A 72,089-nucleotide genomic window follows, 5' to 3' on the forward strand; every position below is an offset into this window, starting at 1 on the left:
ATGTATTCGTTATTTAAATATTCAACATTTAAGTGATAGCGAACATGTATTTCGTTTTTATTTAATGTTTATTTTCTCAGTGTTTGTAATACATTATGTAGATAATGTGTCATGTATTTGTATAACTAAAATCAGTATCAGTCTCAAAACTGAATAATATAAATATGCAGTGATATAACTTTGAGATTTATTTACACAGTTACTAATAAAAGCACAATCAATGAACACTTTAAACAAGATTACATGAGATTAAGACCAATTATGATTCTAATTGAGTCATATTTATATGAATTTGACGGATTTCAGTAACACTGAGAATCTGTCCCTCACTGGTTTCCTTTTTCTTATAGGATCCTTTTATTTTCTGAATGAAACCTCCTAAATGTTTCCATACAGCAGAAAATACATGTTGAAGGCTCTAAAATGTGTCAAGTTTGAACAAACTGAATTGAAAAATAGAGAATCAGGCGACAAAATCTCCTCCATGCGTTTGCTCTAATTTGTAAAAGTAAACATAACAAAACAAATTCACATTAAAATGAATAAATACTGCATGTAAATGGCCTCTTACCTTTTTAAAAAGTGACAAAATAACATTTAATGGTAAAAAAACAACACAAAGTCAAACTAAAGCTTTATATTTAATCAGTGTGCACACACTTTTCATAAATCCTAACGTTTCAGATAATTATGAGCGTTTGACTGCAGATAATCCTCCCAACAAACACTCACAGTGTGTGCACAGCAGCTGATGGACTCACTGAACACACACACACACACACACACACACACACACACACACACACACACACACACACACACACACACACTTTCCTTTATTAAGAGAACTTATCTCTGCAGCTCACTAACATTAGCTCTCCATGACCTGTTCCTAATTAATCAGAAGTATAATAAATATTAATAAAAGCCTGCGGAAGACATTCTGCAGGAAAAGCTGAGGCGTAAATGAGCAAATCCATCGGCTCAGCTCCTTTTAGCTGCTTCACTTTCAGGGTGTGCAAACTAAAAGAGCCGTCGTTTCCAACAGTGATCAGTTTCATCTGGAAAAACAACATTTAGCTCCTATTGTGTTGTAAAAAAAAAAGTGCAACTGCTCCATCTAAAGATCCCCGGATGACTCACACTGCGTCCTCACTGTGTGGTCCACAGAGCAGGAGGAGCTCCGGCTAACCTCAGTGGGGATTCAATGATTTAATCGTGCTTTAATAATTAATAAAGATATTAAACAAACAAAAAAAAACGTTTGACAAATTCTGAATAAGTGAAACAAGTCATTTCGAGGAGGTTGTAACCCACAGATTTACAAATGTCTCTTTTTGCATGTAAGTCAATGAAAAAAAGTATTTTTGCATGTAAGTCAATGAGAAAAAGTATTTTTTTCACGTATTTCATGTGAAGAACCTGAAATGTGTAATTCCGCCTTTTGGCCACTATGTAAAAAAGGCCTCAAAGCGCCCGCACTTCCTGGAGGCCGAACAGGACGTTCTAATTCTCAGGACGTCAGGTTTCCGCCATTTTGTCACAGCCCCCATGTTTGACGCAAACGCACCAGGCTCCAAACGATACACTCGTCAGCGGTGAGACACCCAGAGTAAGAGCTCCAGGAAACATCAGACTTTCACCCAAGAGATCACGTTTCACGTCCCGTGTGTCGTGGTAGTTTCGTTACAAACACATTTATTATAACCTGTGTTGTAGAAATTTTGGATATTTGTAATTCATAATTATAGTTTTGTCAGTTCAGACACAGTTCAGTGTCTCCTCTGTTTAACCTTCTTAATGGATAACGCAAATAACTAACTTTGATGGTATAATGGCATATGTGTGCATCTGCACTCTGTGTTAGTGACGTTGTGGTGAGAGAAGTTCAGAATGTTCAGAATTGTAATGTCTGAGGCATGTTTTTGTTTGGTCTAAAGACGTCACCCAACCAAGTCTTAGAGCGTCCTGTCTCTTCCTCTAAAAGGCTGGGCACGATTTGGCTCGGTGTCATTCCTGCTAGACTCTGGGTTTTGTGAGGAAGCAGGGGTGAACGTATTTTTGTCTGCAGAAGAAAATACTTTGTCAAAATAAACCACGGAGAAACAGCTGATCCTGTTTGTTGATCTTTATTGAAGAATCCATTTCCACAACACCTGCCCACGATCTTTTTCGAACACTAATCAGGATTTGTTGCTTGAAACTCACCACCTAGATAAATGTGAGTTCACAACGTAAACAACGTGTTCCCCGTGTTTAAAACAGCGGCCGAGAGAATCACAGCTACCCAGGGCACAGTGGTGTGCACAGACTTTCTGAAGGGCAGGGGCAAAAAGGACAAAAAGGGCTCATATAGCGCATCCTCACCACTGAAGAGGGCACTTTAGCACATGTTTTGGCTCATAGAGGGCACTTTAGCACACGTTTTGGCTCCTAGAGGGCACTTTAGCACATGTTTTAGCTCATAGAGGGCACTTTAGCACATGTTTTGGCTCCTAGAGGGCACTTTAGCACATGTTTTAGTTCATAGAGGGCACTTTAGCACATGTTTTGGCTCCTAGAGGGCACTTTAGCATGCGTTTTGGCTCCTAGGGGGCACTTTAGCACACGTTTTTCAACAATTTGTCCAGGAGTATAAAGGTGGATGGTCCAAACATGCAGGATTTTTACCCAGGAGACCAGTGTTCGTGTCTTGTGTCAAACCAAAAGTAAACAGTGACTGTTTTTTTGTTTGAATTATGTTGTCAACGTTCTTCACTTAAAAGTTAGTGTTTTAACCAAAGCAATGATCTGTTCCTAAACATAACCACGTAGTTTTGTTGCCTATAGCTCACCAAGTAACGCCAAGAGGTCCGGGTGACCGTTACCATGGGAATAGCCTAGCTTAGCACAAAGACTGGGCGCTGTCATCTGCTAGCGTCATCAAAAGAGAACAAACATACACCTTTCAACAACTCCAAAACTAATCAAACATGTTGTATCTTGTTCTTTAACTGTTGATGAAACTGACAAAACAAAAACGAAAGCTTATCTTACCATGTTTATTGTGTTTGAGCGCATCAGACATGTTAAAGTACGCAGCATTTATTTATTTATTGGGTCCTTATCTTAACATAACATAAATATTAACGGCTCTCAGTGAAATTCAAGTTCCGTCAAGATATTAAGAGAAGATTTCTTGATTTTAGAGCTCTGATCATCCTTCTGACAATCTGCTCTGAGAAGAACATCGTTTTTTTTTTCATTTTTTAATGAAACAGATGAGGCTTACGCTAAATATGAGAGTAAATGAATTTAGAAGTGATTTAAATGTTTAAAAAACTGTTTCCTCACCAGACGTCGTGAGGATTACTCTTGTTTTTGGGGACATTTTTATAGCATGGTTTGTATGTCTGGTTTTTACTCTGTGTGCGTGTGTGTGTGTGTGTGTGTGTGTGTGTGTGTGTGTGTGTGTGTGTGTGTGTGTGTGTCCTGCTGGGTGGTCGAACTCTGCAAACAAACACACGACGAGCCGACGGCCACAAAGACCGCACAGCCTCCACATTTATCCCATTTATTCCCCCTGAACACTTTATAATGGCCTGACACACACACAAACACACACACACACACACACACACACACACACACACACACACACACACACACACACACACACACACACACACACACACACACACACACACACACACACACACACACACACACACACACACACAGACACAGCAGGGAATACATGTGAGGCTGCTGGGAGTTGTCATGGTATTCAGACTGCTGCCTTCAATAGACTGTCTTCTATATTCATGACCACACACACACACAAACCAGCTCCCAACAAAAACCCAGAGTTGATTTGTCCTTTAATAATAAAATAAAACCTAACGGGAAAAAAAGGAAATCAATATAAATGTATTTGTACAAAATCAAACTGTAGTTCAAATAACAATAAAATGTCATAAATAAAATATAAAATGAAAATAATATAAACATGAAAAATGTAAACATATGGCAACTAATAATAATAATAAATTAAATACAACAATACAATGAAACAATAGTTATTGATGGGACCCAGATTCAGTTGAAGCCTCATATAAACTGAATAATACATTTGAAAAAATAAACACATGCTAATAACACAACAAAAAATACAAAATCTACTAAAAATAAAATCAAGAAATGCTGGAAAAAAAAAATGCAAATGAAATGAATCTAAATGACAATAACAAATCTTGAAAATAATAAATAAATCAAATAAATGCAATGCATAACGCAAATACAAAATATCTAATAAAATGAAAAAGCAAATAACAAAGAGGCAATTAAATGAAATTATTAGAACTAATATTTTAAAAAAGTAACTCTTTCGTAACTCTTAATATTCAGTTGTTTATATGTTTATCCTTTTTATAGATTTAAAATTACAAACACACATCACAAGTGCATTTGTAATTGCTCCATGGGCACAAATACATCCTCCATAAGCATTGAAACCCTTTAAAGGTGATTGCCTTGTCTGTCTTAAGTGTCTTTTGAGGATGTAAAATCCTCAGCCGTACCCGTCTGCACACATAAAAAGAGCAGCTGACTGCAGATTGAGATGGACAGCTGGATAATAGCATGGGCACCAGATTCAAAAGTGGTGTGGAGCACTGGTTCCCACACTTAAAGGCTATTTAGTTGTACTGTAACTTAGTTCAGTAGGAAATGCTGCTACATTTTTAACACTGTTATCACTTATCCCTCCTTATCACTTATTTAGTTTGTATTTATTTTATTTCAATATGCTGCTAAACTGCACGGTGTGTATTGTTGTATATTGTATAAACCTACGTTTAACCACGATGTCTGTTGCACTCTGTCACATTTAGTTATTGTTTGATTTATTTTACGTTAGCTTTATTTGATTTATGTTTTTATGCTTATTGTCACTCTGATCCTTTCCCACCCTTGTATTGAAACTGTTGCACAATCATTTCCCTTGGGATAAATAAAGCTTCTTGAATCTTGAATCTTCAATAAATAGACCTCAATGAGACAAACATCCCTGAGGTCAGACTTCCCCCTGCTGTCCCTCTAACGAACTGCAGCTCAATATCATTCTACTTCATTCATTTGATTTATTTATGACTTCATTTAGTATTTAATTTAGTCATTTTAATATAATATAACATAATATAATATAATAAAATGCATTAAAGTTCATTTTTTATAACATATTTCTTAAGCTGAAAAGGAAATTCATAAAGAAGGAAAGGCATAAATGTATTCTCTGTGAGGCACTTTGTGCTACTGAGGTGTATGAAAAATAAATAAAGTTGATCTGATTTAATAAATAATGGAAAATACACTAGCAAAACAAATTATTATATCTACATATTATTATTATTATTATTATTATTATTATTATTATTATTATTATTATTATTATTATTATTATTATTATTATGATTATTAGTTGGTATTTTTTCATTTAGGCCTATTTCCTGAAGTTTCACTGAATACATTTAAAGTTGTATTTTTCATCTATTTTTTATTGTAACTAGAGAAGGTACAGTGTCTTATAATGTCTGATATCTAATCATGATAAAAGACATTCTACCTTTTCTTTCTTTTCTTTTCTATAAACCTTTATTTTGTTTATCTGTTGTTCTAGTGGTTAGCATTGTCGCCTCACAGCGAGAAGGTTCCAGGTTCGCATCCCGGCTGGGGCCCTTCTGTGTGGAGGTTGCATGTTCTCCCCGTGTCTGCGTGGGTTTTTTCCGGTTTCCTCCCACAATCCAAAGACGTGCACGTGTTAGGTTAATTGATGACTCCAAAAATGCCCGTAGGTGTGAATGGTTGTCTGTCTCTGTTTGTCTCTATGTGCCCTGTGATAGACTGGCGTCCTGTCCAGGGTGGACCCCGCCTCACGCCCAATGTCAGCTGGGATCGGCTCCAGCCCCCTGTGACCCCGACCCCGGGATAAGCGGTTGAAGATGAATGAATGGATGGAAACTACCTTGGAAATGATTGTTAATTTACAGATTCACATGCAAAAGATGTTTTAATCTCAATGTGACTCTCTTGTAATAAAGGTTACATAGACCTGTAAATACAGATTTGCAATGTTAAGTAAATTCCACCACATTTAACAGTTATTTCAATGACAGCTGAGATTTCACTGATTTTTGCACTGAGGTTGAAAAAGTGTAATGCAGAAATTATCCAAAAGGAGGCAACATTGCATTAAAAACGATGCCTTCAAAGTCAGTGTGGGAGTCTTTACAGTGTATTTTGATTGTGTCTCATGATGCATTCGTCTTCAATGCTTTTAATAACACCCTACACTCTGACATCATTATAACAATACCGGCCTCCTGACACAAACCATCCCAGTCTCCTGTGGGGACACCTCTGAATCCGCCTACTCCACTGAGTTCACTGAACATGGAAACTAGTTGACATTTCTGTCTATCAGACAATGAATGTACCAGAAAACAAGGTCATCACCAGTGTACCAGTGAAACTGAAACATGCTTCCGCTTTGACCTTTGACCTCTGACCTCTGAGTGTCTCCCTGTTCCCAGATCTCAACTTCTAGTAAGTTGGTGTGTAGCCCATAGACATATAGAGTAGATGCCGCATCGAACGTTGGGCCGCGAGAAATGCGGCCGCCATCTTGGATCGGTCCTTCTCCCAGATAAGTTCTATGAGTGACTGGTTGAGCCTATGAGTTGAGCAGCAGAAGGAACAAGATGCCAGAGCACTGTGCAGCGTATTCCTGCTCTAATCTAATATTACAATATTACAATTCATAATCAGTACGGTACAGTACAATTTTAAACAATTATACATAAATCCATGCATTTTTGAATGTTATAGTGAGTCCCTCAGGCTGTGGCAGGTAGATACATATTTAGCTGCCAGAGGAGCTGCTGTCCCTTATTTTATTATTATTATCTTGTCACAGTAGAGGCGTGGAGATTAGCCTCTGTGGGAATGTTAGTTAATTCACCCCCCGGCATGAGGTGTGTGTGCAAGCCTGTGTAGATATGAAAGGAGAAGCAGGGAGGAGAGGGGTTGTCGTACATGTGGTCTAGTGTAAATGGATTGCACATTTCCAGCAGTAGGTCAGCGGAGGATGTGCTGTGGTTTCATGAGAGGAAGACACTTCAGAGACAGTTCATCTCAGGTCACCTCAGATATTCTCAGTTTTGTTTTTTTAAATATTGAACATGACATTGACATGAATTATGAGATCATTTTTCATGTCATGTCACTTTTTTTTTTAAAGTTTAGACTATCAAAGGAGAAGTGACAGAATCTGATCAATATCCTTTGCTGTTAAACTGTTTCACCAAACAGGAGCAACATGATGTGGGGTTTATTATAAAGAATGAATTAGAGATTTACGAGGCAAGCGTGAACATGTATTTCCACTCTGTGCCCGATATTCTCACAGCTGAACTAAATGCTCCACACATTTTTACTTGGTTCTCCACATCTCCACTTAAAGCAGGACGAACGTCACATGTTTGTAAACCAGAACTGATGAGTCCAGGCTTTTTTAGTTCAGTTGTACCACAGAAGTTGAAACAGTCTGAAAAGAAAAAATCATAAATTTATTTAACTAAGGAAAAATCTTAAATGGTTTGTATAATTTAAAATGGATATTACTGAACTATGCCCCGTGTTTTTGTTTGCACATTAAATACAATTACTACATAATTAAAATATGTAATAAAGAAGACATTCACATAATTAGACCTTGCCTAAAAACAAAGGACACAGTCATTTTAGATACTATACAAAGTACTCCTACAACATCACTTTCTTTACCAATTAGAGCTACACTCAAATTGGTAACTGTGCAAGAACAAAACAGTGTGAAAATGATCGATTTAACAAAATGTTATATATATTTTTATACCACACACACTCGCTCAAATGTGGACCCTCCCTCTCCTCTCCACTACCACGACTATGCGACTGGCAGAGCATGGATCATTTCTAAATATTTATAAACATATAGGGTTCGGCTCTTGTTTTTTTTAGTGCTTTAAATGGAAGTGTGTCTGTTTGACTTGTATTTAGATGTGTCCAAAATGTCATCTCTCTCTCTCTGACCTAATTGTATTGATACTCTTGATTTATATGTATTTTAATTTTCTCTGAGTGTGTGTGTGTGTGTGTGTGTGTGCTTGCGTGTGTTTGTGTGTGTGTGTGTGTGTGTGTGTGTGTGTGTGTGTGTGTGTGTGTGTGTGTGTGTGTGTGTGTGTGTGAGAGAGAGAGAGAAAGAGAGAGAGTGAGTGAGAGAGAGATTTATGTATTCATGTATGAAATACAGCCTATTAATACTCTATAAATGATTTCTCTTGTTGTGTTTATATTTATAGTGTTTGTAAAACACCGATCATACATCACATATATCATATATCATAATATTCTATTACTGTTAATCCCACTGTGAATATTAAAATACGCTGAACCGTGTCCTGTCCTTACACTGAGTGGAGCGGGCGACCGGGCCAAGATGGCGGCTCCACCGCTCGTCAGCGCCAATAGGCCCAACGTTCGATGAGGCGTCTACTCTTTATGTCTATGGTGTAGCCTACGACATTTTATTTACTTTTTAATAAATACTGGAATTATCGATATATTTAACTATTTTAACTGTGTATACCTTTAGCAAACTATTCAATTGTTTATACTTTTAGCTAACTATTTCAAATGCATATGCCTTTAGTTACGTTGTTCAATTGTTTATGCTTTTAGCTAACAATTTTAACTGTTTATGCTTTTAGTTAAGTACTTCAACGGTTTACTTTTAGCTAACTATTTCAACTGTTTATTTTTAGCTAACTATTTTAACGGTTTACTTTTAGCTAACTATTTCAACTGTTTATTTTTAGCTAACTATTTTAACGGTTTACTTTTAGCTAACTATTTTACCTTTTTATACCTTTAGCTAACTATTTAACGGTTTATACTTTTAGCTAACTATTTAAACTGTTTATGTTTTTAGCTAACTATTTCAACTGTTTATGCTTTTTGTTAATTATTTAACTGCTTGTACTTTTAGCTAACTATTTGAACTGTTTATGCTTTTTGTTAACTATTTAACTGTTTATACTTTTAGCTAGCTATTTCAATTGTTTACTTTTAGTAAACTATTTCAACTTTTACATTTAACTAAATATCTTACTTGTGACTTTAAAATTTTAGCTAGCTATTTCAACTTATTACATTCAGCTAACTATCTTAACTGTATACTTTTAGCTAGCTATTTTAACTGTTTACTTTTAGTTAGCTATTTCAACTATCAACCTTTAGCTCGCTATTTCAAATGTTTATGCTTTAAGCTAACTTTTTCAACTGTTTACTCTTAGTAAATTACTCCAACTGTTTCATTTAGCTAACTATCTTGTGATACTTGTGACTGTAAACTTTTAGCCAGTTATTTCAACTATTGACTTTTAGCTAGCCACTACAAATATTTATACCTTTAACCAGCTGTTTATGCTTTTGGTTACCTATTTTAATGGTTTATCTATAATGTTTAGTTAACTAGTTCATCTGTTTATCCATTACTTCTAGTTTACCAGTTCAATTGTTTATTTAATACATTTTGCTAAGTAGTTTAACTGTTTATCTATCACTTTAGCTAACAATTTCAACTCTTTATTCTTTTAGTTAAGTATTTCAACTGTTTATCTATTACTTTAGCTAACAATTTTAACTCTTTATTCTTTTAGTTAAGTATTTCAACTGTTTATTTTTAGCTAACTATTTCAACTGTTTATGCTTTTTGTCAACTATTTAACTGTTTAGGCTTTTAGCTAACTATTTCAACTGTTTATGCTTTTTGTTAACTATTTAACTCTTTATACTTTTATCTAACTATTTCAACTGTTTACTTTTAGTAAACTACTTCAACTGTTACATTTAGCTAACTATCTTGTGATACTTGTCACTGTATACTTTTAGCTAACTATTTCAACTGTTTATACTTTTAACTAGCTACTTTAACTGTTTACTTTGAGCTACCTATTTCATCTACTCGCTTTTAGCTACTTTTAGCTACTTCAAGTGTTTATACTTTTAGCTAACTATTTCAACTGTTTATGCTTTTAGTTAACTTTTTCAACTGCTTTTAGCTAGCTATTTCGACTATTAACTTTTAGCTAGCCACTTTAAATATTTATAGTAGGCTTTTCAAATATTTATACTTTTAGCTAACTATTTCAGCTGTTTATGCTTTTAGTGAACTTTTTCAAATGTTTATGCTTAAAGTTAACTATTTTGATATTTTATCTATTATGTTTAGCTAACTAGTTCAGCGATTTATCCATTACTTTTAGCTAACTAGTTCAACTGTTTATCTGTTACTTTTAGCTAACTAGTTTAACTGTTTATATTTTACTGTTAGCTAACTAGTTCAACTGTTTATCTGTTACTTTTAGCTAACTAGTTCAACTGTTTATCTGTTACTTTTGGCTAACTATTTTCACGGTTTATCTATTACGTTTACCTAACTAGTTCAACTATTTATCTTTTACTGTTAGCTAACTAGTTCAACTGTTTATCTGTTACTTTTAGATAACTATTTACACTGTTTATCTATTACTGTTAGCTAACTAGTTCAACTGTTAATCTATTATGTTTAGCTAACTAGTTCAACTGTTTATCTATTACTTTAGCTAACTAGTTTAACTGTTTATCTGTAACTTTTAGCCAACTATTTCAACTGTTTATTAATTTTAGCTAACTAGTTCAACAGTTTATCTATTGCTTTTAAAAAGCTATTTAAACAGTTTATTTTTTAGTATCAGCTCAGTATTTCAACTGTTTACCTATTAGGCTACTTTAAGCTAGCTAGTTCAGCTGGTTTCATCAGCCTGTTAGGATGTTTTCAGTTTAAACATTTAGACCAAAGAGCCCTTCAGGAGCCCTCGTTCTTTTGGGTGCTGATGCCAAATTATCCTCCTGCTCTGCAAACACGAAACCATGACATGATTTACACCCAGACGAGGAGGAGGAGAATAACCAGCAAGAGGGGGAGGAAGAGAGGCTTCAGATCACTGCAGGCTGCAGTTGGAGAGTTGGATGGTGGAGCAAAGAGACGCTGTGGACGGCAGCTAATGGGTGAGATGACCAAAACTCAACTTTTTACATAAAACAGAGAGAGAATTCATGTCAGGCTAAGAGGAAATGACTCATCATTTTGAATGTTTTCATATGGAAAAGTTGCTTTGTTGGCACTTGCTTGTTTAGAAATGTAAGCTGTGTTTTATTGTTGTTTCAGCAGCAGGAATGAAATAACAAGGAAAAAGAAGGTAGTTGCCTTTTGTGCCACAATTAACCGATATCACAGAACTAGGCCTACAATGTCTTTAACGTTATTCCTTTAGATTAATGTCTAAGGTATAAGGTGCTTTCAACATATCAGCCTAATGGAGAAAAGAATACAGATGGTCTGTTTGGAGCTTATTCATCTGTTATAAAATTTAGTGAAATGCATGGAAATATATATCCTCATTCAAAATTAAGTATAGGTCATATAATATCCTTAATCTAGGGAAAATTGTTCATTTGCGTAGTTGATTGTGGATTATTCTTCTATTCTAAAAAAATTTTTAAAGTTAGATAAATGCAGGAAAAGGAAATAGAACAAAATGAAAGTTGTGCATGCATTTGTATTTAAAAAAATAAGTCAAAACTGAAATTGAGAAGATCAGATTGATGAAAGGGAAATGTTGCTTCCTGTGTCTGGAGATATAGACTGTAAAAAAACTCGGGTGATTAACACTTTAAATGAGCTGCATTAAGTGAAAAAGAAAGTAGAGACGTATTAAATATCAGCTTTAATTGATTCAGGACACAGAATACAGTTTGTTGTTCGTTCAGAAATGTTAATTCATCACAAAAAAACTCAATTGCATCTGCAGTTTTACTGAAAGTCACTGAAATGCCCTAAATATATAACGAGATCATTTCTGTGGAGTCTGGAAAAGATCTTTTAAAAAAGATTTTAATAAGATTTGATGTGATGGTAATTAAATATTTATTCATGTTCCGAGGCTGTTAAATGTTTGTTTATATGATGTTTGTAATCACAGCAGGGATGTTTTGAATTTTAATGAGAGAAACACAAAAATGCAAAAATGATCTTCTATAGCTCAAACTCTCCACTGAGAACAAACCTGGAATTGAAAATAGAGCAATAATTTAGTTATAATTATCCGCCTCTTTGCTGTTGCACATTGTGGCAAAATAACAAGAAATGAACACAATACATGTGTTTTTTAGCATTACGTGTGTATTTTCTTCAAATGGAAACACACAGGGAAGACGCGTTGCAGGCCATTGCATTGAAATATTGTTGTTTAAACTTGGTTAAACCAGTAAAATAACCAAAAAAAACAACCTAAATTTGTTGATTTTGTTTGGGAATATTTAACAAGACACAACTACAGCAGATAATATTAGGTCTCTGAACAAAAGTATTTATTAAGCAAACAAATCCTGGACCTCATATCCCTGTATTTATTCTCCGGTGAGGATCCTTTTTTGTATTATGCTACTTTTTTATACGTCAATGCATGAAAACAATCAGTGCAGATGATTTCATTTAATTGTGAAATGACATGGAAATAAATCCCGCTCTTCCACCAATTCGCCTTCCAGATTACTTTAAATGATTTATTAAAACATAAGACAAACCATTTGAGACGCTGCAATAATCAATGTAAATTAATTTCGATGCATGTTTGTGTTTTGCGCTTTTAAAGACATTACATATTGCTGAATCAATAATCAATAATGGAGCTGCTTTACGCACGTCCTGATTCCAGTGTCTCTGCCCTCTGTGTGTGTGTGTGTGTGTGTGTGTGTGTGTGTGTGTGTGTGTGTGTGTGTGTGTGTGTGTGTGTGTGTGTGTGTGTGTGTGTGTGTGTGTGTGTGTGTGTGTGCAGAGCAGAGCTACGGGGAGGTGAACCAGCTCGGCGGGATGTTCGTTAACGGCCGGCCGCTGCCCAACCCGGTGCGGCTTCGGATCGTGGAGCTGGCGCAGCTCGGCATGCGGCCCTGCGACATCAGCCGCCAACTGCGCGTCTCTCACGGCTGCGTGTCCAAGATCCTGGCCCGCTACAACGACACCGGCTCCATCCTGCCCGGAGCCATCGGCGGCAGCAAGCCCCGGGTCACCACCCCCGCAGTGGTCCAGAGCATCCGAGACTACAAGGAGGGAGACCCGGGCATCTTCGCCTGGGAGATCCGGGACCGGCTGCTGTCGGACGGGGTGTGTAACAAGTACAACGTGCCGTCTGTGAGCTCTATCAGCCGGATACTCAGGAATAAACTCGGGACTCTGTCACCGCCGTATGAGGGCTGCAAACCGGCCCCGGCTCAGCTCCAGTGCGGACACGTCTACCCGTACTCCTCCTACACCGGGCCCGCTGTGACCCACACCGGGAACAGGACCGGCAGCGGCCCCGCCGGGCATCTCGGACTGCCGCGGAGCTGGCACAACATCCTGGGCATCCGAGCCTTCATGGACCCGACAGGTCGGTGAAGACACTTTAGGAAACATGTAGAATAATTGTAAATACATTTTATAAATTCCTCCTAAATATTAAAGTCTCACTGAAGACAATAAAGACCAAATAAATAAATTAAAAGAAACCAAATCAAATCGAAAATGATGCATCTTCTGATGACTTGGATGGTCCATCGTTGTTTCTCCCAAATCCATCCATTTAGGATCTCACTATAGTGTTTAACATGAAGCTATCCAAATGAAATGAGTTTGTTATAACATTCAAATAAAACCGAACTCATTCAGATGCAAAAATACATTATTCTGTTTACAGAAATGTTTTAAAATACCAGTTTGACACAACATTGTTTTAACTATTCTATTTTTAGATATTTTCTCATTCAGTCATTGTTGAATATGTTTTAGTCATTGTGTAAAAAAAGCTTAACTTAAACATATTAAATTAGAAGAGTTGGCTTTTAATTGTAGATTAAATTAATAATAATAATAATAATAATAACAATAATAATACATTTTAATGTTGGAGCCTTTCAAGGACACCTGACAAAACATTCATAAAAACATAAATCCAAGCAACACAACAAATGTATTAATAGTAAAATCAAGGTTCTTCCCAGAAAACACACACACACACAAACACACACACACACACACACACACACACACACACACACACACACACACACACACACACACACACACACAAAGAAAACATATTATCATAGTTGGTCCAATAAAAAGCTGCATTATTAGAAAGCTATAAATTCAGAAGACTGATAATATGATTATGATCTAATTTAACTGATTTGATATGTAATCCTAGTTTCCTCTTCATTTTTATTTTTATTTATTTTGATATTTTAATGCATTTCTGTGTGAATTAATTAATGTGTATCGTCCATAACCACAATAAGGATTATATTGTGATTTTTATTTGAGATGTGTTTCAGGAAATATGCTTTATATAAAGTCTGTCAGCCGGTTGTTTCGGCTGGAGGAGAATCCTGATCAGATATTTGATTTAAGTCTTTTCCCCCGCACATGTGCAGAGACTCATTCATGCTTTTATTCTCATCACAGAACCATTTTTAAACCGCCATTTGCTCCATTTATTTATTTTTATTGGTAATTTATCTTCCTTAACACATCTTCTTTCAGATTATAAAGAAAAAAATTATGTTACTTCACTTTGTGTGTTTGTGTCTGTAGATTTCTCCTAAATTCACCAAAAGTTAGAATGAGATAATGCCTGTTTTGCATATTTAAACAGAACATTTCAGAAAACTTCAGTAATATCAAAAATAATCATGTTAATGTCAGTGATGAAATGGGGAAGTTTCATGGTTTTATCTGTTGGTTCATATTTTGTCTCTATTCACCTGTAGTGTCTCAAAATGAGTGAATTTATCAATGAATCAGTTTAAATGTTTTTAAATCTGCACTTCAGCAGAACTTACAGACACTTTCATTCTTCTCTATATTCTGAAGGGTTTTACATTCACAGCCTCGTTTATTCAACATTTATTCAGAAAAACAGGCAGAAAATGAATGTTTTAATGCTGATTTATGGAGTGATAAAAAGAGATATCTGTGAAAAGCTTTGACTCTAAAATGTCAACAAGATGGAACAAGAATTTTGAACCCGGCTTTATCCAGTGTTCACATTTATGTTCTGGAAATGGATGAAAATTTGCTCATATTTCATAAGATAATGCCTCATTTGCATATTTAAACATACAACTTTAGAAACTTCTAATATATATATATAAAAAATAATCATCTTAATGTCAGTAATGAACTGGGGAAGTTCCATGGTGATATCTGTTTTTCTGGGGTTTTCCCCCGTTAATCGTCCGTTTTCGGCCGAATCTTTATAAACCCATGTTGCACAGACAGACCTTGTTCCAACCTGCAGAACTTCCTTCAGTGTTTAGATGTGAGGACAGATAGATATTAGTTAATCTACACATTAAAAACAAGTAAAAAAGTGAGAAAGTGAACAACACTTATGCTGTTTTATTGCTTTTCTGCTTGACATTTTTATTTCTGGTGTACATTAGTCTCTAGGTTTACTTTTGTGTCTCTTGTATTATTTTCTATTTATTTCATGAGAATTTTCTCAAGGAACTGGGAACCCGTGGTGGAAGTGTTCTACTCTCTGTTCTACAATGTGTTAAAAACCTAATGATATGAACCATACATGATAACTTATTAACTGTTAAATTCCTTTTCTTTTCCAGCACTGTGTGGATCTGATGGACACTCGGCCAAAATGGAGGACTGGACCAGTATGACCAGTATGAGCAGCAGCAGACCGTTTCCCTCTGGAGTCAACGGAGCGGAGAAAACCAACAACGAGCCGGACCTCAAATACCAACAGGTAACATAAAATAAACATTCATCACATCAGGGGAAAAGGTGAAATTAAAGCGGGATTTGTTCTAAAACACATTATTAAAGTGGTGAAGTTCAAAAGTCAGCTTCACATTTTAAACATTATTTTATCCGCTTTCTCCGCATGTTGATTCACCAGCTGGTGTTTGAAACATCTGCTGTTATTTTGTGGTGGCTGAACTTTAATGTGACCAGAGCTCTGATTGGCTGTCATCTCTCAGCCCACTTCCTGTTTTCCAGCTGGTTTCAGGAGGAAACTACAAACCGACTGTGTTGCAGTGTTAAAACAAGAGTCCGCCATATACTGATGACAGTTAACAAGGGATTAAATCTTTATTCTATTTATATCAGGACCTTTTCTATTAAGCCAATCAGAGTCAAGGGTTTGGACCTGGAAAGTGAAGACGTTTTTCTATAAAGTGAGGACGTATCGATTCAATTCAGTTCAGTTTTATTTACAGTGCCAAATCATAACAAAAGTTATCTCAGGACACTTTACAGAGTAGGTAAAGACCACACTCTATGACTTATTTATGATTTACATAGACCCAACAATTCCCCCATAGAGTACAGTGGCAACGAAAACCTTCACTATAACAGACAGGAACGTGGGACAGACCCAGCTCTGTGGAGGACGGACATCTGTCTTGACCGGAGAGAGGAAGAAAAAAAGCGAGAAAGAGAGAAAAGACGGACAGATGGACAGAGACAGACAGACAGACAGTCTCAGAGATGTAAGCAACCACAAAAGTAACAGTAACTATAATAATATCTATAGTAATGTGAATATGACTTATATGATATGGCAGTTAATATAGTAGAATAGTAGAAACAAGCACAGCTAAGGGGATAGAATATGAAAATGATAATAATTATGGTGGCAAACATGATCAATGATGTGTAGTGGTAATAACAGCTGTGATACAGTGAGAAATATTACAGATGATATTTTTATGGCTACAAATATGATAATTACTACTATACACACTAATGATAGTATATATGAGTAACAGTGATAATAGCAGCAAGAAGCGTCATGCAGGACCACGGCAGCAGGCACCACCACGATCAGCAGAGACCTGAGAGACGACAAAGCACAAACAACTCCGGGGAAGAAGTTGAATTAGTAACATGCATTGATGAGACATGAATGATACAGACAGAGAGGAGAGAAACTCAGAGTATCAGGAACAGGATTATCCCCTGGCAGACTCGGCCTACGGCAGCAGAATTAAGCAAAACAAAATCAGCTACCTGGGCATCTCTTACAAGCCCTCTGAGGGTTTCTTGCTGTCCCACCTGTGCATTTATGTATGTATTTGTGTATAATTTCTGTGTTATTTTAATTTTTTTTTTTTTTTGCAACACGGTGAAGAAACTGAAGTTGAAATTAATGTTGTTGCCTTTTCTTTCGAGGCCAAAATGAAAGACGTTGCTACAGTTTTCAAAACCAACTGAATCCTCATGAGCTGCTCTCAGTGGAGGCCTTTAAAAAGATGTGTTGATAATGATGTTGAGAATAATTTGTCTCCATTTATAGAATGAGAAAATTTATGAAAAATTACAATATTTGTGAAAATTTAGCACATTTTTCGGACCATTGGTGGAAAATTGGTACTTGCCGTTTATGGAAAGGGAGATTATTGATGAAAATGGGAACATTTTGTGAAAATATGTCAAATTTATATTGGAAATGATTTGAAAACTAAGATTTTGTCGAGTGACGAAGTTTTTGGATTTGAGGACATTTATGGAAAGTGGGTATTCTTTTTAAAAAAGTGAATTTTGTGGGAATTTAAAGCCATCCTTGTGAAGTGAGAAGAGTTTTTTGCACAATTTTGGAAAGGGCTGGATTTGTCAAAATATGAGGACATTTATGAATGAGGGAGATGTGTTGTAGTGCAAGTTTGTGGAAAATGAGAACAATTTTGGAGATGTAGATTTAAGGCTATTTAAGGCTTTTTTGGAGAGTTTGGACATTTTTTGGAAAGTGAGGGAGACAGTTTAAATAAAACAATTATGAAAAATTACAATATTTGTAAAAATTGAGGACATCTTTTGATAATTTGTGTAAAAATTGATACTTTACGTTTATGGAAAGAGAGAACATGTGTGGAAATCAAAGGAAATATGTGGAATTTATACGTGGAAATGATGATGACATTTTGTAAACAAAGATTTTGTCGAGTGACAAACTTTTTGTGTGAAAATATTTTTTTAAATTTAGATTTTTGGGGGATTTTAAAAGACATTTTTGTGATCATCTAGTGGGAGCAGTTTTTCTGAAAAGTGTGGAATTGGAAAGAAAATTAGGAAAATATTACATATTTTTGTGGATTTGAGGATATTTTTGGAGAGTTTGGAAATTTTGTAGAAAGTGACAAAGACTGTGAGAACATTTATGAAAATTGAAAAAGTAAGAACATTGGTTAAAAAAAAAACAATCGGGAGATTTTGTGAAAACTTTTTGTAGCTATATTGGACATTTTTGGAAATTTCACATTTTGGAGACTATAACTATGAGTGAGGATTTTTTTGATCTGAGGATATTTATTTAAAGTGAGGACATTTGGGGAAGTAAGACTGTTGCTGTTGAATAAGGCTCAAGTTAAGATTAGAATTAGGATGTGTATGTCAAAGGTAATCCTCACAAGTTGTGCAAATGGGTTTTAAATCTGTTTCAGTCCTTTCCAACATCTCTGTGCCTCAAACCTCAGGATATTCAAGATCCACATTGATGAAGGACGCGTCAGTGAATGTGATCCAGGTTTTCCAGATGTTCTGTTGAGTGGACGGTTTTAAACAGATCATCTCCATTCACTCACGTTTCCTTTGTTCCTCAGTCTTCGTCCGGTCTGCCTGGTTACGTCTCAGCTTGTGCATACTCTTCACCAAACCAGTACGGTGTGTACGGAGGTCCGGCAGCCAGCTACGTGAGTGCTGGACACCACTGGCAGCACCAGTCCTCCAGTCTCACTCCCAGTCTCACTCAGAGTCTGGCTCATCCCGCTCCTGCAGCTCCACACGAGGCTGCAGGTTTCCAATCTGCAGCCTCCATCAGACTTCTACCAAGAGACGGTGAGGCTGACTTAAACGCTCCCATAATAATAACGTAGATCCTAATTATTGAAATGACAGAGATTGTGAACTCAAACTGGGCATTTCTTCGCCCCCAAATTCAGAGTTTTTCTTCGTTGATATTCACAGTAATATTTCAGTCTCTTGGATGAAACACTGAGGGGGAAGTTAACTTTGTGGCCTGACTGAAATTACAAATCTAAGAAACAATCGTCTAAAAAGCCTTTCCTTTCTTTATTCTTTCTGCTGTGGTTGCTAATCTTCCTCGGGTCCACATACAATTAAAAAAACTATACACAGACATATAAAAATACATACAGTACAAGCTTACCTACAGCTTCATTTATCCTTATCTATCATATTGTATTAACCATCTGGAGAGGTAGATATACATCACACCTTTTTAGGCTTTATCTTCTGCAAAAAAAAAATCTGTGGAATTGCTACATTTAGCAGCTACGGAAGCCCTAAAGGGTCATACATGCATCGATTTTATTTCCTCTGTTTTCCTGTGATAATGAGATAATTCATTTGAGATCTGGAGAAAACAAAACGATAGTCTAGTCTATTAAATACAACATCATTCAGTGTAGCAATGTCGGAGGAGCAGGAGAATGTCGATCACCATCACATATCTCTTTAATCAAGGTCTCACACAGCCTGAAACAACCTGATGCCTCGCTTTTACAGATAATGTTCACATTAGTGTGCGTCATCTAAGAAGACTGTAAGCAAGGCTTTATTTATTGTCAATCATGTTTTGTTACAATACATACCAGTACAGGGAGGAGTTTAACAATGTGCACATAAATATACAGGTTACAGTTTAATTTCATAACATTAAACCAACTGAAATCATCTGTCAGTGTTGTCCACAGTGTTCTTCAAGATATGAGAAGTCATTAGGAGGCATGACATCTCAGGCCTTTCACGTTTCATTCATTATCTCTCAAATATATTATCTTGTCACGGGAAAATGGAGAAAATAAAACATACGTTTGTTTGACCCTTTAGGGCTTCCGTAAGCAGGATACTAGAACACTCAGCTCCTCTTTTCAAGCAGCTTGCAAGTATTTAGATTTTTGACATAAATACATTTTCTCGTGTTTATTCATTTTTTAAATCAGTATATAGTATATCAGTCTTCTTCGTCTCCCATGCCCTGTAAAGTATTTCTCCAAATAATAGTGATGTACACAGGTATAATACAAGACAAGCCAACTGGCTACAACCAAAGGTACACACTGAGATCTGTACATTTTCAATTCGATACAAGGGGGTTCAGATATAGAACAGCTTTATTGCAATTGCAGCGTAGTCCACTTCAAATGCAGGCTCAGGACCTGTCTGACTAACCAGGCAGTGGAAACCTAAAGAATGAATATAGGCCGATCTGACATATCTGTTCATCATCTATTCAATGATGCCACTTTGCTTGATCTTTTAGCTTCCTTATACTTTTGTGGATTCGATGACTTTTCATTTTATTCTCTTACGTCTAATGACCCTTGAGGTGAGATTTTTTTAACACGGCCCCATGGGTTTTCTTAATATCACCGGCACAGTCTGTTTCTTTTTATTATTATTATTATTAAATGGTCCTTTGTATTTGTTATTTATGTTGCTTTTGTCTTATTGTTTGTTTTTTATTGTGCAAATAATAATAATAATAATAATAAAACTATCAACATCCCAAAAGTCAGAAACACTGTATAGACAACACTTTAATACATTGTACAAACATCATCAACCTCTCAGAAAAAGACCAAGTCTGTTGCAGGAGAGAGGTGAGTTTCAAAACTGACAATATGCAATACCTGCTAATTTGACAAGTTCATAGAACAGCGAGCATGGAGAGTCATTCCCTCAGCATCTGTTTCAGTGGGCCTGTGAATGTTCTCATTTGTCCAGTTCATCGGTATCCCCAAAGAAATTTCAGTCAAAAGCCACTGGACTCGGTTGTCTGTATCGAAAAATCTCTTTCTGTGATTTTTTAAATCTATATTTATCCTCGATACCATTTATGTTAATAGGTGAGCCGCAGTGTTTCCACCCTGTGTTTTAAGCTATAAAACACATTTATTTTCTTCAAAATGCTGAATTCCTCTGCTCAACAACCACTAATGTTTGTGTCTTTAAAGAAACAGGGTTGAGGCTTAAAATGGTCACAAATGACACAGAAGAGAAGAAGCAGCTACTGAGTTTAGATTATATATATTTGACCACGAGCCTTTACTCCTTTAACTAAAGGTTTCTAACTTATGTCAAGTTTCCACTACAAGCAAAACTACTAAAATACTCTCTAAGATGTGGATTCGGCAGACCAAATCCTTTTCCTCCTGTTTGTTTTATAAAAATCTGGCGTGACTTTATGAGACAATCCTGATGAATTCTTTGTGTCTTCTCTGCAGAGGACAGGAAACTTCAGAGTCCTCTGTTCAAACATCAGAGATTGTCTTCGGCCTTGTGACCACTTGAGGAGATTCGTCCTGATGCTAAAAGAGTTTTAAAAAACTTTTACTGGTGTCAGACTCGAGCTGAAGACCTGAAGGAGAAACTCTGTCAGAACTCCTCCATCATCAGCTCCTTTCAGGTCTTTATTTAGTGATTTATTACGTTTCCACGGATGAGCGATGAAGGAGAATACACCAAAATGCACCCAGCAATTTAACAGACTTTTATTCATTCTCACAACAAAACAGTCTCTTTTCAAGCTGAACAACAAAGGAATACTTTGTAAAAAATATGCTTATTTTATTTCTTGAAGATTGATACCACTCTCATTAGCTTAGCTTAGCATACAGACTGGAAACAGAGGGAAAAAGGATCCAAAGGTGATGAAATCCACCTACCAGCACCTCTAACCCGCTCTGATTAACATGTTTTATCTTGTTTTACCGTTGATTATGTGTCAGACTATTTTCTTGTCCGGACACAGCTCTTCTGGAGTCTTCACTTTGTTTTTGTTTGGATTAAATGAACCGAAATACAACATATTATCAGAGAGCTTTGCAGGCGGGAACAAGATTTTGAGCTGTTTCCCTCTGTTTTTATGCTAAGCTAGGCTAACTGAGCTTTATAATGAACAGACAAACAGTGTTTTCATCTAACCCTCCACCAGCAGTCTGTCAGTCCATTTTCTCTTTTCTTTTTTTCATGAAGGGAAACTTTGTATCATCTTGTAAAATATTTTGGTAAAGCTGTAAGTATATTTTTGTTTAATAAAGACATGCAAAAGTAAATCTATGTCTGTGGTTTTTGAGTTTTCCAGATGTCTGAGCAAAGAAGACAGGTGGTCAAATATGATAGTATAAATTAATTGACCCTGAACATTTAAATATGTCCATAACATACAGTGCCTATAGAAAGCCATGCTACCCTTTTTTATGTTTTACAGCCTGAAATGATAATACGTAAAAAAATTTTAAAAAAATCAGCGTGATTTACACATTTAGCCTGACATCATTACGTTGAATTTTATTTTTATTTCTGAAAATTAATAAGAAATGAAAAACTAGAATAGCAGGGTTGGAGTCCCCAGATGTAATCCTTTGTGGAGGCACCTTTTGCTTAAATCACAGCCATCAGTCTGTTTGGAGTTGTCTCTACCAGCTTTGTGCACCTAGACTGGAAATATTTCCCCATTCTTCCTGCAGAACTGTTGGAGTTCAGTCAGATTCTGTGGTGAGCGCTGATGGACTGCACTCTTCAAGTCCATCCACAGATGTTCTGTAGGATTCAGGTCAGGGCTCTGACTGGGCCACTCCAGGACATTCACCTTCCTGTCCTTTAGACACTGTGTTGTTTTTATGGAGGTGTGTTTTGGGTCGTTGTCCTGCTGGAAGGTGAACCCCTGCCCATTTTCAAGTGTCTAACAGAGGGCTGCAGGTTTTCCTAAAAAAATTTGGGTGTACTTGTCAGCATCCATTTTCCCTTCAATCCTGACCAACTGCCCAGTCCCTGCTGAAGAGAAACAAGTCCACAACACAATGCTGCCACCACCAGGCTTCACTGTTGGTATGCTGTGTTTTGGGTGGTGTGCTTTGTTTGGTTTCTGACAAACATAGAGCTTAGAGTTCAGCCCAAAAACTCCAGATTTGGTCTCACCTGACGATGAAACCTTTTGCCACATGGCATCACAATCTTCAGTATGTTTTTTTGGTGTACTGTAAACGAGACTCAGTGTGACATTTTTTCAGAAGAGGCTTCTTTCTCTCCACCCTGCCAAACATGTAGAACTTGTGAAATTGTTGTCACATGCACAGATGGACCAGCCTTTGCCATTTAGACTTGGAACCCCTTCAAGGTCACCATGGGCCTCTTGGCAGCTTCCCTGATCAGTCTTTTCCTGGCTCGGTCTCTAGTTTGGAGGGGCGGCCCGATCTAGGCCAGGTCTGGGTGGAGCCATATGCCTCCAGTTCTGGACAATACTCTGAACGGTCTTCAGAGGGAGAGTTAAAGCCTTTGAAATCTTTTTATATCCTTCTTCTAACTTGTGCCTATCCACAACTTTATCCTGAGCTCTTTTGAAAGCCTCTTTCCAACCAGTGTGAATTCACTGTGTTACCATGCACGACTAGGAGTGGAACCTAAAGGAACAGCTGATTTTATTCTGCAGTAAAATCAAAAACACCACAGTTGATGTCAGGTGGAGGCCAGTTAACTCTGTGTGTAATCTGGAAGGTGATTGGTAAACCTGAGGATGTTTATAATGGTTATTTTAAAGGGACTCATCACTTTCAAACCCTGCCATTCTAGTTTTTCATTTTTTATTCATTTTTTTCAGAAATGTTGAAAAAAGAAATTCAGTTGAATGATACAAGGTAAAATGTGTAAATCACGCTGGAAAAATTTATGTATTATCATTTCAGGCTTTAAAAAAAAGTGACTATTTCAAAAGGGTATCATGACTTTCTATAGGCACTGTAACAGCGCAGATCAAGTATTTATAAACACACTATAAAGTAATTCAGAGTTGCAGGATCGTCTAATCTCTAAACTTCTGTAAACTTTATACTAATTATTCAAACTACATTAAAATATAGTTACAAATATGCACAATATTTAAATACAACATCTAAAAAACTTGATCATTGTGGTCTTATTTTTGTTGTACCAAAAATTACTGATATGTCTTCTTTTTTATTTGTTCACCTTTGTATTAATTTCCCTACTGATTTATTTTACTTTTATTTTTTTATGAATTCTTGCATTTATGTTTGTAAGTATTTTCAATTAATCTCAATTAATATTTAATTCTCAATTAAAATATATAAAGAAACAGAAATTATGGAGGACATAATTGCACTAGCCCAAAAAAATAATTAATTAAATAATAAATTAATAGGCAGAAAATGCAAAGGGAAAATAATACAGAAATCAATCAATAAATAAATAAATAAATTTGAAAATAAACAAAAGAATTTCTAAATAAATAAATAAATGCAAAACTTAATTTAAAAAATAAAAGTGAGGATTAAATAGTAAGATAAACCAGTAGGGAAACGAATACAAAGGTGAATTAAAAAAAGAAGAAATAGAAATGTATGTAACATTTTACTAATTGACTGATTTTATATCATTAAAGCGGAAATTCAACAACGACCAAAACAACCTGGGGAAAAAAGGCCCCAGTTTTGTCCTCATGAGCTTTTGCAGATAAGAAGAAGCTTCCTGCAGGTAAACACTAAAGGTGTAAGATGATCCATCAGCAAACAGCTGGAAGTAAACAGAGGCGGTCCATTAATACCTGAATAATCTGAGTGGTGCTGAGACACGGTGACAGAGCAAACATCAGCTCTTTGTTCAGAACTCTCCGGGAAGCATTTGAGTCATCTAGGAAGTCCCTTAAGTCCTGATTGTCTTCTGTGATCTGCTTTGTTGTGTTCAGTGAGTCTTTCTGTCTGCAGACGTCCACCTGGAGTCACTTCTGCCACATTAAAGGATCAGTCCGCTCTTTCCTATCAATGCGTCTCTGCAAACCTACGCAGATTATGGTTATGGTAGTCGCAGATCTCAACAATGTTAAGTGCATTGCACAGTGCATCTCCGTTCTCTCTTTCGGTTTGGGAACACATCTCAGTGAATGTAGTTCTGCCACAGGTGATGTTGTAGCCGGGGAAAACTAGATCTGGATCACAAGAGCTGGTGTGGGGGGAATTCCTAACCCCTTCTTCTAGCACTCTTGCTTGGATCCCACCTATCTTTGAACTCGGTGTTCATTTTGACCTCAACTGCACACCTGTAAAGTTTCGTGACTGCATCTTGCACGGCTGTGATGCTATTGCGGTGACAAAATCTTAGTAGTTCCCGCTACTCTCCAGCCCTACATAACAGTATAGAAGAAGTGGTGTGGATATTACGTAAACACGTGAGCAGATCAGAGCACACTTTTACGTTTTTACTCCTTTACACGGAAACACAACGGTGGAGCGTTTTTAACATTTCAAATCTGGAGGGTGGTTTCACTTTTTTATCTACGTCAGTGTCTCGTCTACATCTATACAGAAGGCACATCTGATCAAGTATTTTGTCGTTGTCCTGTAAACATGGTCTAAAACCGGTCATGTAACGGTAGTTTTGGTGCCTAAACATCGGACCAAAAACAACCAACTTCTGGTCCGCCGCCGTCTCGCATTTGTGTTTCCTTGCGCTATAGAACTTTTGATACGACATCATATGAATCTGTTGATGAAAATACGTTGGTTCGGTTTTCCACAAAACATGTAGGTGTCCGCGTAAAGACATAAAATACACTGATCGATTCTCCTGGCAGCCTCTTCCACAGTTCAGTAACTGTAGTGGGTTTGTTAGACATTATTTTGTTGCAAAGGATTTTCCAGAGATTCTCTATGAGGTTTAGATCTGGACTCTGACACTTCCTCCTCCAAATTTAACTGACTTCTTTAGACACTTTAGGTCAGTCATTCCCAGTCCGAGGCCGAACATAATGTTTCCATCAGACCCAAATAAATTGAACTTCACCAATGTCGTGTCATGGTTGGGGGATGTTTTCTGCAGCAGGAGTTGGGCCTCTTGTACAGTTACACGGCAGATGAATGCAAGTGTTTATGTGAACCTCCTTCAGCAACATGCAACACCTCCACTGCAATTGTTTCCCAATCCAAATTCAGCTGGAAGTCTCCAGTTCAACGTGCCTACTTCTTAAACTGAAACAACGGTCGCTGTCGAAATTCAGTAGAACTTCCGTCTGCTGTTAGAATATTGATTCTGACAACCGAACATGTAACAACCAGACATTTTGTTGCTTTTAGCAGTTTTCATTTAGCGTTTAAAGCTCGCCAACCCATGTGGAAGTGTGAAACCCGCTTCTGTTGCCAACACGCACACACATATTTTTTCAGGACGTCCGCCGTAAAAGGCTGTCTATATATGCCGTTTTGGGACACTCAGGTGTAGCGACATATTGAAAAATGTCCTACAGCTGTTGTTTTGCTGTGTCCTTGATTATGACGTGACAGGTAACAGCTTCTCTCTCGTTGCTGCTGCAGAGAAAATTCAATCCTTCAAGAATCGGTAGAACCGGTTCGACAACCTTTTAGATATCATTTTAAAGATAAGATTTGTTTGTATTTCTGTTGTGGAACTGTCCTAGTGAAGAGACACAAATAATCCCAAAAAGACACGTTCATACTCCTGCACGTCAAGGACAATGACAGTCAGAGACGTTCCCACAGAAGTCACCTGGAGACCTTTCCGCTGTCTTCTGCCATCTGATAGCATCTCTTATGAATAGCTTATACTGCAGAGTGTTGACAGACAGACTAACACTGATCTGGAGGGAACAGGTTCATGTTGTACATACGGGCAAATCACAAATGCCATCTCACCTATTAATCTTCCACTCTGTCACACACCCTGCTCACAGGCAATCTTTAGCCGTGAACACTCCCATGAAATAGTTCAGTGCTATTACCCGGGTTTTGCTCGCAGACAGTCCTCCTGTCAGCTCGTCTTTGTGTTTGTGAATGTTTTTGTGTCGTTGCTGATGGCGACTGGTGATAATGAGTTGAATCAGAGGTCTGTGTGAAGCACGGAAAGTTATTCACACACACATACAAACAGCATCCATCATCCATCCACCTCCTATGTGGAGAACGCCTCATTTTCAGCATCTTACAGATATATTACTAATTACTAAATACTCAGCATAAGGTAGTGTTAGCTTCATTTAGCACCAGGACAGTTGCGCCACTTTATGTTTGCTTTAAAGAAGGATTAGGACCAACCTCTTCAAGCTGTCCTCATTCACTGTTTGCACAGAGATCTACGTAAAGTAACACACTGTAATTTGTGTGTAATCCACATATTTATTACTGTAGAAATTTAGTCTGGAGCAAAGAAGGAAATCAGGTGATGTAGTATCAGAGCGCCAAAATCCAGGTAGGGAGGAGGGTTAGGGTGGTGGATGGGTCCCAAAACACAGGACTTTGACCTGGATGACTGGTGTTCATGTCCTGGAAGAGCTAAGACAAACCACCACCTTTATATGATCTGAACCAAGTTTAGTGTCTAAACTTAACTGTCACCTTTTGTCGTCTAAACTTAACCATTCATTTTTGTTGTCTAAACTTAAACGTTGCCTTTTGTCGTCTAAACTTAACCGTCACCTTTTGTCGGCTAAACTTAACAGTCACCTTTTGTCGTCTAAACTTAACCGTTGCCTTTTGTCGTCTGAATTTAATCGTCACCTTTTATTGTCTAAAGTTAAGCATCACCTTTTGTCGTCTTAACCATTGCAGTCCACTTCCAGTCACTCTTTCACTGCATTAAATAGAACATCATGCGTAGGATATCTCACTCATTTTTGTAAGATATTCTAAGAACCTGTTGATGAAAATAAGTTGACCTCTTGTGATAATATTAAGTCAAAATGTTTGTGTAACAGTAAAATACTGAAAAAACAATGTTTTGCGATGTTATTCCATGTTGCTTAGTTCAGGTGTTTCTTTGTTAATGCAAACATCCAAAAGTCTCCTTCTGCAAGTTTTTACATTCAGTCTATGGTCAGAACGGGTCTGAACCCCGGAGTAAGATGGCGGTGGCTGAGATGCATCTCACAAGGCAGGATGCTGCATCTACGCATATTTATCTGTGGTCGCTCTTTATACTGCGTCATCTCACAGCACAGAGGAATTGAAAGCGTCTCCTACAGACGCTAAAGAGCGCCTTGTGTGTCGATTTCTTTAAAGACTTCTCTTGTGTACATCCTTCTGCAACAACAATTACGTCCAGTTAAAGATTTAGATTTTCCATTTCAAATTTGTTTGCAGTAGGTTGAACTGAACTACATTTTATTATTGACACCATGTCTGATTGTGTGACAGGAACATAAACCAAAGACCCTGAGCTGTGGATCTTTTATCTGTGCTGCTGTTAATCCTGCAGATCTGAGCTCACACATCCACAGACACTCTCACAATATTTGACCTGAAGATTAACACCAACAGGCTTTTAAGATACTTTCAGCATTCGGGAGGTGATGGAGTTAAATCTCAGGTTTCATTCCATTTCTTTCCCTTGGTACCTGAAGGCATCACGCGTACATTATCTCACCCGTTTACAGTTTAATTTATCACTCGATAGATCATTTGCATGCATTTTTCCCTTTTATCATAGACATTTGTTTCTGTTCGACTGACATAAAGGCGTGAGACATTCTTCACCTGCACAGATTTTTTCATTCTTTAAAGGACCAGTGAAGCGCGCCGAGCCGCCGCCGTGCTCTGCTTCCCACCAGGCATGTCGCAGCTGGTCGGGACACCATGAAAACGAGTGGAAGTAAATAATTACATTAACTCCTGTAGTAATTGTGTAGATTTGTGGTTTTTTGAGTATTACTTAAAGGAGAACTACGCCCATTTTCAAATTTCATATTCCTGTTTTAAGACAGTCCAAAAAACACTAACAGCTCTTTCCCAAATCCCAAAACTAGAGTTCTAGAACTCAAGTTTGTGATGTCATTGAGACAAAGTCTGGAGCTGTTTCATAGATAGTGAACTGGTTAAGATATTCTGAGTATATGGGTACAAAATAATCATAAAGAGATGCAAAACGACACATAGAATGATTAAAAATAGATGTAGAATGACCACAGAGAGAAACAAAACAACGACATAGAAACTTAAAGTCTAAAAAATGTCTAAGAAATAGATGCAAAACTGCCAAAAAAGCTAAAAAATATCTTGAAACAGATGCAAAACCACCACAAAAAATGCAAAATGACTAAAAATAGATGCAAACCCACCACAAAAGATGCAAAACGTCTAAAATAGATGCAAAACCACCACAAAAGATGCAAAATAACTAAAATTAGATGCAAAAACACCACAAAAAATGCAAAATGTCTAAAAAATAGATGCAAAACTGCCAAAAAAGCTAAAAAATGTCTTGAAATAGATGCAAAACCACCACAAAAGATGCAAAATGACTAATAATAGATGCAAACCCTCCACAGAAGATGCAAAATTACTAAAATTAGATGCAAAACCACTACAAAAAAATGCATAATGTCTAAAAAATAAATGCAAAACCGCCAAAAAAGCTAAAACATGTCTTAAATGAGATGCAAAAACACCACAAAAAATGCAAAATGTCTAAAAAATAGATGCAAAACTGCCAAAAAAGTTAAAACATGTCTTAAAATAGATGCAAAACCACCACAAAAGATGCAAAATGACTAAAAATAGATGCTGAACAATTACAAAGACATACAGAACAAGTAACGGAGGTCAAATTAACACAAAGAGAAACAAAATGACTTAAAGTCGACTCTTTGAATGTGGGTGTCTTGTTCCTATACGTAAACAGAGTGGGGGGCCTCTTACAGGTCTGTGCCCAGGGGCCTGTAGGCTCAGAATACGTCTTTGAAACTGTCTTTTCAAATTATCACAGCGTATTTTGCGTTGTGTCTGCTTGTGTATATTTGCGTCTTTGCAGTGACTTTGCATGTAATCGCACCACCCAGTTTGCGCAAAACGCCATTTTAATGCAGGACTTACAAGTAAAGAGTATTCCCTCCACCTCTGGTTTATCGTATTTCCGGTTAGTTCACAGCTAACACAACCACCTATCACAAGGCAGAGACGACTGCCGCTCTGGTTCTGTTGGTGGTCTGTTGGCGTGGGCTTCCCCTTCGTGTGACCTGTGCTGGTGCCCGTGACCTCGCCATGACTTCCCAAGGGGTCACCCAGGGAAGGAAACAGATGTCACAGACCTTCTTTATGATGATGATCTTCATGTACAGAGAGTCCCTCAGCTCCCGTTTAACATCGACTGTTTGTTTTTGGAAGCTTTTTTTCTGTTTCCGAGCGGTTAAAACATCAGCTGAGGAGAAACTGGCATCTGTGTTACTAAGACAATTCGATTATTTCAAAGTGTTTATCACTCAAACGGGCATACAACAGCTTTCATATTCATATTCACATATTCATATGTTCCTGTAACCTTACAAGAGATATTTGTATAATTATTCTACTTTCCATGCAAACAAAGATACATGCTGCATCAAACAAGAGCAATAAGTTAAAATCCCTGCATTCAAATGTTACTTAAATAGAAGTGTTAGTACCTCAACAAATTTCAAAATATCTGCAGTATCCTTGCTGTGCAAACAGTTAGACTTTGAACAGCTCTCTGTGTCTGTATGAAGGTACAGTAAATCTCAGCTCTTGTATTTTCTCCTCAGTCATTAACGTATTGTCACCTTGATCTTGAAGTCTGGAAAAACAATAAAAATTCCTCCTCTGCACCAAAGCGGCTCAGTTGCAGCCATTAGCAGAAATAAAAGCGATTTAAATGTGAGATCGAATGTACTGTATGCCGCTTTGACTCGCCGCTCTAAGTTAACAGCATGTCTGCTGATAGAAAAGTGCCTTTAATCAGCCTTTAACAAGTGGAAACAGTAGCCTGTCGAAAGAATATCCTCATGGTGAAAGTACCTTTGCAGCTTCACAAGGTTTAATACTCATGTTGTGTTATTAAAATACCGTATTTTCCATTAAAAAAAGTCCTTGAAAATCTGCTAATCTGAAATATAATTAAGAAAATCAAATGATTTTATTCCAAAAAAAACTACAATCAATCCTCATTAAAAAGCAAAAAGTGTGAACTGTTTTTGTTTTAAAGCTTCAAAAGCTGCACATATAATGTAACGATAACCCTATTACATAAGACTTTCAAAGAGTCTTGAGAAGCTGCCTTCCTCTGTTTTTGATCTGAGGATTTACATTATTCCATTGTCTTTGGAACCCCATCCGTAATTGATGACTTCCACCAGATTATAGACAGATTTTGAACCTGTTTTTTTTTATTTTTACGACCAGCCTTTGAACTCATAAATCAAAATTACTAAAAATAGATGCGAAACCACAACAAAAAGATAGAAATCACTAAAAATAAACGCAAAACCACCAAAAAAAGATGTAAAATTACTAAAAATAGATGCAAAACCTGCACAAGAGATGCAAAAATGACTAAAAACAGATGCAAATCCTGCACAAGAGATGCAAAATGACTAGAAATAGGTGCAAAACCCCACCAAAAGATGCAAAATAATAACACTTTCAAAGAGTCTTGAGAAGATGCCTTACTCTGTTTTTGATCTGAGGATTTACATTATTCATTTGTCTTAGTAACCCCCGTCTGTAATTGATGACTTCGCCTCATTATAAACCCATTTTGAACCTGTTATTGTTTTTTTCCGACCAGCGTCCGAGTGAACCCGACCCCTGGAGGCTCTGCGGCGCGAAGAGAGCCACAGTAAAAACCTCCGATCCGACTGATCAGCAGCAGATGAGGACGGTGACACCAACGCTGCACATCACTGGTTTTTATAAAGGTGAGTGAAGCCCAGAAATATGGCGCCTTTGAACTCATAAATCAGCAGGACAGTCGTCTGGCTCAGCGCCGGATATATGTACAGTGCTGAGAGATAAAGGCTTTGTCCTTCCACTTCCACTATCTGGCTGCTCTGTATCGAATCTGTGTTTACAGTTTCAGGACCAAAACCACTTGTGAACGCACCTGGAAAAAGCCCAGACTCCACTACACAGGAGTGCATGATGCTGATCCGTTTTAGTTTGAATTAGTGTCATCGACTTGACCTGTGTATCGGTCCGCTCCACTTCTTCTGTGATAACTGTAATACGTTTCTGCATCAGCAACATACAGTGACCACATCGTTTGTCCAGTGAGCTCCTCCACAGCTAAAGTATCAGTAACAGGTTTCACCTCCAGGTCATAGAGGTATTCTGATCCAACGGGCCCCTGGGCATAGACATGTGAGAGGCCCCCACTCTGTCCACGTAAGAACAAGACACTCAATTTCAGCAGTCGTTTTGTGGCCCATTTTGTTTCTCTTTGTGATCATTTCATGTCCTTTTTTTTATTGTTTTGTATGTCTTTGTAACTGTTTTGCATCTATTTTTAGTAATTTTACATCTTTTTTGTGGTGGCTTTGCATCTATTTTTAGTCATTTTGCATCTTTTTGTGGTGGTTTTGCGTTTATTTTAGTCATTTTGCATCTTTTTGTGGTTGTTTTGCATCTTTTTTAGTCATTTAGCATCTTGTTGTGGTGTTATGGCAACTATATCTAGACATTTTGGGGGGGTTTGCATCTATTTTTAGTCATTTTGCATTTATTTGTGGTGGTTTTGTATCTATTTTTAGTCATTTTGCATTTTTTTGTGGTGGTTTTGTATCTATTTTTAGTCATTTTGTATCTTTTTGTGGTGGTTTTGCATCCGTTTTTGGACATTTTATATTTCTATGTCGTCGTTTTGGTTCCCTTTGTGGTCATTTTACATCTATTTTTAATAATTTTGCGTGTCTTTTTCATCATTTTTTTGTTTTGCTACCCGATAATAATACATCATAGTTTATTTGGTGATTATATTTTATATTTGTAATCTAATCTGTCCGCACTCTTTCTGACACTTAAAAATAAAAAAATAGCCGCAGTTTTATTTACTTTCAGAAGTCATTGTTGGGGACGACTCCTGTAACTGAAGATTGAGTCAGGAGAAGGTATCTTTGATTATTGCAGTGAAAACATCAGGATTAATGAGTAACTACGTTACTCGTTAATACGTAGTTGACACCTCGTTGTGTTTTTTGTAATAATAAGTGCATCCACCCGTGATAAACGAGTCAGCACAGCGCCAGTAAAAGCAACCGTAGCTTCACATTAAACTTTAACCTGCGACAGATTCATTTGCAGATATCTTTCTTCATTTGTCAAACATTTTGCAGTCAGTGTGTTATGGTAGAAATGTGGACTGACCACCCACTCTGCCGCTGCTGAAACAGGGTCCACAGAGAGCAGTTACATGTTTCCACAGCTCACTCGTGTCCCACTTGTTAAATTTGTGAACCAAGAGGATGGGGTGTGTGTGTGTGTGTGTGTGTGTGTGTGTGTGTGTGTGTGTGTGTGTGTGTGTGTGTGTGTGTGTGTGTGTGTGTGTGTGTGTGTGTGTGTGTGTGTGTGTGTGTGTGTGTGTGTGTTTGTGTGTGTGTGTGTGTGTGTGTGTGTGTGTGTGTTTGAGTGTGTAACAGCTTCACTAAAACATTTGCTGTTCAGGAGAGAATAAAGAGCCAAATGAGCATCTTCTCTCACGCTTTAAAAATACAAGTTTAGTTGCAGCGCGTTGGTTGAACCCCTCGACAGCAGAGGATCATAAATCCGCTCTGAAGAGTAACTGCAACTCAGGGACGCTCGGGTGTTTTGGTCGAGGGGCGCTGGCATGCTGTAAAATAGCAAAAGACAATCACGCCTTCGCTCATGGAAAACATCCAACCACGTGAAGAAATAGTCCCACTGAGGATTTTACTGACATTCACGGACACGTGAGGGAAAACCATTTTCATGTTGCAACCAAATTCAGCTTTTTACATCTGAGTGATTCGTATCTGATGCTTTCTAATCATTGTGAATTTCAAAAACCACAAAGCCAACTCAGAGAGATATGAAGCAATCGGCAGGCGACCAAATGGAACCAAGCGTTTCCTTGAATAACATGACACATTTCTATGGTTTGAATAATGTTAGAAACATTTTTCCAGTTACAGTAACACTCTGACATCAAGGACAGAAAACAGCAAAACCCAGAATAGATAGATTTTTAGTCACTGTTACTGACTGACTTCACACAGAATGAAAACACCACCTTAAAAAAAATCCATAGGTCTGGAAAATGTTTCCTCTCTTACCGAGAGCTAAATGTTGCTCCCTCTGCAGCAGCCATAGAAAAGAACGCATTTGTGCATTTTCCAAGTATTTATTTCATGTATTCCACGTATTTAAAGCAGGAGACGTAGTATAAGACAGCTAATCTCAGTTTAAGGAGGCAGGCTGTGGTCTGTTGGTGGATCCCAAAACACAGGACTTTCACCCGGTGTTTATTTCCCAGGTCGTCGTCGTTCATGTCCCGAACATACTAAACCAAACCACAACCTTTTTTCTAATCCCAACCAAGTGACTTTCATGCCTAACCCCCACCCTTTGTCCGCTAAAAAAGTTCATGTAACTAGTTTTGGTTCCCCGGGGTTGCGGTCCACTTCGGGCCCATCGCTGTCTCGTGGTCCCCCTCCGCTCACTGTTTCGTAAGATATCATACAAATTTTTGTGCAGAACTTTAGATTCAAGATTCAAGATTCAAGAAGCTTTATTTATCCCGAGGGAAATTATTGTGCAACAGTTTCGATACAAAGGCGGAAAAGGATCAGAGTAACAATAAGCATAAACATAAATCAAATCAAAATAAAGCTAACGTCAGATAAATCAAGCAATGAACCCAGTGTGACAGAGTGCAACAGACGTCGTGGTTAAGCGTAGGTATATACAATATACAACAATACGCGCTGTGCAGTTTAGCAGCAGATTGAAATAAAATAAGCACAAACTAAATAAGTGAGAAGGAGCGATAAGTTATAAGTGTTAAAAATGTTAAAAATGTAGCAGCATGTCCTACAGAACTAAGTGACAGTATGGCACAGTGGAGTGTAGCAGCATTTCGTACTTAAGTAAGTTACAGTAAACCACAGTGAAATGTAGCAGCATGTCCTAAAGCACAGTAAGTGTATCAGCAGATAGTTACAGTAAACCATTAATAAATAAATAAAGTGATGTAGTGGTGATATAAAGTGACAGTGTCGAATAGCAGCATTACTTACTGAAGTAAGTGACAGTACAACTGAATAAAGTACAACTGAATAAAGTGATGCAGTGATGGTATAAAGTGACAAAGTGAACCGTATGATATTGAGCAAACCTGTTGATGAGGATATGATCAAGAACGACACCGGTGCCAAGCAGGTACCACGGGCCAATCATTAGTTGCAGTCACACCCTCAACTGTGAGACACAATCAATACAATTCAATTTAATTCAATTTTATTTATAGTGCCAAATCATAACAAAAGTTATCTCAGGGCACTTTACAGAGTAGGTAAAGACCACACTCTATGATAAACATAGACCCAACAATTCCCGGTAGAGTACGGTGGCAACGAAAACCTTCCCTATAACAGGCAGGAACGTCAGACAGACCCAGCTCTGTGGAGGACGGACATCTGTCTGCACCGGTTGGGGAGGAAGAAAAGGAGAGAGAAAGAGAGAAAAGACAGACAGATGGACAGAGAGAGACAGACAGACACAAAGACAGAGACAGACACACTTCCAGTAACTATAATAATATCTATAGTAACGTGAATATGACTTATATTTTATGGCAGTTAATACAACAGAATAGTAGAAACAAGCACAGCTAAGGTTATAGATTATAAAAGTAGCAGGAAGCGTCATGCAGGACCACGGCAGCAGGCACCACCACGATCAGCAGAGACCTGCGAGACGACAAAGCACAAACAACTCCGGGGAAGAAGTTGAATTAGTAGACATGAATGATACAGACAGAGAGGAGAGAAGCTCAGAGTATGTGGAAAAGTATTATCCCCCGGCAGACTAGGCCTATAGCAGCATAATTAAGCAGAATAAAATCGGCTAAAAAATAACAACATTGTTAAAGGATTGTAAGCCCTAGCTGAAAGCTTTATCAAAAAGGAAAGTTTTAAGTTTACTCTTAAATAAGGGGACAGTGTCTGTATTCCGAATAGCACTTGGGAGTTGGTTCCACAGGAGAGGAGCTTGGTAGCTTGGTAGCATTCTACTTTTGGAGACTCTAGGAACGACAAGTAGCCCTGCATTCTCAGAGCGCAGCAATCTAGTCGGGTAATACGGTACTATGAGCTCTTTAAGATACGACGGAGCCTGACCAATAAGAGCTTTGTAGGTAAGGAGAAGGATTTTAAATTCTATTCTAGATTTTACAGGTAGCCAATGAAGAGAAGCTAATACAGGAGAAATATGTTCTCTTGATTTGTTTTAGTCAGTACTCGAGCTGCAGCATTTTGGACCATCTGGAGACTCTTAACAGACTTATTGGAGCAGCCTGATAATAAGGAGTTGCAGTAGTCCAGCCTAGAAGTAACAAATGCATGGACTAGTTTTTCTGCATCTTTCTGAGACACAATGTTCCTAATTTTCGCAATATTACGCAGGTGAAAATATGCAGTCCTTGTTGTTAGTTTTAATATGAGAATCGAAGGACATATCCTGATCAAAAATAACACCCAGATTACTTACTGTGGTGCTGGAGGACAACACAACATCATCCAGAGTAACAATATCTTTAGCTATTGAGTTTCGGAGGCCTTTGGGGCCAAGTACAATAACTTCAGTTTTGTCTGAGTTTAACATCAGGAAATTGCAGGTCATCTAGCTTTTTATTTCCTTAATGCACATTTGAAGTTTATCCAACTGATGGGTTTCTTCTGGTTTGATCGACAAATATAATTGTGTATCATCAGCATAACAATGAAAGTTTATGGAGCGCTTCCTTATCATATTTCCTAAGGGAAGCATATATAAGGTGAATAGAATCGGTCCAAGGACAGAACCCTGTGGGACTCCGTGACTAACTTTAGTGTGCATGGTGGATTTGTCATTAACATGTACAAACTGAGATCTATCTGATAAATATGACTTAAACCAGCTCAGTGCTGTTCCTTTAATGCCAATCAGATGCTCCAGTCTCTGTAGCAGGATGTGATGGTCAATAGTGTCGAAGGCAGCACTAAGATCTAGTAAGACAAGTACAGAGACAAGTCCTTTGTCTGAAGCTATTAGAAGGACGTTAGTAATTTTTACCAGTGCTGTCTCAGTGCTATGATTCATTCTAAATCCTGACTGGAAGTCCTCAAATAACTCATAATTATGTAAAAAGTCGCACAGCTGATAGGCGACTAATTTCTCGAGGATCTTAGAGGTAAACTTGGAGGTAAACTTTGTCTTTTGCTTTAAACTCAAGAACATAGTTTCCAACTGATGCAGGTTTAGTTGTTTGTGCATTTTTTGTCTTTTTTTTTCTACGCCGAAAATGTGTCGGGAGCGTGTGCTAGCAGCTCGACCAGATGGAGAAGGCTGTGAAAACAAAGATGGCTGCCAAACTCCTCTTGTTGCATCAGCGGTTTAAGGTCTTCTGGGTGTTCTGGGTCCAGGTCCAGAGGTGAGGGGGGTTCAGAGGCAGACAGTGACAGATCTGAAGGAGTGGGGACTTCTCCGCCCTGTGTTTTGTCTGCGGTCCTCTCGGCGTTACAGTCACGGCGGACCGGTGGATCGCGGTCACATGCCGCGGAGACGTTTTGAGATCAAAGAGGACCGGTTGGCTGGCTGAGCTGCTTCACTTAAAACACAACAGGCTGAAGTAATAACACACACGGGTGGAGCTGACTTCATGACATCATGGTGGAATAATGATCTTTTTCCAGAAACAATAGAGAGGCTTGTTGAGAGTGAAGTTTGAGTTTCTCAGTGGCAGAAATCGCCTTTAAACACAGATGTGAGACATGCAGCAGTCAGAGAGGTCTCACCAAAAACACATGAACTGACTTCAAGTCGAGGCAACAGGAAGGGTAAAATGCTCACTCATTTCTGGGTTTTAGGACTCATTCCTGCAGGACTCCATCCGGCTGTTAAGTCGTGACGTAATGCCCTTATAATATACGATTTCTGTGCCCAAACCGGTCGTATTTCTACAACGCCGCAGTGCTGCGTTCCCTGTTTGTTCAACAGATCTGAGTAAAAAGATGTGGAAAGTCGTATTTTGAAAGGGTGTTACATAAGACTTAAAGTGTAAGTCTGATAAAAAATGGACCCCATGGTCTTTTTCAGCATGAAAATCCACCAAATAAGCCATGGAGACAGTTTTTTTGGTTGATCAACCATGTGTAGAGAATGCCCAGAGAGATGCTAACAGCCCCAAAGGGGATTAAAGTGGATTATTATTTTGTAATTTACATATGCTTTCCTTTCATTTCCGTGTCAACGCTCAATCAAAGCTCGTCACAAACAGCACAGTAATAATGCATTTACATGGAATTATAAACGTCAAATTTTCCTCCTTGAACTGAACTCCAGTGCATTCAATAATCCACTTGTACGGACGACCTGTCAACATGGACCTACTCGTAAGGACCAGACTTGTAAAACAGTCTTTTTTAATAAATTCTCGGTTCACTAAATACGTTGTTGTTGCTTCCTTTTATGTGTAGAGACCCTAACCATGCTACTGCAGAGGTTTGATGCTATTTTGAGGAAATATTAGTGGTTAAAAAATGCATTGCCCCGAGCTAATCAGTGTTAGCCCTTTGGGGCTGTTAGCATCTCTCCAGGCATTTTCTGTACATGGTTGATCAACCAAAAAATTGTCTCCACGGCTTATTTGATGTGTTTTAATGCTGAAAAAGACCATGGAATCCATTTTTACTGGACTTACACTTTAACGGCCCCATAGGCTATAACTACATATGATAATAAAACGTTGGTATTGTACGTTTTCTGCAAACCACTGCTGAACTGCTGCTTTTCTCATTTGTCACATAGCGAGGCTCTCCGATGCTCCACAGTCGCAGTGTAAAACAAAAGCTATTAACATTACTTAGGTTTAGGCTTCAAACAATACAATTACGGAACAATTAAAATTTAGGACCATGTCTGTGTTTTAGTATTTATTTTTAAAATTCTACTGATAAAAAAATGCCTTTCTCTAATGAGTCTTACAGCCCAGGATTCACATTCTAAGGTATTCGTCCCACCCATGGGTTTTGTCCCACCCCGGCCACCAACACTGCCCCTCCGGCAGACGTTTCAGGTCTCTAAAAGCTCGGACTAACAGACCTAAGAACAGTTTTTATCCAAAAGCTATAACAGTGCTTAACACCGCACAACATTACATAATGTTTAGGGTCTCTGCAGTCTACTGTTTTTTTATTTTGTCTCCTTAAGCTGCTACGGTGTGTGTGTGTGTGTGTGTGTGTGTGTGTGTGTGTGTGTACGTGTGTGTGTACGTGTGTGTGTGTGTGTGTGTGTGTGTGTGTGTGCGTGCGTGTGTGTGTGTGTGTGTGTGTGTGTGTGTGTGTGTGTGTGTGTGTGTGTGTGTGTGTGTGTGTGTGTGTCTGTGTAAGCTTGTCGTTTTAAATGTGTCTGTTAAAGGTCTAGCATTTTTGATGCTTTTAATGTTAAATTATTTCTGTACTGTATTTTTTGTACTGTAAAATTCGTTGTACTGGTACAATGACAATAAAGACAATTCTATTCAATTCATTCATTACTTGAAATGCCTTAATAATAATCATCCCAAAGTTCAGATTTCATGTGTTCAAAACAATTTTTATAACTCGTTTTTACACATTATCCAATAATGTGTGAATACACAACATCTGACGAGGCTCTGGACCTGCTGCACCTTCAGATCAGAACAGTGAGACCTGAGCAAATCCAACAAACTCTTCTCTGCTCTTTAAATGTAGATGTGGCCAATATATTTACATTTAAACAAAGCCTAATACTTATTCTGTTTATTCCCGAACTTTAATCATGTACAGGATTTGTCGCCTCAATGCTTTTTGAATCCAACTTTACATTATAATTATTATCAACTGGGTTTCATGATTTCACATTTATGATCAGATATCAGTGATGTGTTGAGATAAAGTCCAACAGAAGGCGACAGAAGAAGCCTGAAAACAATATCAAAATGTCTGTTGCATATATTTTTCAAATTAAAAAAACAAAAACATTTAAATCTGTCATTTCTTCAGGTGTATTTTAGTGCAGCTTGGTTTTACTGATGTTGCCTTTGTTCTGTTTTTCTAAGTTAAATTAATTTGAGCCTCTTAAAAAAACTGTGAGACAAAAGATGTGCGGGACAAAAGTGTATTCATACACACAATATTATACACAGTATTTACTGTGCCTGGTGAAATATTAAAGGTAGCAGTGAGAGAATTACCTGCAGAGTGCTGCCACCTGCTGCCACAACACGTCATTACATGTTACAGTTCTTCTCTTGTCTCTATTACTTCTTTTCCTTTGAATATTTTTAATAACATGAATGTATAATAATAATAATAATAATAATATAATAACTTTTTTATACATCACCTTTAAAGACAAAGTGTTTTGATTGACAAAAGCACATACAAATCTATACACATTTGCATATAAATACATCAACAAAGTAAGCTTTTCGACAAATAAATGATACAAATAAAAAGATGAAAAGGGTAAAAAGACAAAAAAATAATTAAATAAATAAAAAGACGACATCACATCCAAGCAAGTCGATAAAAGTGTGTTTTAAGGAGCGATTTGAAAGAAAGAAATCAGTTATAATGTTGAAGGTCGAACAAAACAAACACTGAAGCCATTTCTCACTATTTTTACTGTTTTTACAAATCAATCAACTAATAGAGAAAAGAATCCATCATGAACAAAATCAGTAGTTAAAAGTTGGAAATGAGTTCCACCTCAATCAACAACAGCAATATCCTACTTTTACATGAACACATGAGTAATAATAATAATATAACGATATAATAGGGTATATAATAACAGTCACAGGGGACATTTTTATACTGTTGATACTTTAACTACATTTTCCTGATACTTTAACTACTTTTACTTGTAACAGACTATTGTCACAGTGTGGTTTCAGAGCTTTAACTTGAGAAAAAGGATGTGGATACTTCCTCCACCACTGCATTCAATAATTCCACTTTAATCTACAGGCTGTGATCTAAAGCATTACTGAATTATCGTCAGAAGTCAATTATAAATAAATGACAAAGGAGGAGCATTTAACTTCCCCCCACCGACACATAACTGCAGACGCAAATGCAAAAAAGCTCATTGATATAAAAACATTGAACCTATTTTTTTTTTTGCAGAAGCACCTGCAGGAGAAGCCAGCGAACCTCTTGTGCGGGCCGAGCGCCATCTTTCTTCACATTCAAACCCAAAACGATGCAACTGGGAGTTAAATGGACGCAGTAAAAATAGTTGTAGAAGAAGAAAGCTCCCTCTGCAGCGGTCTGAGCTCCTCCTCGTCCACAGCTGAAAACACTGACTTTGTTTATGTTCCACATCCATCATCTGGTCCAAGGCACTGTGTGTCCGTCAGTGGACCAAAGAGAGACGAGGAGAGTCACTTTGGAGGCTTCTCATTTTACAGTTGGTGCATGTTGTGCACACAGAAGAGTAATAGTGAAGAGGAGACACTTCCCTAACACGTCTTCTTTCACACTATAAAGAAAACATTATTTTACTTTACTCTGTCGGTTTGTGTCTGTCGATTTCTCCTAAATTAACCACGTTTTGGTCAAAGATTATGACAAAAACTTTAAATATTTGAAGCTTTTTATTGAACACTCAGATTACGTTTTTTTTTATAATAACAGCTGGCTCGAATCAAGCAATCTGATTGGTTGTTAGCCATGATATAATACCCGTATATCACTCCGCTTTCATTCAATTCAATTAAATTCAATTCAAATCAATTTTATTTATAGCGCCAAATCATAACAAAAGTTATCTCAGGACACTTCACAGAGTAGGTAAAGACCACACTCTATGACTTATTTATGATTTACACCCAACAATTCCCCCGTAGAGTACGGTGGCAACGAAAACCTTCCCTATAACAGACAGGAACATTGTTTTTTACAATGTAGGAACTTTAACTTAACTACTGTATCTGCAGAGGATTTCAACATGTGTATTAAGTGATTCATTAGTCTTATATTTCACCCTCTCTGTTATTGAATTGTTGGTCATCAGCAGTGTTGCTGACACAGAGCTATCTTTAGCTTAAGCTAACCCTACCCTATGTTCATGGACGTATAAAACTAAAACTTTAGCTAAAACTGTCCATGGAAAAGTTATTTTTTTTCAGTAGATATCTTACAACAAGATTGAGCTAGCAAAGCAGTGTAGTGTCCAGTTCAGCACCGCAGCAAGCACCAAGGAGCGGCAAACCTGCCATCGGACCTTATATGATTATATGTGAGAATGGATGTATTACAGAACGGGCCTACGGGGCACAGGCCCAGGGGCCCAGAGGGTCAGGGGCCCAGAGGGTCAGGGGCCCAGAGGGTCAGGGGCCCAGAGGGTCAGGGGCCCAGAGGGTCACAGGCTCTTAGTCACAAATGGTTGCTAAAAAAAAACACAACAAAAAACAATCACAAATAGATGCTATGTTAGACCCCAAATTACTTGAAGAAGAGATGCTAAATGACACAAATGGATCAAAAACAATATAACAACAAACCACAGACATGCAAAAACAGCTACAAAAAGACGATTAAACAACTATAAACTGAAGCAAAACACCACAAAAAGATGACAAAACAACTGGTAACGTGAGGCAGCCTGTGAGGAAAACCCGAGCACGCCCTCCCACATGGCGACACCTCCCTCTGAATGTTTTCCTTGGCCTCCATGCGTCCCGACGGGGGCGACACACGCACGTTCCCTCTGGTCTTTTTTAATGTACTGACTCCAAAGCTCACACATGAAGTGAAATGTACGGAACACAAAACTGGACATCCAAACCGACTTGCATACCCTCTCTGTGCAGACGCACTTATTTCAGTTACCAAATGCAAACAACATCAAATGTTTATGAGAATATTTTTCTCCTTAAAAACCTGAATATTTATTTAAAGGCAGAGTGGTTGAATGATATACAGCCCCCTTACCCCCAAATTATTTTAATTATTTACTTTTTTTAAAAACATATATTTTCACATGTCACCTTATTCTCATGAACAGGGGTCCGTTTCACAAAGCAGGTTTAGTGAAAACTCTGAGTCTGTTAACCCTGAAATGAGGGAAACTCTGAGTTTTCCGTTTCACAAAGGGAGGTAACTCAAACCAGAGAGAGAGGGGTAACTCTAGCCTGTTTCACAAAGAGAGGTAACTCAAACCAGAGACAGAGGGGTAACTCTAGCCTGTTTCACAAAGAGAGGTAACTTAACCTCTCGGTCAGTTACCATGGTAACATGCTCTCTCGGGACCAGGTTTTTCTCAGAAAACCTTGAGTTTCTCTCTGTCTCCGCCCTCTTTCAGCCACAGACGGTGTTTGATTTCCTCATTCATTCAGTCAGCGGGCGAGTTTTGGCGTAGTATAGTTCCGTCAGTTTTTCAGAAAATCATTGCAAAAATCAGACATTAGAAGTTATATTAGGTGGCGACTATTTCCATTACCACGGCGTGTCCTTTTGATAATGATCCCGTGGATGAAGGTGCAGCATTACTGCGCACATGCGATAACAGCAGACATTTCTCACACTAACACTAACCTGCTACCTTTATCAACATAAAGATCCAACAAGTGCCCTACTAACTACAACATTTAATTTAATAGATAAAATCTGAAGGAGTACATCTTTAAGTTTGGTGTTTTCTGCTGTTGTTGTTGTTGTCGTTGTTGTTGTTGTTGCTGTTGTTGTCATTGTTGTTGTTGTTACTGCTGTTGCTGTTGTTGTTGTTGTTGTTGTTGCTGTTGTTGTTGTCGTTGTTGTTGTTGCTGTTGTTGTTGTTGCTGTTGTTGTTGTTGTTGTCGTCGTTGTTGTTGTTGCTGTTGTTGTTGTTGTTGTTGTCGTCGTTGTTGTTGTTGTTGTTGCTGTTTTCTGTTGTCGTTGTTGTTGTTTTTGTTGTTTTCATTGTTGTTGTTGTTGTTGTTGTCGTTGATGTTGTTGTTGTTGTTGTTGTCGTCGTTGATGTTGCTGTTGTTATTGTTGTCGTTGATGTTGTTGTTGCTGTTGTTGTTGTCGTTGTTGTTGCTGTTTCTGTTTTCTGTTGTTGTTGTTCACATTGTTGTTGTTGTCACTGTTGCTGTTTCTGTTTTCTGTTGTTGTTGTTGTCGTTGTTGTTGCTGTTCTCTCTTGTCGTTGTTGTTGTTTTTGTTGTTTTCATTGTTGTTGTTGTTGTCGTTTCTGTTTTCGGTTGTTGTTGTTGTCATTGTTGTTGTTGATGTTGCTGTTGTTGTTGCTGTTGTTGTTGTAGTTGTTGTTGTTACTGTTGTTGTTGTTGTTGTCATTGTTGTTGTTGCTGTTCTCTGTTGTTGTTGTTGTCGTCGTTGTTGTTGCTGTTGTTGTTGTTGTTGTTGTTGATGTTGCTGTTGTTATTGTTGTTGTCATTGATGTTGCTGTTGTTGTTGTTGTCGTTGATGTTGCTGTTGTTGTTTTTGTTGTTGTCATTGATGTTGCTGTTGTTGTTGTTGTTGTTGTCGTTGATGTTGCTGTTGTTATTGTCGTCGTTGATGTTGTTGCTGTTGTTGCTGTTGTTGTTGTCATTGTTGTTGTTGTCACTGTTGTTGTTTTTGTTGTTGTCATTGATGTTGCTGTTGTTGTTGCTGTTATTGTTGTTGTTGTTGTCGTTGATGTTGCTGTTGTTGTTTTTGTTGTTGTCATTGATGTTGCTGTTGTTGTTGTTGTCGTTGATGTTGATGTTGCTGTTGTTGTTGTTTTTGTCGTTGATGTTGGATTCCGCTTTGCGTTCCCCTCTTAAATCCCCACACACGCTTTACACTTCTGCCCTTAGTATAAGCCTGACACACAAAAAGAAGTTGAAGTTTCAGGTGATAGTGACGCTGGGGCAGACCAACGGCTGTCAGCGGCCTCACTAACATGGCAGCTTATTTACATTAAGGCCTCAAATGTTGCCACAGACACCGATGTTGGAAAACTCAGCAAAGAGGCAAGCAGAAGTTTTCCCATTAGTGGGTCACATGATCACTCAAATAACTACAACATTTAATTTAATAGATGAAAATCTGAAGGAGTACATCTTTAAGTTTGGGTGTTTTCTGCTGTTGCCGTTGTTGTTGTCGTTGTTGTCATCGTCGTTGTTGCTGTTTTCTGTTGTTGTTGTTGTTGTTGCTGTTGTTGCTGTTGCTGTTGTCGTTGTTGTTCTTGTTGTTCTTGTTGTTGTTGCTGTTGTTGTTGTTTTGTATTTGTAGTCATTGTTGTTGTTGCTGTTTTCTGTTGTTGTTGTTGTTGCTGTTTGTTGTTGTTGTTTCTTTTGTTGTTGTTGTTGTTGTTGTCGTAGTTGTTGTTGCTGTTTTCTGTTGTTGTTGTCATTGTTGTTGCTGTTGTTGTCGTCGTTGTTGTTGTTGTTATTGTTGTTGTCCTTTATGTTTAGTCTTTTTTCTTGTATTGCACATAGCGTCATGGCGGCTCAGTGTGGCGAGCAGAGCAACGGCTGACGGCTCTACAGAAGCTTTACTCTTCTCTGGCGGGAAAATAATTCACCAGCTTTGGAACATTAAGACCCCAGATTTAGGAAGTCTGAGTAAGCAGCTGGTGGTTGTAACAAGACGCCTCACACCTCCGACTTAGAGGGATTTCTCCCCCACGCTCCCATTTGGGAGGCAGAACAGAAGCGTCACGCCGCTGAAGGCTCAAGAAATATCTGCGTCCTCATTCGCTCCAACACCATTTAGTTTAGTGAAACCGCGCAGACGATCTGCACCTGTCGTCCCGGACAATATACGTCAACAACATGGCCGTCACGTTGGCACGCACCATTTTATTCAAAAGATTCAAAATAAATGTAACTTTTCTGACATGTTCCAGTTATACCCAATGCCCAAAAGGAATTTCTAAACGTGGAAATAATATTAACATGAATTTTAAAAAAAATAGTCAAACGTAGAAAAATGGGGCCGTCTGATTCAGGTTTACAGAAAATGTCATCATATTTAGACTTTTTAAAGACATTTCATGCAAATTAAAATGGAAATGAAGAGGTGTTTTTTTTTACAAAAAAAATGTTTTCAATATAATCTGTATGAGAGGTTCCAAACACTGAAGGAAAATGAACAAACTAAAAGTAACGGTCATGTTTGATGAGTTAATGTATAATTCTCAATAATCCTTTTGATTGATTAATTGATTGCAGTAATCCTGTAAATATGCTTAATTTTTCTTTATTTAATCACAAAATGGTAAATATATACAGACACAGAGATGAGGAAAAATAAACAAGAATTGCGATTGTTCACGTGCATCTTTTTAATAAAGATTTCATACCCACCATTTTATATGGTCCTCTCCACCGATCGACATAAATATACATGAGGATAAGGATATTTATAACCACATAAAATAAAAAATGAATTTTTTTACAATAATCTTGATTTATAAAAAATTTTAAATATATACATTTATCATACAAAAAAACACATAAAAGAAAAAATAGTAGTGTAAGTGAATACAATTTGTATTTCGATGATTATTTTTGGTACATTTATTGACAAATTAATAATGAATTTATCAAACTCTTTAAAATTTAAAATAGTCATTATTTTTATTTAATCATGCTCAGTCAACTTTAATCTTTTGGAATAGAGAATGAATGAACGTCTCCTCAGCCGTGAAACTGTGTTGTCGTGTCTCGGACTGCAGAGGGCGCCACTCGCCTGTTGCTCCTGTTTAATGAAGGTACTGTGTTGAATTTTACATTTTAACAGTATTATAAATATTATCTTCAACCCTTTTTCTCTAAAAAAAAAATGTATTTGCACAATTTAAGGAAGATAAAAAACCATAAACAAGGACAACAAAGCTGACCACAGAGAGGTAAATAATAAACATGAAACTATTATAGGTGCTATATATTTAAAATTAATAAATACAATTCAACCATATGCAATGTGTATATACAAGGCAATTATTTTCTGTAAATTGTAAACAAATACAAATAATGCAAAAGAATGATTATATAATAAATAGATGAATGGGTGTAAGGGTTGTATACAGCCTGCAGGAGGTGAGTGAGGCTTCAAATGGATTAGTTTAAATATAAGAGCTAACACTAGAAGTCAGAACGAGTGAAGAGAAAGAAGATAAAACTGTAAATGATTGAATGACTCCGGCAGGAAAGAGTCTGGATACCAAATGAATCTAATCTAATCTTTTTATTTAGCTTTAAATTCAGAGATTAGACGATATATGCTAGTTTCACTGAGCACCGAAGCTCAGAAGTGGTTGATCTTTTGGACTACTATTATTTAGGCCCATTATTATAATTTTGGGGCTGCAACTAACAATAGTTTTTATTGTTGATTAATCTGTCGTCTATTATCTCTAATTATTTATCAAGTATTTGCTCAATAAAATGTCAGAAAATGGTGAAAAATGCAGATCAGTGTCCAAGATGACGTCCTCAAATGTCTGTTTTTGTCCACGAGCAAGGAAACCAGAAAATATTTACATTTAAGGAGCTGGAATCAGAGAATTTAGACATTTGTTCTTTAAAACAATGACTCAATGACTTTTTTAAAAAGATGGATATTCATTTGTGTGTGTGTGTGTGTGTGTGTGTGTGTGTGTGTGTGTGTGTGTGTGTGTGTGTGTGTGTGTGTGCGTGTTCATGAGTGTTCATGTGTGTTTGTGTGCGTGTTCATGTGTGTGTGTGTGTGTTCATGTGTGTGAGTGTTTGTGTGTGTTCATGTGTCTGTGCGTGTTCATGTGTGTGTGTGCGTGCGTGTTCATGTGTGTGGTTGTGTGTGTGTGTGTGTGCGTGTTCATGTGTGTGAATGTGTTCATATGTGTGAGTGTTTGTGTGTGTTCATGTGTCTGTGCGTGTGTGTGTTCATGTGTGTGTGTGTGCGTACGTGTTCATGCGTGTGTGTGTTTGCGTGTTCATGTGTGTATGCGTGTTCATGTGTGTGTATGTGTGTGTGAGTGTTTATGTGTGTGTGTGTGCGTGTTCATGTGTGTGTGTTTTTGCGTGTTCATGTGTGTGTGTTTTTGTGTGTTCATGTGTGTGTGTTTTTGCGTGTTCATGTGTGTGTGTGTGTGTCCGCAGCAGATAAACAGACTGTTTGTTGTGGCTCAGTGAGCCGCTGCTCATCTGGAAATCCACATTTCTTCTCCTCTCACATTGTGTGTGTCTGCAGCAAACAGCAGGAAGGCTTCAGTCCAAAGCGCGGATGCTAACGCGCCATGCTAACTCACTCTGCTGAGGTTCAAACAAACCTCTCACTGCAGGTTTTTAATGACTAATCTGGAATTTGCCGCAAGATTTTCAAAGTATTCAGAGCCTCAGCTTCAGTCGACGTCGCTCCACCACACACTTCAGTATGAAAGTATAATCAGATGTTCTCCGTCAGTGTTTAACAAAAGGTGACGGTTAAGTTTAGACGACAAAAGGTGACGGTTAAGTTTAGACGACAAAAGGTGACGGTTAAGTTTAGACGACAAAAGGTGACGGTTTAGTTTAGACGACAACAGGTGACGGTTAAGTTTATACAACAAAAGGTGACGGTTAAGTTTAGACAACAAAAGGTGACGGTTTAGTTTAGATGACAAAAGCTGACGGTTAAGTTTATACAACAAAAGGTGACGGTTAAGTTTATACAACAAAAGGTGACGGTTTAGTTTAGACTACAAAAGGTGACGGTTCAGTTTAGACGACAAAAGGTGACGGTTAAGTTTATATGACAAAAGGTGACGGTTAAGTTTAGACAACAAAAGATGACTGTTAAGTTTAGATGACTAAAGGAGACGGTTAAGTTTAGACAACAAAAGACGACGGTTCAATTTAGACTACAAAAGGCGACGGTTAAGTTCAGACGACAAAAGGTGACGATTAAGTTTAGACGACAAAAGGTGACGATTAAGTTTAGACGAGTAAAGGAGACGGTTAAGTTTAGACAACAAAAGGCGACGGTTAAGTTTAGACTACTAAAGGAGACGGTTAAGTTCAGACGACAAAAGGTGACGATTAAGTTTAGACGAGTAAAGGAGACGGTTAAGTTTAGACAACAAAAGACGACGGTTCAATTTAGACTACAAAAGGCGACGGTTAAGTTCAGACAACAAAAGGCGACGGTTAAGTTCAGACGACAAAAGGTGACGATTAAGTTTAGATGAGTAAAGGAGACGGTTAAGTTTAGACAACAAAAGGCGACGGTTAAGTTTAGACTACTAAAGGAGACGGTTAAGTTTAGACAACAAAAGGCGACGGTTAAGTTTAGACGACTAAAGGAGACGGTTAAGGTTAGACAACAAAAGGCGACGGTTAAGTTTAGACGACTAAAGGAGACGGTTAAGGTTAGACAACAAAAGGCGACGGTTAAGTTTAGACGACTAAAGGAGACGGTTAAGTTTAGACAACAAAAGGCGACGGTTAAGTTTAGACGACTAAAGGAGACGGTTAAGTTTAGACAACAAAAGGCGACGGTTAAGTTTAGACGACTAAAGGAGACGGTTAAGGTTAGACAACAAAAGGCGACGGTTAAGTTTAGACACCAAAAGGCGACAGTTAAGTTTACACGACTATGGGCGACAGTTAAGTGTAGACGACAAAAGGCGTAACATTAAAGTATGAAAGTACAGTATATTGTGATGTTCTGCGTCAGTGTTTGACGGTTATGCAGGGTTTTCCTACATCCATATTCCTGCTACATTCATGTGCACATTGCTTTTACTGCTGTAGATGTTTAAGGTCATAAATAGCGTGGATTGATTCTGCTCATGGCTTTGATTCTGAGTCCTACACAGGTTTGCAACGTCATTGCAAGTGTTTTCTTATGTGTTGGAGTCTGAACACAGTGTGGATGAAATGAGAGGTTATTTGTACAGTCTTTCTTTTTCATTGAGGGTTTCTAGTCAAAGAAAGGAATCTGCTAATCCTGCCTGCGTGCTGTTGTTGTGTGTTATTCTAACAAGATATTTACACTTTTAACAGACGTGCTGCGTAGTTTGAAGCTGAGGCAGACGTGCGTGGAGTTTAAACACCTGACACTCCTGAAACATTATTCAGCCAACGTAGGACAAAAGGTGACGGTTAAGTTTAGACAACAAAAGGCGACGGTTAAGTTTAGACGACTAAAGGTGACGGTTAAGTTTATACGACAAAAGGTGACGGTTAAGTTTAGACAACAAAAGGTGACGGTTTAGTTTAGATGACAAAAGCTGACGGTTAAGTTTATACAACAAAAGGTGACGGTTTAGTTTAGACTACAAAAGGTGACGGTTCAGTTTAGACGACAAAAGGTGACGGTTAAGTTTATATGACAAAAGGTGACGGTTAAGTTTAGACAACAAAAGATGACTGTTAAGTTTAGATGACTAAAGGAGACGGTTAAGTTTAGACAACAAAAGACGACGGTTCAATTTAGACTACAAAAGGCGACGGTTAAGTTCAGACGACAAAAGGTGACGATTAAGTTTAGACGACAAAAGGTGACGATTAAGTTTAGACGAGTAAAGGAGACGGTTAAGTTTAGACAACAAAAGGCGACGGTTAAGTTTAGACTACTAAAGGAGACGGTTAAGTTCAGACGACAAAAGGTGACGATTAAGTTTAGACGAGTAAAGGAGACGGTTAAGTTTAGACAACAAAAGACGACGGTTCAATTTAGACTACAAAAGGCGACGGTTAAGTTCAGACAACAAAAGGCGACGGTTAAGTTCAGACGACAAAAGGTGACGATTAAGTTTAGATGAGTAAAGGAGACGGTTAAGTTTAGACAACAAAAGGCGACGGTTAAGTTTAGACTACTAAAGGAGACGGTTAAGTTTAGACAACAAAAGGCGACGGTTAAGTTTAGACGACTAAAGGAGACGGTTAAGGTTAGACAACAAAAGGCGACGGTTAAGTTTAGACGACTAAAGGAGACGGTTAAGGTTAGACAACAAAAGGCGACGGTTAAGTTTAGACGACTAAAGGAGACGGTTAAGTTTAGACAACAAAAGGCGACGGTTAAGTTTAGACGACTAAAGGAGACGGTTAAGTTTAGACAACAAAAGGCGACGGTTAAGTTTAGACGACTAAAGGAGACGGTTAAGGTTAGACAACAAAAGGCGACGGTTAAGTTTAGACACCAAAAGGCGACAGTTAAGTTTACACGACTATGGGCGACAGTTAAGTGTAGACGACAAAAGGCGTAACATTAAAGTATGAAAGTACAGTATATTGTGATGTTCTGCGTCAGTGTTTGACGGTTATGCAGGGTTTTCCTACATCCATATTCCTGCTACATTCATGTGCACATTGCTTTTACTGCTGTAGATGTTTAAGGTCATAAATAGCGTGGATTGATTCTGCTCATGGCTTTGATTCTGAGTCCTACACAGGTTTGCAACGTCATTGCAAGTGTTTTCTTATGTGTTGGAGTCTGAACACAGTGTGGATGAAATGAGAGGTTATTTGTACAGTCTTTCTTTTTCATTGAGGGTTTCTAGTCAAAGAAAGGAATCTGCTAATCCTGCCTGCGTGCTGTTGTTGTGTGTTATTCTAACAAGATATTTACACTTTTAACAGACGTGCTGCGTAGTTTGAAGCTGAGGCAGACGTGCGTGGAGTTTAAACACCTGACACTCCTGAAACATTATTCAGCCAACGTAGGACAAAAGGTGACGGTTAAGTTTAGACAACAAAAGGCGACGGTTAAGTTTAGACGACTAAAGGTGACGGTTAAGTTTAGACAACAAAAGGCGACGGTTAAGTTTAGACGACTAAAGGAGACGGTTAAGGTTAGACAACAAAAGGCGACGGTTAAGTTTAGACACCAAAAGGCGACAGTTAAGTTTACACGACTATGGGCGACAGTTAAGTGTAGACGACAAAAGGCGTAACATTAAAGTATGAAAGTACAGTATATTGTGATGTTCTGCGTCAGTGTTTGACGGTTATGCAGGGTTTTCCTACATCCATATTCCTGCTACATTCATGTGCACATTGCTTTTACTGCTGTAGATGTTTAAGGTCATAAATAGCGTGGATTGATTCTGCTCATGGCTTTGATTCTGAGTCCTACACAGGTTTGCAACGTCATTGCAAGTGTTTTCTTATGTGTTGGAGTCTGAACACAGTGTGGATGAAATGAGATGTAATTTGTACAGTCTTTCTTTTTCATTGAGGGTTTCTAGTCAAAGAAAGGAATCTGCTAATCCTGCCTGCGTGCTGTTGTTGTGTGTTATTCTAACAAGATATTTACACTTTTAACAGACGTGCTGCGTAGTTTGAAGCTGAGGCAGACGTGCGTGGAGTTTAAACACCTGACACTCCTGAAACATTATTCAGCCAACGTAGGACAAAAGGTGACGGTTAAGTTTAGACGACAAAAGGTGACGTAAAGTTCAGAAGGTTAAGTTTAGACGACAAAAGGTGACGGTTAAGTTTAGACGACAAAAGGTGACGGTTAAGTTTAGACGACAAAAGGCGACGGTTAAGTTCAGACAACAAAAGGTGACGGTTAAGTTCAGGCGACAAAAGGCGACGGTAAAGTTCAGACTACAAAAGGTGGCGGTTAAGTATAGGCGACAAAAGGCCATGGTTAAGTTTAGATGACAAAAGGAGACGGTTAAGTGTAGACAACAAAAGGTGACAGTTAAGTTTAGACGACAAAAGGTGACGGTTAAGTTCAGACGACAAAAGGTGACGATTAAATTTAGACGACAAAAGGGGACAGTTAAGTTTAGACGACAAAAGGCGACGGTTAAGTTTAGAAAGGATCGTTTTAGAGAGACGTGAAGCGACACTCTTCATCTTTATTCTTCTTCCACCACCTTTAAACTTGAACATCCTCTGGAGTCTGACTGATTCATAAAGAATCTTTGGGGACGTCGTGCATTAAGCAGCTGGTTTCTTGTCATTTCAGAAGACAGCTGGATAGATTTTCCTCTCAGTGATCCTTTGAAGATTTGAAGATTTGAAGGTTAAACCCGAGAAGATGGCGACGCTCGTTGAATTTCTATATTTTCTGAGAAAACTTCCATGAATCCGTCTGTTATGAAATTCACTTCCGTCACTTTTGATCAGGATGTAAAATCCCCACCAGACTCCATTCATATTCTGCTCATTTTTCAATTGTGACTGTGTCTACCGTTGTTTCTTTGGACAAAAGGCGACGGTTAAGTTTAGACAACAAAAGGCGACGCTTAAGTTCAGCCGACAAAAGGCGACGGTTAAGTTCAGCCGACAAAAGGCGACGGTTAAGTTTAGAGAACAAAAGGCGACGCTTAAATTCAGCCGACAAAAGGCGACGGTTAAGTTCAGCCGACAAAAGGCTACGGTTAAGTTTAGGCGACAACAGGCGACGGTTAAGTTCAGCCGACAAAAGGCGACGGTTAAGTTTAGGCGACAAAAGGCGACGGTTAAGTTTAGACAACAAAAGGCGACGCTTAAGTTCAGCCGACAAAAGGCGACGGTTAAGTTCAGCCGACAAAAGGCGACGGTTACGTTTAGAGAACAAAAGGCGACGCTTAAATTCAGCCGACAAAAGGCGACGGTTAAGTTCAGCCGACAAAAGGCGACGGTTAAGTTTAGGCGACAAAAGGCGACGGTTAAGTTTAGGCGACAAAAGGCGACGGTTAAGTTTAGCCGACAAAAGGCGACGGTTAAGTTTAGGCGACAACAGGCGACGGTTAATTCAGCCGACAACAGGCGACGGTTAAATTCAGCCGACAACAGGCGATGGTTAAATTCAGCCGACAAAAGGTGACGGTTAAGTTCAGGCGACGGTTAAGTTTAGACGACAAAAGCCGACGGTTAAGTTTAGACGACAAAAGGTGACGGTTAAGTGTACCTGTTGAAATTAGGTGAATTATAAGATTTATTCACCATTATTTGCACCATTTCATCCAACTAACTCCTCGTAGATATATTTTTTCTGTTTTTTGGAGCCGTGGCGCACAGTTTCCACCAAACTCCCTCTCATTTTCTTCTCTATGTTTCGTTAACATTTTCGTGAGTTCGTCTAGTATTTCATCAGACCCTGTTTGTTGTAAAAACTGTGTGAATTGGGTGAATTTTAAGATGTATTCAGCCCCATCATGTGGAATATTTTGTGCAACAATGAACTCTCGTATACATATTGTAGCAGCTGGTTTTGAGCACTAAGTCGTCACTTTCGTCTCTCTGTGAGGACAGTTGTTGTTTGAATAATGTTGTTTTAAGAGAAATGATGCAAAATCCCCATCGGACTCGTATCGTGAGTTCGTCTGCTGGTATTTCTTCAGATCCTCTTGGCTGGGAAACTTTGGGAATTGGGTTGATTTTAAGATTTAGCACAGTTTCATCCACTAACTAATCCTTTATAGATTTTATTTTTTTTAAACAGATTCTGTCGCCGTTCACCAGGGTGTTTTGAGCTCTGAGGGAACTCTGACATTATTCGGTTTATTGGTAAAATCATCACATTCGGCTCACTGTGAGAACAGTTGGGCTTGAATAATGCTGCAAAATTACCACCAGCCTCCGTTCATATTCTGCACTGTTTTCATTTACATACAGTGAGTTAGTCTGACGTTATTCCTTTAGACACTGCTGTTTACTTTACAGTTTTTAGTTTTTTTCTAAACAGATTTGTCAACATTTATGATGATGTGGAAATTTGGTTAATTTCAAGATGAACTCAGTACAGTTTTGTCCAACAATTAACCTAATATAGATTTATTTCCCAGACTGCGTTTAATGCTGCTTAAGAGCCTTGATGCAAAATTACCACCAGAATCAATTTCCAAATCTGTCATTTTTGAAAACAGTTTTGTTTATAGATAAAAGGGCAACATTAGGAGCCTTACTATTAAAAATAGCTCATCAGCTTTTAAATAAACATGTAGCCAATAGTAAATTTTGATATTTGGTACAAAGAGAATTCTTGAAAATGACCACAGAGAGAAACAAAACAACATAGAAACATAAAATGTCTAAAAAAAGATGCAAAATCACTAAAAACAGATGCAAAACCAACACAAAAAGATGCAAAATGACTTTAAAAAATACAAAACCACCACAAAAAGATGCAAAATGACTTTAAAAAATACAAAACCACCACAAAAAGATGCAAAATGACTAAAAATAGACGCAAAACCACCACAAAAAGATGCAAAATGACTAAAAACAGATGCAAAACCACCACAAAATGATGCAAAATGACTCAAAATAAATTCAAAATCACCAAAAAAGATGCAAAATGACTCAAAATAAATTCAAAATCACCAAAAAAGATGCAAAATGACTAAAAATAGATGCAAAATCACCACAAAAAGATGCAAAATGACTTTAAAAAATACAAAACCACCACAAAAAGATGCAAAATGACTTTAAAAAATGCAAAACCACCACAAAAAGATGCAAAATGACTAAAAATAGACGCAAAACCACCACAAAAAGATGCAAAATGACTAAAAATAGACGCAAAACCACCACAAAAAGATGCAAAATGACTGAAATTAAATGCAAAACCACCACAAAAAGATGCAAAATGACAAAAAATAGATGCAAAACCACCACAAAAAGATGCAAAATGACTAAAAACAGATGCAAAACCACCACAAAATGATGCATGATGCAGAATGACTCAAAATAAATTCAAAATCACCAAAAAAGATGCAAAATGACTCAAAATAGATGCAAAATCACCACAAAAAGATGCTAAATGAAAAGAATAGATGCAGAACAATCACAGAGATGTAAAACAAAAACAAAGATGCACAAAACAACTAAAAAATAAACAAATAAACATGTAGCCTGTGGTAAATTTTGATATTGGGTCGAAAGAGAACTCCTGCAGGAGACTAACTTAAATATTTCTTTCCCATTTAACCCCAGAGGATGCAGGTTTATCCTCGGTGCGCTCAGGTTCTTTGTTCAGGAGTTTCGATAGCTCGCCCTGTGTTTGCAGCCTCATTAACAAAGAGCCACTAATCTGCTGATAACACACAGCACAGATGTGTTTATCAGTCCGCCGTGTGCTTTACATTCAATGACCCTGCTCGTGGATGTTAAGTGGAGATCAGAAACAGGGCAGCAGGGATTTTTTTTTACCATGAGATAGTTTCAATGAGGAGCTCTTTGTATGCAGAATGAGCTCTTTATCATGTTGTCATACAGTGAGAGACGTGTGTTTATTCTTTAGAGGACAGTCCCTGTTTACCTTTGCATCATGGGAAGTGTAGGAGACAAACTAGAGGCTTAAAAGTCAGGATTTCTCTGCCTCTTCTGCTTCAGTTGTGACCTTTATAAAACTATGGGGGTGTTAAGGTTGTTCATTTAAAAAACAGACAAGAATCCAGTTATTTTGAGATTTGGATGACAGAACAAGAAGAGAGGGAGAAAACTTGTTATTTTTATGTGTTTCAGATCAAAATGACCTCAAGACACGAAAAATCCCTGTAGGGATGCAAAAAGACCACGAAGAGATGCTGAATGAAAATGTGAAAATAGTCACAAAATAGAGAGTACATAGAGACAAAGAATTATGACAAAAACACACAAAATTATTAAAAACAGATGTAAAATGACAACAGAGAGAAAGAAAATGACGACATAGAAATGTAAAATGACTAAAAATAGCTGCAAAATCCCCGCAAAAGATCAAAAATGTCTAAAAACAGATGCAAAACCACCACAAAAAGATGCAATATGTGTAAAAATAGATGTAAAACCACCAAAAAAGATGCAAACTGTCTAAAAATAGATGCAAAACCATCACAAAAAGATGCAAAATGTGTAAAAATAGATGTAAAATCACCACAAAAAGATACAAAATGTCTAAAAATAGATGCAAAATCACCACATAAAGATACAAAATGTGTAAAAACAGATGCAAAACCACCAAAAAAGATGCAAACTGTCTAAAAATAGATGCAAAACCACCACAAAAAGATACAAAATGACTAAAAATAGATGCAAAACCACCACAGAGATGTGAAACGATTACAAAGATGCACAAAACAACTAAAAATGCAACATTTAATGTCCTTAAAAAGTCTTAAACCCCATTTGGCGAGTTGTCTCATTTTGTAGCTTTAATGTGTGTTTTCCCAAAGACATTGTACACTGAAGTTTGCAAATGTGCTGCTTAATTACATCATGTGAAGGTCCCTTTAGATGTTACACTACCTGCACGTGTTCTGTCTTACAATAAATGTGTCCGGCTGCACCTCAAAATGGCGACGAGGTCTTAAAATGTTTGGACAGGGTTTTGAACAAGGTTGATCCTCACACCGACAGCTGCCTGAAGTGAAATGCTGTAAAGTGAAGTGATTTGTAATAAATGTGCTCCTAAATGCTCATAATAAACCCATTATTGTAAACTTTATTCTACAGCACTTTTCTTTACAAGCACAGAGACGGTGGCTTCATGAAAACATAAAATAAAGATATAAATAAAATATATAAAATACATTCGAAGGCCGGGGACACACCCGTCTCTCTGAAGGAAAGACGCATCTAAAAGAAGGTTTGGGCTTGAACAACTGTCGACTAACAGAAAGCGAAACATCCACAATTTTCCCCCTTGAAACCATTCAAAAGACAACTGATTCCTTAATGAAAAGCTTGACTCTCTCTGCCGCCTGATATTTGTACACCTTGTGTAGCGGGAAAGCTTTAATAATCTCCATAAAACATTTCGGGGAGCGTTTTGGTTGATGGGTGGCCCGCCCCTTTGGCTTAAAGCAATTAATTCAGCTTTCTGACATCAAACTCTCGGCTCAGCTCGACAGCTTGGAGCTCAAATAAAAAAAAAAAACTAGAAAAAGGCAAGTTCTCCTGGGAACAGAGTAAAGATGGCAGGCTCCTTTTCTGCTCTGTTTGCTCAGTGGCTCTGAGAGCAATCTTCTCCCCCCAGCCTGAATGAAATGCGAGGACACAAACAATGTGCCGGAGGAGAGAAAGGGCCGGCGGGGAATGAACAGTTTGGAGTATTTACTCAGTGGAGGAGCAGCTACAAAGGCAGAGCCGAGGCGTTCCCATGAATCAAGGCGCCGTCTCAGTCCGCCCTTTTTGTTGTGGCGAGTTCTGCGTCGCCAGCTATTAGACAACACTACATATAACCGCTCTCACGTCTTTAAAGCCTTTTCTCTGTCGACTGTACCGTCAGGTGACTCGCTCTGCCTTGTTTTATTTGGCTGCTTTGACGTAGAGGGCGTTTGGCTGAGTTCAGCGCCCGCGCGTGGCGCCGCAGGTTGACTTTAAAGCAGCTAAATGATCAGCCATGATATCCATCGAGTGTTTACCCCACTTCAAACGTGGGAGAGTGAAGATGACGTCCAGGCCAGTAACTCTGACGTTTAGCCGTAGTTGACCGTTGCCCCGCCAAAATTTTTTTATCCCCACCTCAAACGCCTCAGAGCCGGAGCTCTGTGGGTGGCCGGCCTGGAGGTCTGAAAGGCATCCAGAGTGACGCTTAAGCTCTTTTCACCTTAAGAAAGCGTCATTGTACATCTCCATGAATGGCAAACTGCTGTTTATCTAAGATGGACCCCATTTTTTCCACTTCTGTTTTTTTTTTTTCTTTTTTTTTTTGAAGTATCTGCGGTTCAAAGGCGTCCGCAGCCGCGAGACCACGAATCCACCGTCTGTTCTCATCACTTTGGCTTCAGAGCAGGAAACTATATCACAGATCTAGGCCGGTGATCTGAGCTGATCTGAGGTTAGAAATCGATGTGTACGTCCTCTGGGTTTGTCCCATTGTGTATTTATTCTAAACTTCCACTTTCTCTCAGCCCCTCAGATCATCTGAAAACAGAAAATGGATGGTTCACCCGTTCACTCCATGTGAAATGAGACTTAGTGACATTACAGACATACTTATTTTAACCCAAACTACGATCTTTTCCTAAACCTAACCAAGCTGTTTTGCAGGCTACTCTCATGCAGTTTTCATACATATAAAAAAACAATTATTGCATGAATATTCCCCACAGTGAGTGCAGTTTGGGTGATGGTTGGTTTAATAAAACACCTGACTTTAAGTCAGGGGATCGGGGTTCAATTCCTGTCCGCACTAAACCAATCCACAGCCTTTCTTAACCAAGTGTTTTTCATCCTTAAACCTAAACATAAAACAAAGCAGCAACAACGTAGTTCGTGAACCCAGAGTTTATTAAAAGAGTGTTTTAAAGACTTACCTACTGGCCCCTGTACCAGCTCCTCTCATAGTAAAGTCCATTACAGTGGACTTCCAAAGTCAATCCAAAAGGAAGGAGCCCATTGGTGCTTTGTTTTCTGCGTAAGGACTCTTCTCATGCTACTGCAGAGGTTTGCTGTTATTTTGAGCAGTATTAGTGACATTTTAATGCCTTCACTGTACTGCCCCTAGCTAATCACTGTTAGCCACATGTGGCTGTTTGCGACTCTACCGGATTTCTCCATTAAAGTTCATGCGTGAAAAAAGACCCTGGGATGATTTTGCGCTGTAATTACACTTTAAACTATAAACTGTGGTGACCACAAAGGTTAAGTTGAGACCACCCACACCCTCCTTCATCTGTGGATTTAGCACTCTTACACTACGTCACCGGATTTCCTGCATTGCTCCGGACAAAATCTAATTTCAGGTACTTGTGCTTTACTTTAGTATTTTCTTCTCATGTCCCTTTATACTTCTTCTCCACTGCATCTCAGAGGGAAATGTTGCACTTTTTACCGCACTACATTTATTTCACAGCTTTAGTTACTTTCTGATTTAAGGTTTTTACACAACATACAGAAAAGTACCACACTTCTTACAATCATTCAAATTAAACAATCAGAGAACAATGAAATCACTAAGGTTATGGTCACCCTGCAGGTCTTAATGCACAATTCTGATTTATTTCTCATGTGTGATTTTTTGTTTGTCTGTTCACATTACGTCTTTAAATGTGGCCTGTCTACAGATTACTGTGTGAACTGCTCACGCTCCTGAAGTGACCTGTATGTGGAGATGATCATTGATGACATCACGTCACAAAGGTGTTTACGGAAGCGAACATGGCAACGGCACCTGTATTGTAGGACTTTATGGCTTAATGCTAAAAACGTTGTGGTGACAGCCGGCCAATTAGAACAATAAGACCCTTTAAGTCTAGCTTGCACCTAAGAGTCACCCCAAATACTCATGATGTCCAAAACTTCACTTTCCCTCCATTGGCCGCCTGCTGCACTGCTGTCCTCCATGTTTGTTTTGATTCTCTTCCTGGCTCCTGCCTGTAGCACACTTTTTTATTAAACTTTATTTATTAAATGACACCTAATTCTGATTGGAAAATGTCAGAATTAATGCGACTTGTGCTGTTCACACTGTCAAAATCAAATCAGATATGGGTCATATATGAGGGGAAAAATCAAATCCAGGTCACAGGGAACTGCAGTGTGAACGCAGCCTGTGTCGGTGGTTTAAAACGTTCCCAAAGGTGATCGAAGGGGCAAAGAAACAAGTCTGTCACACAACATTGTCTTGTTTTCCTCATTCTAACACACTTTTCTGCTTTTTGTTTTCTGTAATAATGGATACTCTGGCCTCCTCGTGGGTTTTGATAAAGCCCAAAGTACAAACGATTATTAATCATCAATTGTTTTGATTTGTTTGAAGTGGTTCCAGATTTCCTGTTTTTATTCATTTAAATAATGTTCATAATGTTAATGTATCAGTAATTATGATGAGGTCTTGATAAAACAAACACTGTGACTGTGTCATTTTGGGCTCTGGTTTGATCGTGACACCATTTAAGATTTCTATTTTTTCAAACCAAACAATCAATCGATTAATGGAGAAAATGATCCAAATGTCCAATATATAATAATATAACATTAAAGAAATCACTAGGACTTGTCTCCATAAACTCGGCTTACAGCTGCTAGTTTAAAGAAATGATAAACAAATATTTTTTATTATTACGTCATTACTTTTACGGTGGCTCAGCAGTTTTTTTTTGTGTTTTTTGTGTGTCAGCGGGTAGTTTAGATTCAAATCCTCCAACACATGAAACCAGTCAGACATGAAAGATGCTGGTTTTTGACTCGTGGCCTCGTGTCTACACAAAACAAGGCAGATCCTCGTCGTCCACTTTGAGCCGCTGAACAAAGCGGAGCACAGGCGATGATTAACTGAAAAAGAAAAAAAAAACATTTACAGACGGACGCAGCCTTGCTGTTATCTGGCTGCTGCCACTCTCTCTCCCTCTCTCTCTCTCTCTCTCTGCTCGACCAGAGGGAGAAAGCTGCTGAGCAAACACAGGTGGCTGCAAGTCAGGGACAACACACTCTGACACTCTGACACACACACACACACACACACACACACACACACACACACACACATACACACACTTCATGGAGACTATAGAGAGAGTCTTTGAAGGCTGATATCACACTTCAATTACAACTATTACAGATTGGAGCTTAAAGTTAAAAGGTGCGTTTCCATTAGGGTCGAATACCCGGAATGAGGCGGGTCGAATTTGCCGAAATGCTTCTAATTTGCCCGTTTTTTCAGAGCATGTTGCTGTTTGGATGTACAGTAGCTCTCAGTGGGATATGTCGTGTGGTAGTACAGACGTCACAACAACAAGGAGAAGTAGAGCAGACACTTTTATCCAGTGGTGCAGTAGAACACAGAAAATGATCTGTGCACGTGTAACTTTGCACAGGCTTGTTAAAATGAGTGCTGCAGCGGCCGGGTTGGATTCAGACCTGTAGTCCTTTGCTGTGACAGCCCACTTTAACAGCGCTCAGAATTTTGAATGTGGATTATTTTCTTTCGTGTTTCTTGTACATAATTTGACGTTGTGTATCATACTGGCCATCTTTAATCAAACTGCAACTAATTTGTATTTCTCACTTTGAGAAAGAACAGTGCAGCTGCATCACTGATCAGCTGATCACCGGTGATCCAAACCCATTCAGAGTGAAACGTCACCTTCAGAGTCTCGTAAATCCCTCTGGGGCCTTTTTTTGTAATGAAACACAGCGAATGAGCAGCCATTTTAGAGGGCGTGCCCTTAAACTTTCCGAGCGGCCACATTTTACCCCAATGGAAACGTACCTTTAGTCCCTGTAATGTCCGATATGTGTGAAGAGAGCAGCTCATTGAGAATTCACAGCGAGCGAGTGGGTTTGTTGAGGGCGTTTCTATCACACGGCTCACACAACACCGAAAGAAAACAAACATCCAAAGGTGATTAATGTGAAGATGCCAATGAGAACATCCGACTTGAGAGGTGACGATATTCTTCTCAACTCGAACCGTGAACTTGCGTCTGTAAGGACAGATGCCAAAATCATCAGACAAATCCGAGAAACAGCAGGAGATCTGTTGTTTGAAACAAAATCACGAGCCAGCGTTGTGATCAACGTCATCTCCTGCACACTCTATCCAGGCGCCGCCACTCACTGAGTATTTCCAGTAAGTGAGAACACGTCTGACACGGACTATCTCCTGTTGTGTGCTGAAAGAGTCTCGGGACAGCATCTATCATTTTACCAACCTACGTCAGCTTGCTAGCTCTTCCCGCCTCACTTCCCTCCACCAGGAGATCCGGCAGGGACTAAGGGTCGTCCAGAATCAGATCACCAGGTACTGCGATCTGCACTGGCTGAATTCCAGACGTCTTATACTGTAACAAAGAAAAATAACGCACTGTGATTCATGTGCAATTGACGTACTTATCACTGTAGAAATGATGTACGGAGCAAAGAAGGAAATACGGTGACGTAGTAAAAGAGCACCAAAATCCAGGTAGGGAGGACGGTCAGGGTGGTGGATGGGTCCCAGAACACAGGACTTTGACCTGGAGGACCAGTGTTCATGTCCTGGAAGAAATAAGACAAACCACCACCTTTATATTATCTGAACCGAGTCCTTTACTGACTAAACTTCCTTTCCTAGAGGTAACTGTCATGGTCCACTTCAGGTCGCCATTTAACAAAAATAAAGCATCGTATTTTGTAAGTTATCATACAAACCTGTTGATGAGAACATGTTGTGCCCAGCAACAAGGAGAGATCAGCAAATTCTTGCCTCATTTGTGGTCTATTGAACAGTAAATTCATCAAATTCAGCGTTATTTTTCCAAGCTAATGTGGCGTGAGGGCAGTTTCCATGAGAATACAGCCGTCGTGGCTTTCGTCACACGTGTGTGTGTGGTGTACGGACATAATGGCGGGGAAGAGACACAGATGTGGACGCTGACGGAGGAAGCAAAGAAGAGACCGAGTAAGAGGCGAGAGCTCTGTGATATGAAAGGCTGCAGGCCTGGTTGCTTTGTCTGGTGTAGTTGCACTTGCTTGGTGTTCGACTGTTGGCAAAGGTATCGACTCACTAGATTTTGATCATTCGCACATCGGCAAATGCATGTGCACAACTATCCTTTACGGCACTGCTGTACCACTTTGGGCCTGTGGGGGCACCAAATATCTAATGTTGCTTTAAGGTTAGAGAATAAAATTGTGTTTTCTGTCCGTGTGTCGCAGGTATTCAGAAAAGTGACAGTGTTTTTCTGCATCCTGCTGTTTCGATTGCTGTGCGGCTCACATGACCCCTCACCTCGACCTCAGACCAACCGCCTTAAACAAACCAAATAAAAACAGTCCACGCCCTTAAAGGCGAGACACGTCTGCTGAGGGGGGGGGTTTTTCCATCCCATCAGCAGCAGGATTTTTTCTTTCCCTTTTCTGTGCGAGTTTGTTCCGGAAACCAAATCGAGGGCTCGATAAAGCCGAGCGCAAATATGAGGAAGATGGTCATCGGCATGTGGAGGTTTACTCAGTGTACACATGCTCTGACAGCAGCCGGAGAGGCTCTGCAGACGAACCAGAGGTCTGAGGAGGGAGGGAGACGACGCAGACCAGCTCACTGATCATGTTTGAAAAATGCTAGATACTAGAAGGTTAATGCAAAGACTTTTCCTTGTAGTAATAATAAGAATCTTTATTTATTTATTTATCACTTTTCAGAGCATACGGTACCAAGTGCTTCTGCCGCCGTATTTTCAGAAATGCTATTAATATGCACTGTTCCCTGTCAAATAAAGGAGTAAGCAAAAAGAAGATTCATTCAACCTTAATTCACTTCTCAGAAATACAACAGCAAGACAAAATAACAATACACACAAAACAGAAAACATAACACAAGCAGACAATATAGACACGAATATCAACATTAGTTCAAAACTATTCCTAATGATGACAATTACATGCTTAAAGATTCAACTGATTCATATAAGTCAATATAGCTATAGAATAATATAACAAGTAAAGCAAGGACACATGCATGCACACACATATATACAAAATAGTTTTTGTTGACTGACTAACCTCTTTAATCTGCAGCATCGTGGCTTTAAACTTGAAGAACTGCTGCGTCAAAGAAAAAAAGATGGGTGTGTATTAACAATGCAACAGTGCTGTGTGATAATAACATGACTATAGGCGGAAACAAGTGAAAAGGACACAAGTTAAAAGCATCTGTGCGTAAGAATATTTATGAAACACTTAATGATGGAAACCCAAACCAATATTCGGCAACCTATACATTCAAACATGCACATACTTGTAAGACGACTGTACAAGTTATGTGTTAAAAAGGTCCCTTGCTTTTGTGTCTTGCAGGGTTTTGAACAGGCGTGTAGGAATAATGGTGCATACAAAATCTGGAGTTATAGGACATCCCTCATATGTATGCATGTGTGTGTGTATGTGTGGTAAACGCTCCTTGTCCAAACACGGCATCGCTGGCTAAGCTCTGACCTCGAGTCGCTCGGCATGCAGCCTTCCCTCAGAAAAAGGTCATTATTATTCATAACGGGCTGATTGCTTTCGTGAGCAAACAGAGACTCTCAGCAAGGCACCGAGAAAACCTCGCCCACTCCTCGATGCAGATCTGTGCCTTTTGTTCACTGGAATCAGACTTTATTTTACCTTTTTTAGTTACATTTCTCTGTATATTCTGCCTCATTTTTGTTTCAGTTCTTCAGTGAAGCTTTGTAATGTTTACAGTGAAATATGTTTGAACCTTCTGGCTGCAGCATGACTTTGGTCCAGACTGAAATATCTCAACAACTATTGGATGGATTCCTGAGAATTTTTGTGCAGACGTCGACAATCTCCAGAGGATAAATCCCTCTGACCTTGACGATCCTCTGACTTTTCCTCTAGCGGCACCATAAGTTTGACAATTTGGTTCAGACATGGATGTTCCCTTCAGAGTGAACTGTTATAACGTTGGTGACTTATTCAATAATTTGATTTATGATCAAATGACCTGCAAAACGAATGACATCAACCTCAGCTGTAATTTGTGTTTGGTGCTAATAAACGTTAGCATAAAGTCCAGTTCAGACCAAAGACTTGCAACGTGACGTGTTGAAGCATGCAACTAAACTTGAAATGTGCAGGTATGCAACGTTCTGAGACCAGTTCACACCAATGAGACGAGATGGTGGATCATCTCCATAGCAACGACTCTCCGTACTTCTGTTCTAACTTTTCAGGCTTTTTTTCGTAGCTGGATATAATTTGTAGCATCATCAGATATAAAGGAGGAAAGAGACAGTGAGATACTTGCAACAGCTGCATTTCTAGTAGAGATGAAAAAGCGAAAATAACATTTTATTTCTTTGATTCACTGCTTTGTCCTCTATAAGGGTGCTCCCTCTCCTCATTTATTCTCTAGCTCGATTAATCCTATCTCTCGTTGAGCCTCCGTCCAAAACCGGCCATTTCGACCAGCTGATAGTTAGTAACTGACTTGACCAGCAGACTTTGCTATGAGCTGATTGGCTGTAGAAACAAGTGACATCACTTAAAACCAGCTGCTGGAGACTTGACAAGCTGAGTCTCAGACGACACCATCGGCCAGTTTGAGTCGAGACGAAACGGGTCAGTTTACACCGCTGCAACGTTTTTGAACATTGAACCCATCGGATGACAGTTTATCCTCTGGGGGTAACGGCTAATATTTCAGGCTTTCCAGTGTAGCCAGCGGATATCCAGGCCAAGACTTCCTGTTCTGAGTAACAGTCATTGTTTACGGTCCGACTGGAGTTGGATCTGTGATACAGCGCCTCTAAAAGGAAATGAAGTGCCAAATCCTCATCAGACAGTAGCGGATGGGTACTGAGATCGCATTTTGCCCACACGTTTACCTGCATGCAACCAAAGCATGCTCAAACGTGATTGGTCAATTGTCCCGTTCCTACAGTTTCTACATCTCTATGCAGAATCTGTTTATAGAGATTACACTAGAGCTAACCCAATATACCGGCTGATATTATTAGATTATCTTATTGCAGCTATATTGGTTTCGGTGTATATGTTGGCTGATAGTCCTCCAGACGACTCGCGTGGCACTGGTGGCAGTTTCCTTCTTTAGCATTTAGCGGTTTTCACCTGCAGTGCACCGTTGAAACGGCACTTGCTTTGCGCTCAGTTCTGCACCCTCGTCTAAATATGGTCACAGTTTCAAAGAACTGAAGACGGCGAGCTTCAAAACAGTAGTCCACAAACCAATGGGTGATGTCTACGGCTACGTCCATTTCATACAGTCTATGGTCACGGCCTTATCATCGAAACAGACACAAATATTGCGTAGTGTGAACTATGCAATATTAAAACTATGTATAGATAGATAAAAAATGTAGTATTAGTGAGCATATCAATTTAAAAAATGTGTATTATTAGTTAGCATAGTTAGTATTTTACCCTACCTGGTGTTCAGTGTGAAGGTGTTGCTATGCTAACATTAGCATTTAGCTCTTATAGTCAGAAATAAAACCTCCTCTAAAAGAAGAAACCATATTACAGAACCATTTACTGTAATAATTCAGTTTAATTATTATTTTAGTTTATTAAGCATCATGAATGTACTACTAAATATGTTATAAATGGAAATAACTCTGGTGTGTTTGCTTTTAATTCCTGGTTTTAATGAATGACAGGTTGTTTTTTTTCTGGCTAAAACTTCTGGCACCAGAAATGTTTAATATTCAACATGACGGTGAAGTGTGTGTTTGACCGCCACTCATTGATCCAGTGTGTGTGAGGGTTAATGAACAACCTGTCGTGTCTGCAGAGGTTATTTCTCTGAAAGTTTCTCGGACGGCTCATGAAAAACTGCTCAGAGTCATTCCAGCTTTTCTTCCAAAACGCCGTCTCTACATCCGTCAAAGCTTGTTAAGTCTGTTTCATAAGAGACAAAGTGTCCCTCCCCTGTAAAGGTGTGATGCTTTATGATCACAGTCAGACCGAGCGGCTGGGAGGCGTGGTGTTTTAAAACAAACTGACCCCGTTCTGTTCAGGTCAACTTCCTGCAGCAAACAAACTCTTTGCAGGCTGCAGTGTTGTGGTGTCAGCTGGTGATGACGGGCTCTATGCTCACCTCCAGACAAGTGATTACACACAAAAGTAGGATTTTATGGCTCAAGCTGTCACAAAACAGGCTCTTATATACTACAGGCTGATTCACTGTTCACTGATTGAATTTACGGTATATGTAATCCACATATTTGTCACTGTAGAAATTTCATCTGGAGCAAAGAAGGAAATCAGGTGACCTAGTATCAGAGCGCCAAAATCCACATAGTGAGGAGGGTCGGGGTGGTGGATGGATCCCAAAACACAGGACTTTGACCTGGAGAACCGGTGTTCATGTCCTGGAAGAACTGAGACAAACCACCACCTTTATCTGATCTGAACCAAGTCCTTTAGTGACTAAACTTAACCGTCTTCTTTTGTCGTCTAAACTTAACCATCACCTTTTGTCGTCTAAATTTAACCATCACCTTTTGTTGTCTAAACTTAACCGTCACCTTTTGTTGTCTTAACTTAAGCGTCATATTTGCCATCTAAACTTAACCGTCACCTTTTGTTGTCTTAACTTAAGCATCATATTTGTTGCATAGACTTACGTCACCTTTTGTCGTCTAAACTTAGCCGTCTTGGTCCACTTCTCGACGGTTTGTGGTGTTAAACAGAATATCATATTGCGTTACAAATCATATTTGCAATATATCATGTTTGTGTATAACTTTTTCGAAAATATCATTGGGACTTATTGATGAGAATAAGTTGCTGTGAATACATTCAATAGTAATAAATAAGCAGGCTCTATTTTCCTGCTTTTTAACTTATTTACATATAAAATACACTTTGTCTTAATTGTTTAAAAATTAAAGTGTGTACCTCACAAATTCTTCTTGTTTCTTTCAAGATTAGATTAGCCTAATGTACATCTTTGATATGAACTTTGTCATGTTTTGATGTTGCTACATTTGGAAGAAATACCATGTGTACTTGTGTATGTACTTTATATATAAAGTATATATATATATTATTATATTAGGGCTGTCCAAGTTAAGCACAAATAGTTTTTCTAGTGTTTGCACTATACTGTGGTAGATTTACTAAGTCATACAGCAGGTCAATCTGCTCTTTCAGCATATTTTTGGAGCATGCAGTACCATTGAGGTTATTCTGGAGAATATTCTGGACAGTATTTGTCATTGTTTTGGGTTGTTTCAATAACAACAAACATACATTTGCTCAAAGCAAGCATATTTGTCCACGCAGTATAACAAACTTGTAAATTATCCCCTTATGGTACATTTAGAACAGATAAAAAATGTGCAATTAATCAGCCATTAATCACAAGTTAACTATGGACAATCATGTAATAAATCATGATTAAATATTTGTATCGGCAGCACTAATATATATATATACAGTGGAGTATTATATATATTTATACACGCAAATGCATGGAAACAACTTTTAGTTTTATAGACCAACAGGAACAACATCTGCAGGAATGAACACCCTGTTTTGTTGAAGATATTTTAATATGATGCTGTCCAGTAGCAGCGACGCATCGTTCAGCTGATATATATTTATGACATATTTATGGGCCCATAGGGGTCAAGGGTTTTTTTCCTCTAATGAATTTAAATACTTAAAAAGAGTGGTTATCAAAGTGTGTTTTTCTGTGAGGTGAAGGACCTGAACGCAGTTCAAAGTGACGCGTCTGAACATGGCAGCGTTAAAGATGCAGATAAATGTCCCTCCGACCTGTGAAGTCTGTTATCTGCTGTTAAACATCATCTGTGACGGATGGTAATGTGATTTAAGAGCAGGGAGAGTTCACCTCCTCACTGGGGTCATTGTTCCTGTTGTTATCTGCTGTCATCTGTGTGAGAGCCCGCACATGATTATTAAACCATTTAATGCTAATGGGGACAGGCTTTATCCCCTACAGCAACCAAGGGACGGGAGGAGAGGAGAGGACAGGAGATGAAGGGGAAGAACAAAGGAGGAAAGGAAAGAACACAAAAGGAAAGGAAAGCAAGGGAAAGGAAAGAAAAGGTAAGGAAAGAACAGGAAAGGAAAGGAAAGGAAAGGAAAGACAAGGAAAGGAAAGGTAAGGTAAGGAAAAGAAAGAACAGGAAAGGAAAGGAAAGATTAGGAAAGGAAAGGAAAGAACAGGAAAGGAAAGGAAAGGAAAGAAAAGACAAGGAAAGGAAAGGTAAGGTAAGGAAAAGAAAGAACAGGAAAGGAAAGATTAGGAAAGGAAAGGAAAGAACAGGAAAGGAAAGGAAAGGAAAGGAAAGGAAAGGTAAGGTAAGGTAAGGAAAGAAAGAACAGGAAAGGAAAGGAAAGGAAAGGTAAGGTAAGGTAAGGTAAGGAAAAGAAAGAACAGGAAAGGAAAGGAAAGGAAAGGAAAGGTAAGGTAAGGTAAGGAAAAGAAAGAACAGGAAAGGAAAGATTAGGAAAGGAAAGGAAAGAACAGGAAAGGAAAGGAAAGAAAAGACAAGGAAAGGAAAGGTAAGGTAAGGAAAAGAAAGGACAGGAAAGGAAAGATTAGGAAAGGAAAGGAAAGAACAGGAAAGGAAAGGAAAGGAAAGGTAAGGTAAGGAAAAGAAAGAACAGGAAAGGAAAGGAAAGATTAGGAAAGGAAAGGAAAGAAAAGGAAAGGAAAGGAAAGGAAAGGAAAGGAAAGAACAGGAAAGGGACGGAAAGGAAAGATTAGGAAAGGAAAAGAAAGAACAGGAAAGGAAAGGAAAGGAAAGAACAGGAAAGGAAAGGAAATAACCTGAAAGGAAAGGAAAGAAAAGATAAGGAAAGGAAAGTTAAGATAAGGAAGAAAGAATAGGAAAGGAAAGGAAAGGAAAGGAAAGATTAGGAAAGGAAGGGAAAGAACCCGGAAGGAAAGATAAGGAAAGGAAAGAACAGAAAACAAAATGAAAGAACAGGAAAGGAAAGGTACAGAAATAAAAGGTAAGGAAATTAAAGGAAAGGAAAGGTACAAAAAGGAAAGAAAAGGAAAGGTACAGAAAGGAAAGGTAAGGAAATCCCAAACGTGAAATATTGATTTTCACATTGATTGTGACATTTTCATAAAGGATATAAACCTGCACGCCTTCTGTAGGTGCATATAGAATTCAAACTCTTATTTAAATAATCCATATATAATAATAATAATAATAATAAACCAAAAGAAAAAGCCCACATGATTGCAGTAAATCAATAAAATAAAAGATAAAGGCCTGTTTTCATATAAAGATGTTTATCTGTTTTCACATTTACAAACACACACATGACGTGATGAGGAAAAATCCTGCAGGCTTCCAAACCGAACCCTTCCGCCGTTCACTCTACAACTCTACATTCAGGAGTTCATTAGGGGTCTGCTGTACACGCCGCGGTAGTAGCTGCTGTCGGAGTGACCGGGATCCAGGCCGCTTTTGGCCGCCACCACCGGGCAGCCGTACCCTCCGTACTGCACCACCGGCTCCAGTCTGTGGTGCTGCGGCTCGGACATGAGGTTGTTGATGGAGAACGGGTGGTTGAAGGAGTAGTGATGGGGGTAGTGGGGGTCCGGCTTCAGGTGCGCGGCCTCGTGCAGCAGCAGCGGGTGGTGGTGGTGGTGATGGGAGAACAGGTGCTGGTGCGTGTGCGCGAGCGGGGAGGGCACGCGCACGGGGCTGGAGGGCACGAGGAGTTCACCCCGATGCGCCTTATTGAGCTCGACCCCGGCTCCCTTTGCATCTGAGGCCGGAGAGGAGGAGGAGGAGGAGTGCGGGGAGGAGGAGCCGGTGCTGCTGCTGCTCACCGAACCGCCCTCCGAGCCCGGTTTCCCCGCAGCCGCCGCCGCCGCCTCCTTCTCACCTGTCCCGGAGGTCTTCCCGGACTTGAAGCGCTTCTGCCTCCGAAGGTAGCAGCCGTTCTCAAACATGTTCCCCGAGTCCGGGTGCAGGGCCCAGAAGGAGCCTTTCCCCGGTTTGTCCGGTAAGCGCGGCACCTTGATGAAGCAGTCGTTAAAGGAGAGCGAGTGGCGGATGGAGTTCTGCCACCGCTGCTGGTTCTGCCGGTAAAACGGGAACAGGTCCGTGATCCACTGGTAGATCTCGTTCAGGGTGAGCATCTTGCTGCCGGACTGCTGGATCGCCATGGTGATCAGGGAGATGTACGAGTACGGAGGTTTGGCGTGCGTGTAGCTCCGCCGGTACGGCTTGGGCTCCCGGGGTCTGATCCCGCAGGCCTGCCCGTACACCGGGCTCATCACCGGCATGTTCCCGTACGGCGGCGGCGGACTCATGGGGCTCATGCTCGGCTGCAGCGCGGCGCCCAGGCCCGTTATCCCGGCTCCCCCGGCCTGCACCATCGCCACCCCGGGGCTCTGCGACACCCCGGGGGGCATCGAGGAGTGGTTGACCCCGACAGGGTTCACGTAATGCGCGTTCATGTGGCCGGTGCCGGTCATGCCAGGCGCGCTCATGTAGCTGCTCATTGAGTTCATGTTTCCAGTGTAACACTGAAACACAAAGAAGGTATTACAACTGGTTATTTATCTGTATTAATGTCATCTTATAATGAACTTCAATAACAACACTTATAATGAAGTTATTAAACATGTATTTATGTTCAGACATTAACATATACAA

At 38.8% G+C, this 72,089-nt stretch overlaps 2 protein-coding genes across 2 annotated transcripts in view; one reads left to right on the plus strand and one right to left on the minus strand.

The window, feature by feature from the left end:
* Nucleotides 1-11,025: 11,025 nt before the first annotated feature.
* Nucleotides 11,026-37,765, plus strand: pax1b (paired box 1b; the record flags this gene model as incomplete). The annotated part of the gene is made up of 8 exons (XM_083934539.1): nt 11,026-11,127; nt 12,957-13,547; nt 15,781-15,920; nt 18,778-18,867; nt 18,953-19,012; nt 30,082-30,309; nt 31,742-31,871; nt 37,590-37,765. The coding sequence occupies exons 1-8, from the start codon at nt 11,124-11,126 to the stop codon at nt 37,763-37,765; spliced, it is 1,419 nt and encodes a 472-aa protein (XP_083790665.1). The 5' UTR covers nt 11,026-11,123.
* Nucleotides 37,766-70,813: 33,048 nt separating this feature from the next.
* LOC310962021 (hepatocyte nuclear factor 3-beta-like) overlaps nt 70,814-72,089 on the minus strand; it is a gene marked incomplete at its 3' end in the record, with an annotated part of 3,685 nt that continues 2,409 nt past the window's right edge. The window contains exon 2 of the mRNA XM_083934362.1: nt 70,814-71,959. Coding sequence (XP_083790488.1) covers nt 70,814-71,959 — 1,146 coding nt within the window. The remainder of the gene's footprint in view (nt 71,960-72,089) is intronic.

The sequence above is a fragment of the Echiichthys vipera genome, assembly GCF_963691815.1.
Source record: "Echiichthys vipera genome assembly, chromosome: 19".
Lineage (NCBI taxonomy): Eukaryota > Metazoa > Chordata > Actinopteri > Perciformes > Trachinidae > Echiichthys > Echiichthys vipera.